This window comes from Barbus barbus (assembly GCF_936440315.1).
Source record: "Barbus barbus genome assembly, chromosome: 1".
Lineage (NCBI taxonomy): Eukaryota > Metazoa > Chordata > Actinopteri > Cypriniformes > Cyprinidae > Barbus > Barbus barbus.
Window position 1 is genome coordinate 10,159,872 of NC_136729.1, and position 72,089 is coordinate 10,231,960.

The window sequence follows — 72,089 nt, forward strand, 5'->3', positions numbered from 1 at the left end:
GAAATTAATATATTTATGCATCAAAGATGCATCGAATTGATCAAAAGTGACAGTAAATATTTCTGTTTTAAATAAATGCTGTGAATTTTCATTAAAAAATCTTGGGGGAAAAAAGCATCACATATGTTTCCTCAAAACTTTTAAGCAGCACAACTGTTTTTAACATTAATAATAAGATGAAATGTTTATTGAGCAGCAAATCAGCATATTAGAATTATTTCTGAAGGATCATGTGACTCTGAGGACTGGAGTAATGATGCTGAAATTCAGCTTTGCGTCACAGGAGTGAGTTACATTTTAAAAAAACATTCAAATAGGAAACAGTTATTTTAAATTGCAATAATAATTCACGATATTGCTGTTGTTACTGTATTTTTGATCAAATGCAGCCTTGGTGATCATAAGAAACATATTGCACACTTGTATTAAACATGCTGAAATGCTCTCTGAGAAATTGCATCTGTCGGTTATTTATGAACTTTTACTTATGAATCATTAAACCTGAAAGATTACAGCTAATTATACATTTGGTCATTTTAACATTCCACATGTGCATTCAGTTGTAAGATATGCAAGCAACTATTTTGAGTCTTTAACTTGCAGCCCCATGTGGCCAGGATTTTCTCACTTCACTTAGCTGTTAAAATACAATGTTCATATAATAGGCCTGTATCATCAAGCTAAATCATGCATTTTTTAAAATGAATAAATCTACTAAAACTGAACTTTTTTCAGTCTAGTATACTGAATGCATAACATGAGTTTCTTCACATTTTGTACTGAAGTATCAGGAGAACAGCATCAGTGAAGATGCATGAAAGTTTAACTAGCGTTGGCATCATTGGCCACCCTTGGCCAGGGCATGAGAAGGAGAAATTCAGTGTGAAGAACTTTGTGAACTTTATGTCTAGAATCCACAAGGAGATTAAGTAGGCATTAGCTGTTATGTATTATTTAAACAGGTGTCTGAATCAAGCGAGTGTGTCCTGTGGTTTAGCAGGCTAACATCCCATAGCCGTTCCATATTAGCATGCATGAAAGCCTGTTAGCTTTGGCAAAGAGGCCTTACCTCATTCGAGTGTACTTTACTGTAGGCATATTTTCATTTGGTTAAAGGGTTTAAATCTATTGGGAATCAAAGTGTTAGTGAATAAGTAAATACGTCCACCACTTTATCGTAAATATTTTTTATGAATATTCACAAAGATACAAAAGAACAAGGACTTAAAATCAAGTCAAATCACAAAGTAGCATTCATCTAAACGTCTGTCATAATTTATTCCAAACCCATATGATGTTCTGTGTTATATTGATTTCTTGTGATGTCTCATTTGTAAGTCGCTTTCAATAAAAGCATCTGCTAAATGACTAAATGTAATTTCTGTTCCTAAAGCTACCAAATGAAAGTCTGTGTATCCCTCCCAATTTTTTCTTATATGCTTTGACTTAAAATTTCAAAAACTGTTAATGTGACATTTCACCCAAATATCAAAGTTTCTTTTTTATCATCCTAGCTAACATCCCTCACACCAAAGAGGTCTCGTAGCAGACAATTTGCATGTCTTGCTGAGGCTTTTTTTCACAATAAAAGCTCAGAAAACGCACTCAGTTGTACTTCAAATCAATACGGGAATAAATATTGGCAAAAATGTCATTTTAGCGTACTGGGGGATTTATTTTCTTTCTTTTAGCTTCACTAATGTGATCCTTTCAACAAAGATTTTTCATGTTGATTTTTCATGTTGCTTAACTGCTTTTACAGTGCTTTTGCTGCTTCTCCACATGCAAACAAATGTGGAAAATATACAATTTTGTGACAGATAGAAGAGAAGAAATAGCACAACACACTTAGCATAGCATAGTGATGCTTAGGCATCGATATTCCTGACACTGACAGTCAGAGATTGCAGCTGATGAATGGACGGCCCAAAGTGCCGCACACGCAAATGTCTTTTCATGTTTTGTCTGGCTTATTCAGATGTAAATTTCCTTCCTTTCTCTGGGGGTGTGGAGGAGAGTGGGAGGTTGTGGGGGCCGGACTGAAAAATCTAGCCCAAATTGAAATGTCAATAGTAATTTTTGGCATACTGGAACCTTTAAGAGTCAAGGGCTCCTTCCCTCGTGAGGAGAGAGAGAGAGAGCGGTCATCCTCTGGGAGTTGATGTCTTCTTGACGGACATGCTGAAATACCAGGGAATACTACCTTCTTTAATGGATTGATGAATGAGCTTTACTGCCCTTCTCCACACAAGCATGTCTAGATAGCGGTGAATGCTGATGGTATACATTCATTCATTTAACATTCAGCTGGATATGTTTCTTATTAGGGGTGTTTGGGGTTTAGGGTGCGAACAAAGCCCTATCCTGAAGTATCACAGTTTAGCGTATAACTCATCCTGCATCAAAATTGTTGAGAAGATGTGCAGTCTTACTTTTAAAATAATTAGATTTACATTGAAGGAATGACCTCATAAAAAACAGAATATCTTTTACAATTTTAAATGGGAGCCAGTTGATAGATAGATAGATAGATAGATAGATAGATAGATAGATAGATAGATAGATAGATAGATAGATAGATAGATAGATAGATAGATAGATAGATAGATAGATAGATAGATAGATAGAGTCAGAAGACAGATAGATAGATAGATAGATAGATAGATAGATAGATAGATAGATAGATAGATAGATAGATAGATAGATAGATAGATAGATAGATAGATAGATAGATAGAGTCAGAAGACAGATAGATAGATAGATAGATAGATAGATAGATAGATAGATAGATAGATAGATAGATAGATAGATAGATAGATAGATAGATAGATAGATAGATAGATAGATAGATAGATAGATAGATAGATAGATGTACGTATATGTAATTTTTTTTGTTGAAATTAACTCATAATTTTGCCTGTAAAATTAAAAATCACCTCTATATTTTGTTAAAGCTTCTGCTAGGAAAATAGTTAATTACAGTGTACAAAACAATTATTAAAATAAAATTTGCATTATTTGCCATTAGTTTTTATTATGCACTAAGCAAGTGCATTATATTTTTTGTGTGTACTATACATACTATACTTTCTTATGAATATTTATAAGAATTCTTGTTGCCTTTATTTAATTTATTTATCTATTTGACAATATCTCAGGCAGAAACAGGGCATGTTTCTGGTTATTATGATTTTTTTCCTCCGTAGATTCAGTATGTATTAGTTTGGTCTTGAGGTGATCTTAACTCCCCATGTGTAAATATGATAATCAGTTTATCTTATGTTGTGTTAATGAGTGCAGGAGTCATCAGGAACATCTGCATTTTTAACCAAACAACAACAAAAAAAGCTTTTGAACTTGAGAAGAACTTGGTAGAAGGAAACTCACTTGAAACCTTATTGCAGCTTTGGGAGGCCTTGACATTCTTTATTTTCAAGTCCATAGCAAATGGCCTTCAAATATTGATTTTAATGTCTGGGCAAATTGCCCAGAGTTATGTGTGTCCCCTTTTATCAAACCAGCACAACCCACACAAAACTCCATTCCACATAAAATGGATAACCGGGCTGATTATGGTGAAATATGAATGAAGAGGGATGATACATCAGCCATCGAGGATACAGATGCACACAAACACTAAGCCGAGACGGATCGTTTTGTGTGCATGCACGTATATCTGTTTGTTCATTGGTTTGTTTGTTTACATGAGCCTCTCATAAATAAAAAACAAATCCCCTCTGATAGCCGAGTGTCTTATTATATATAACTCAAGCTCAAGATTTTCTCTTGCATTCAGTTGGAAAAATATCAACAAAGAGTAATCCTTACTGTCCAATGTATATTTTATCATGCATGCAAATTAATATCAAGCATATTTTGTAAGCTTACAGTGAAATGTGTGGTGGAATACAGGAAGTTCAAAGTGTGGCGGCCCACCGTTTTTTAGCTCATTAGTTCATGATGTCGGCCAGCGCGACATGCTCATGTAAGAGCGCTAAACACACATGAGACAGATGGAGACAAAAACTCAGCATCATGCCTGCAGACATCTTTAACCCCTCTGTACTGCCATTACATACTAATGAGATCAGATGAGCTGTGCTGGTTTTGTGGGGATTGGAAGAGTGTGAGGACGAGGAATATGTCTGCTGCAGGAAACTAATATGGTTTTGCAATAGGCCTTGTACACGAGTTGTGAGTAGCTATGTCACCCATACTTGTGTGTTTTGTCACTTCAATACGGCTGCTCTCCTAAGGCTCTCATAAATCCATAATACATATTTCCTTTATGACAAAAGGGCCTTGACTTCAGAGATATTTCACAATGGTTTGAGCGCTGGGTCGCATACATTACCGTTAATGAGGCTGGAGAACAATGTAAATACATCAATCTCATCAATGTAATTATGTTCTCTCAGCCCTGGAATAAAAAAGAGAGAGATTACATGGAGCCCCTGCTGATTAAATTAATTATGCTAATAAACTGTTGGTCTCCCATAGGTATTAATGAGCTGTATATATGTAAAGTGACTACTATTCTTACTCCAGCTCCGAAATAAACCTCATAAACAGGTTTCTGAAGATGCCTATAATTCAACAGTTCATTGTTTAAATTAGTTTCAACAATTTAAATATCAATACATTTTGCATTTATATAAGAACAAACCGAGATAGATAGATAGATAGATAGATAGATAGATAGATAGATAGATAGATAGATAGATAGATAGATAGATAGATAGATAGATAGATAGATAGATAGATAGATAGATAGATAGATAGATAGATAGATAGATAGATAGATAGATAGATAGATAGATAGATAGATGGATGGATGGATGGATGGATGGATGGATGGATGGATGGATAGAGTCTCTGTCTTTAGGTACGTGTCTGTGATTGTGTAATATCTCTGTCTCTGGTTCAGGTCCAGTTGAGTGTGGTTTGGAGACAGTAATTCAGAGGAGTGTGAAGTGATGGATATCTTCAGGCTTTGATTGATCTGTGGCAACATGTTACATGATCAATAGTTCTGTACTGGCAACAAAATGCTGAGGGGTTTTTCCTGGCTGAGGAGCATCCATTAGTAATTTACAGGATATGCTGCCATCTGGTGATCACTATATACACTCATAAAAATAAAGCTTCCAAAAGTTAAATATATCAGTGAACCTTTGTGCAATGGAAAAGTTCTATGGAACTTCATATTTAATATTTTAACCTTTATTTTTAAAATTTTAGGTCCCAGGAAGGAGTTCAACTACATTTTATTATATCCAGTTGTTCAAAAATAGCATTGTATGTACTTCAAACTCCTACTGTGGTTATATGATCTCCAAATCAGTGATTTAATGAATGATCAGTTCGTGATAAATGTTTCTGAAGACCTTTTAAAAAAGGTGTTGTGGTTTATAACGGGTTTGATGCGCAAAATAATCTGCCACACTGCTAGACTATGATATAAGCTACAATATCATCTAGATTCAGTCAGCATAGGATAATACTTCAAATCTTGTATTTACATTTTTTTTGTGCCTTTTCCAACGACAATGCAAATGCACATGTGATGCATAGGCCTATGTAAAATGTAGTCAAATATATGCGTCTCTATATGTAAGTTTATACTTTGGGGACATATAGCCTAGGCTACACATTTAAAAAAAATGATTCATAAAAAGGACAACTGTAGCCTACTTTGTTTCATTAATAATAATAAAAGAATACAAGTTTTCTAGGAGTAGCCTAGTGTTAGGGTTTGTCCAGGAATGATATCATGTAGTAGGCTATTACCAAGGATGTTTTTGTTAGCCCTGCAGAAACCTGGAATATTGTGATTAGATTAATTTGAATAAAAACCAACGTTTTGGTTTTCACAGTGTTTCACAAACTGAACAGTATATGACCGACGCACATTGTAAAACTTGATGTAACAATAATCTGCATTTCTGACTTCGGACACTCTTCTTTTTTTTTATTAATTAATTAATTAATTTTATTCGGTGGCTCTTATCTCTGTCGGTGGACAGGAAAGCGCTCTTGTTCGAAAGTAAATACAAAAAAGGCAATCAAAAGCAACGTCACTGAGACAAAGCGGCCAATCAGAGCGCAGGAGTTGTCCCTCGTATCCAGGAAGTGGAGGACTTCAGTCTTTATCAGCGTAAATTCTTCATGATCAATTACTTATAACCTCGCACGGAAGTGATGGACTGGTCAGAAGGAGACGAAGTAAGAGAGAAAATGTTTTATATTCTCTTTTGTTTCGTCGTTAAATGGATTCATAAGACGGGTTAAGCTAATTTAGCATCAATTGCTAACTGATCACCTGTGTCTACGTGCTGATCGACTCAATTCGTACTGTACATTTTATACATCTAATTGTTTCATTAGACCTTGAAAACAAGCCCAGCCATGATTATTGCCTTTAATTGGCAATAACTGACCATAAATATGGGACAAATATTGAACATGGCTATGGGCCAGCTACAGTTTTCAGAAATATTAGCATATTCAAAGTTCAAACCATCACTACAAGGAAGCAAATCAGATGTTTACTAGAACTGAACTAAATCTCTGTTTTGTTTTTTAAATATGCACTCGATATTGTTTGTTAATTTTAAAAATAATACATTTAAAAATTGATTATTTTTAAATAATTAAATATAATTTGGCGTTTTATTTTACATGGAGAGGGTCTCCCTCGTGGGCACTGCCATGTTGAAGTCACATGACATGCACTTGTTACTACTTACTTACTTTTGTCATTTAGCAGACTAGTGTTATTAGTGTTGTTACTACAACCATTACCACTAATATTAATAATAGTAATACGTTTCTACACACATCTGTCAGTGCATGTGTGTAGAAAATAAATCCAATTTGTTAATTTTCAAAATCAGGCGCATTTGATGTTAACCTCAAAATTAGTCAGAAATAACTTGTGTTGTAATATTTTACAGTGCCACTCCCATGGTCACATGGGTGACAGTTGCCATGGACACGGCGGAGGCCACTCCCACGGTCATGGAGGACCTGGATTTGGTGGCTTTCACGGCCAGATGGTCCCGGGACCTTTTGATCCCACGCAGCAGCCGAGGAAGGTCTCGCACCCGGAGGACAGCAGTTCCTGGGATATCGTCAAAGCAACACAGTGAGACTTATTCCCTTGACGTGCAATAAACACAATGGGATTCCACTTAATAATCAGAGCGGAATATTTAGCTGCTGGTTAAGTTATTAAGATGCCCTGGAGATTTTGTCACCGCTGTATACTGAAAGTATTTGTGTGATTATAGGAATTAGTTCAAGTGTAAATCTCACAAAATTGATGCTCAGGTCACATCTTACTACTAAAAAATAATAATAACATTTTTTTTTAGGAAAATTTTTTGAGAAAGATTTGGCCAATTTTGTGATTTGTGACAATGTTTGCTTGACAATTAAACAAATTCAACAAATAAAAAACTATAAAATATTGTATAATTGTTTAGTTGTTACTTTTTTAAAAGTTTGCATAAAAATAGTATTACAAATTTTGCCATTGTGTGTCTTTATAATTGAAAACATATTTTGTTATATATTTGACATACTGTTCAAAAGTTTGGGGTCAGTATGCGTTTTTAATGTTTTTGAAAGAAGTCTCTTATGCTCATCAAGTCTGCATTTATTTGATCAAAAATACAGTAATAACAGTAATATATTATTGCAATAATTACTTTAACAATTTTCTGTTTTAATATAATTTAAAATGCAATTTTAAAATTTCAGCAGATCGTTCAGAAATCATATAATAATATGCTGATTTGCTGCTCAAGAAACATTTCTTATTATCATCAATGTTAATGACAGTTGTGCTGCTTAATAATTTCTTGGAAAATGTGATGTACTTTGTCATAATTTATTTTAAAAACAGAAAGTTACTCATATAATCATACTGATCCCTAAACTTTTGAATGGTAGTGTCTGTTAATACTTATTTTTTCTCCCAGATTTTGCATTCACTGTTTTAGAGGATTTTTTTGTAATGCAATAAAGATTATTGGAGTTGAAATGTGCTTAATTTACTATGCGAAACCTCATAATGGTCCTGAAAGTGTTGTTGAGAGTTAAACACTCTAGGGATATTTCAAGCGTCCAGTAAATATTTCACATATGTTCTTGATCTTACTCTGAGATCTAGCTGTTCAGTAGTGAGTAAAAAGATTGTTAACAGATCATTCACCTTCCCTTTGTACAGAAGCAGACAATACAAATACATAATACTATTGTGCTGTAGTAATATCTGGCTTTCTATTAACTCAAGCGGCGTCCATATCTGTTGTCTCACCTGCATGCTTCACACTGCTCAAATAGTTCATTTCTATTAGACGATGCAGATGTTTTTATCACTTGTTCATGCAGAAAACCTGCATTATATGTGGGTATACATGTTCAATCAAGTCAATTCTGATTAAAAAAAAAAAAAACACCCGCATCTTTCTTTCTCTTGTTTGTTTTAAATTGTAGGTTTGGTGCTCTTGAGAGGTGTAAAGAACTTCTTGAAGCTGGTTACGACGTCAGGCTGCCTGACAAAGAGAATGTTACACTGCTCCATTGGGCCACCATCAATAATCGAGCAGATATTGTTAAGTAAGATGTGTGTTTCTGTTGTTTTCATGTTTTTTTTCTTTTCATGCAGTTCTCATTTTGAAATATTTAAGATTTTTAAATGTTTTTGAAATAACCTCTTATGTTCACTAAGACTGCTTTTATTTCATCATAAATATTTTAATATGTAATTTTATTCCTGTGATGCAAAGCTGAATTATCAGCATCATTACCCCAGTATTCAGTGTCACATGATCATTCAGAAATCATGCTAATTTGATGGTTTTGTGCACAATGATTATTATTAGTGCTCGGTTAATAATCATATTATTATCAATATTGAAAACCGTTTTTGCTGTGGAAACCGTGATACATTTTTGTTCAGGATTATTGGATGAATAAAAAGTTTATTGAACAGTATTTATTTGAAATCTCTGCTTCGCCATGACAGGAATAAGTTACATTTTAAAATATATGCAAATAGAAAAGTTATTTTTAAACTGTATTTTTGATCAAATAAATACAGTCTTGGTGAGCATAAGAGACTTCTTTCAAAAACATTTGAAAAAGTTAATTATTCCCAACTATTGGCTGCCAGTGTACACTACAATTAAACAGTTGCAATACCTAAATCACTTCACTTATTAAACCTATTCTTATTTGTATTTGCGTATGTTCTACTGTGTTTCATAGATACTACATATCTAAAGGAGCCGTCATAGACCAGCTAGGCGGTGACCTGAATTCAACACCACTCCACTGGGCCATACGGTACGTTTTAGATATATACAGCAATAAATTTGCAATGACCTTACGTAGTAGAACATGTCCTAGTAAATGTAGTGAACTGCACCTGTGTGATCTTGAAGAACTGACATCTGCCTTCATACATCTACTCAAATCACCAAAACACAGTCGGTTAAAACCAGTGCAAAAATGGCTTTGTAAAATGTTGGTTCTAGCAGTATTTGCTTACAAGTGGCACTTGACCATGTTTTATATCTGCTGATGTTGTTCTTTGTCACCCCTGAACAGACAGGGTCATTTGTCTATGGTCATTCAGCTGATGCGATATGGAGCCGATTCATCATTAGCAGATGCTGAAGGGTATCGGGGTCTCCATCTGGCTGTGCTCTTCCAGCATATGCCCATCGCTGCGTACCTTATGGCCAAAGGACAGGTGTGACACAAGAACAAAGTGACATTTTAAATAACGATGGTGGGTTTGAATACTGAGTAATGCAGTTAAATGCTATTCTTGTTCCTGTGTTGTAGGAAGTGGATTTGCCGGATATAAATGGACAAACACCACTAATGTTGGCAGCACAAAAAATCATTGGGTAAGATGACCAATCGACTCAATAAGGCTTTGGAGTTTAGTGTTTTTATATCTGACAATTATTAAGCAACTATGAAACTGTTTTTTAAATTTATCACATCACATATATATATATATTACACTACACTCAGCAGCCGCTTTATTAGGTACACCTGTTCAATTGCTTGGTAACACAAACTGCTAATCAGCCAATCACATGGCAGCAACTCAATGCATTTAGGCATCTAGATGTGGTGAAGACGACTTGCTGAAGTTCAAACCGAGCATCAGAATGGGGAAGAAAGGAAATTTAAGTGACTTTGAACGTGGAATGGTTGTTGGTGCCAGACGGGCTGGTCTGAGTATTTCAAAAACTGCTGATCTACTGGGATTTTCACACACTAATTTATTGCCAATCACTAATTTATTTTTGTATTTATATTTATTTTGGAGTCTTTACTCAAAACGTCTAGCTCAGATATCAAAAGTATTGCAGATTTAAGTCATTTTGTGGTTAGACACTTTCCTGTCCTCTTCTCACACCTTGTTTTTTTTTTTTTTTAAACACAGACCTGAGCCCACAAACTTCCTGATAAAGTGCAACGCTTCAGTGAATGCGGTTGATAAAGTGAACAGAAACTCACCTCTGCACTGCGCTGTGCTTGCCGGCAATGTTGATGCAGTCCACATCCTGCTGGAGGCTGGAGCCAGCGTCGACCTAGAGAATGCCAATGTAAGTAGGCACATAAGCCCTTAAAGTGCCCCTCTTATGGGTAATGAAATGTTCATATTTTGGTTTTGGGAGTCCCCAACAACAATTTTACATGCATGCAAGGTCAAAAAAGGCTCTCATTGTCTTATAATATGCATTTATTTTTACCTTACTTGCTCAACCATTCGCTCAACGACTAATTTTTCCAAACCCCTCCTTTGCGTGATGCTAATCTTGCTTTTTGTACAGCGTTACTGGGGAAACCGCTATTTTAACTGCTCCAAAAGAGGCACCTAGTGGCAAAGAATGAATTTGCATTTTCATTCAGACCAACACGAAAAGACCAACAAGTGGCTGGGCAATATGTTAATGCTTCATGTTGACATCAACATGAAACGGCTTGGGATTCGTTGTAAAAACGACTCATGATTCAGAGTCGACTCTTTCTTTTGAGAGACAATAACTTTATACACGGTGTACTTTCAGATTTAAAACTTTGCAGGATGTTTTCATTCACTTAGAGCTGTGTTACACACTGCATGAAAGGACATTTTCAAAAATCCATAATAGGGGCACTTTAAAGAGACAGTTCATCCAAAAAGTTTAATTATGTTATTATTTACTCCCCGTCATGTTGTTCCAAACCTGTAAGACTACTTCTGTGATATTTTGAAGAATATTGCTAAGCAAATGGTTTTGGTTCCCAAATAACTTCCATAGTTTGGACAAAAAATATAATGGAAGTCAATGGGACCTAAAACTGTTGGGCCTTTTTTGGTGGTTTGCAGAAAAAAGAGAGTCATGCAGGTTTGGAACAATGTGATGTTGAGTAAATGATGTCAGAATTTTAATTGTTGGGTGAACTATCCCTTTAACCTTGCTTATGTCAGAAGAAAATTGTATTACTTTTTAGATGATTTATGAAAAATTATGAGGTTATGAAAACTCAACTAATTAAATGTCCAGTCACTAATTTCAAAGCTGTAATGATGCAGTTTAAAACGGCAGAACAAAAGAGTAGTGTTTCTCCATAGCTGTAAAACTGGTTCCAAAGCAGTGCCCTTCACTCACCTGGCCGTTCGGTTTGAAAGTTTAACTGCTGTTTTTATGTTATTTTCAGGGTCACACTCCCATTGACCTGGCACACCAGGTGCACAGCCCTCTGCTCATTCACATGCTCAGTGTGGTGAAGACAGAGCGAATGAAAGCCAACTCCACGTGTCTCAAACTGCTCAACAGATACAAGGTACTCTCACGCTCAGACACATTAAGATCCAAAAAAAGATTTACTTTGTAATGTAGATTTAATGCACTAAAATCTGGAGTATTATTCAGATAATTCAGGTATTAATGAATGAATAAAGTAAATAACAGTTTCTTAAGAAAATGGGAAACATTAATAGTAAAAATTGAGTTTCATTGCATATGAATGCCAGTTTTAATGGTTGGATTTGTAACAATTGTTCCAGGCCAACTCACAAACACACACACGCCGCTCTCACTAACCTTATTAAAGATGTGAGGCGAGTTCTTGAAATCCCAGGGCTGTATTTAACCTTGAATTAAGCTTTCAGAAACAAAAGCAGCCAATTTCTCACATAATGTGTTTGGCCCTGGAGAATTCTCCACTTTTAGGCTTTTATTAAACAAGAAAATAACATTCCACTTATTCTCTGACCCACATTCCTCTGCTGTAACCCTGATTTTTCATCGCAGTTGAAAAGACTTCATTATTCACTGTGAGTGTGAGACTGTGTGTGTTTCAGGTCTGTCTGCTGTCTGTGTTCTGTGTTGTTGTGGTCGGAGCCATCGGTTCCATATTAGACATGAAGACGGAGTCCTGGTTACTGAAGGGTGTGCTGCTTGCCTGCGTCATAGCTGTGATCAACCTCACTTCAAGGTTTAAGCATCAACAAACACACTGACTTGTCATACATATGGATTTAAAAGGCCCTGTTTCTACAATATCACTATCACAACAAATTTATTCCTTTGTATATTATACATAAAATATAACATTTGCAACAAACTATGTACACTCTCTTGCACTAAGAAATCAAGAAACACATTTTTTAAATATGTAATCTGATAAAAGAATGCTATATTTTATTATGCATTATATGTATATAAAATAGTATAATAGTAAAACAAAAATATCAATTATAATCAGTACAACAAAATAAATATTTTATATATATAAATGGATGGATGCATAAATATTTTTTTATATAATTTTAAATATATTTAATAATTCTGAATACTGCACATTCTCAGAAAAAATTCTTTATAGATAGATAATGTAGATTTTGTTGTACCGTTGTATTTATCTATCTATCTATAGATAGACGGACATATAGATCATGTAGATTTTGTTGTTACTGATTTTAATTATTTTTAATGATACTGATTTTAGTATATTTTTTACAATATAAATATATTTAAATATTAAAAAAAAAATGTATATATAATTTCAGATTTTTTAAGTAAATAATTCTGAATACTCCACGTTCTCAGAAAAAAATGCTTTATAAATTGTTTGGTATTGAAATGATTTTTATTTGTCAGTATGTCTTGGTATGAAGGGCAATGCCATTGCACATAATGCAAATCTGTGAACAGAATAACTATGTGTGCAATAATATTAACTTCCTCACGAGGGCACTGTAAGCTCAGTAAAACATCCCTGTTTAGCCCAGTGGTTTTCAGTTCTGGTCCTGGAGACCCACCACTCCATTGTATGTCTCTCAGGTAAGAGCGGTGAGTCCCCAGGACTGAAAACTAGTGGTTTAGCCTGAAATGGCAACATAAATATCTGCGGTACACAGGCAGAGTAAGAGGTTAGAACAAAAATATAGAATTTAGAAGAAGATTTGTTGTTCTTAGTATTGAAAGTGTCCTAACAATGCTATCCCATTCATGTGGTTTGTTTCTGTAGGCAGTTGGCGACTGTGGCGGTCCGGTCTTTGATTCCCTCCACAGGTCTCATGGCTTCTGTCTTCTGGATGGTGGTCACCTGGGGCTTGTGGTTTCTGCCTGATATCCTTGTATAATACCCAGACATTTGAAACTGATCATAACTTTCATGCAGATGTGTTTATACCAGTCAGGATGGGTTTTATATATCCAGCTCATGTTCAGCCCAGAGTTGTTATAGTTGTATGTGTTGGGTGTTTGTAAATGCCTTAACATGCGTCGTTCACATGACCCGAGCGCTACGGTTCAGATGCTCTTCACTATCAACATCACAGCCTTACTGTATTACTACCTCCGCTCCTGCAGGACAGACCCTGGCATCGTCAAGGCAACCGAAGAGGAGAAGAAGAAGGTAAGACTCTGGATGTGATTGGCTGGCATGGTGCCGCTGTCTGATTGATTAATACATGTACCAGTTACTTGTGGTGAGATTCTGACTGGATGGTCTGGATGCTGCTTTTGTGAGATTCTTGCTGGTTTGACTTGAATCAACTTTAGAAAACTGCTAACTTGTAACTCAAACTAGATGTATCGGTGATTATCTAATATTATTTTTTATGAAATATATGGGGTGAATGTAATGGGAAAAAAAAGCCGGTGTAACTTTTTTTTTTTTTTTTTTATGTAGAATTTTTATTACTTTTTTTCTTTCAATTTTGGGGCAGAAAATGACACAGTATGTCCCTAAAAATAGGCTTTGTTTTCTAATATATATGTATATGTATATTCTTATTTTAATGAACTTATTTATAGAATCAACTTAAAAAATTCTAAAGGAAATTATAATATTAATAATTAAGAGAACAAATAAAATTTGTATAAATTAAAATCAGTACAGCAATAAATATATTTATAAATATCCATTAATAACATGTATAGCATAAATTAAAATCAATACAGCAAATCTAGATAATATATACAGTGCCTTGCGAAACTATTCATACCCCTTTATTTTTTTTCACATTTTGTCATGTTGCAACCTTATGTTAAACTGCTTTAAATGACTTTTATCCCCACATCAATTTACACTCCATACACCATAATGACAAAGCAAAAAACAGATTTGTGACAACTTTGCAAATTTATTAAAAATAAAACACTGAAATAAGTATTCATACCCTTAACTCAGTATTTCTCCAGAAATATTTTATTGGGTTCAAACCCAAGCTGTGGCTGGGCCACTCAAGGACATTCACAGAGTTGTCTATAAGCCACTCCTTCTGTGTGCGTAGGGTCATTGTCCTGTTAGAAAGTGAACCTTCTGCCCAGTCTGAGGTTCTGAATGCTCTGGACTGGGTTTTTTTCAGTAAGGCTATCTCAATATTTTTTGTGCTTTGAGCTTTTCTTCTACTCTGACGAGTCCCTCAGTCCCTGTCACTGAAAAACAGCCGCATATTTTATGTATAATCATTTTCTTTAAATTTATTTTAAATCATTTTCTGTATCATTTTAAAATTCCTTGTTTTTATTATTTTTATTTCCATGTTTTTATTGATTTTAATGTCTATTTCACTTTCTTTTATGTAAAGCACTTTGAATTACCACTGTGTATGAAATGTGCTATATAAATAAACTTGCCTTGCCTTGCCTTGCATAGCATGAGGCTGCTACCAGCACACTTTACTTTTGGGATGGTACTCTGCAGGTGATGAGCAATGCTGGTTTCCTTCAAACATGATGCTTGGAATTGAGGTTCATCAGACCAGAGAATCTTGTTTCTCACAGTCTGAGGGTCCTTTAGGTGCTTTTTTTTTTGCAAATTCCAAGTGTGTTTTCATGTGTCTTCACTGAGGAGAGGACTGAGTTTAGACACACCACCATAAAGCCCAGTTCGGTGGAGTGTTGCAGTGATGTTTGTCCTTCTGTAAAGTTCTCCTATCTCCACATATGACTATGGAGCTCAACTAGAGTGACCATCAGGTTCTTGGTCACCAGTATAACCAAGCCCCTTCTCCATCAATTGCTCAGTTTGGCCAGGAGGCTAGCTCTAAGAAGAATCCTGGTTGTTTCAAACTTCTTCCATTATGGATAGTGGAGGCTACATGCTTCTGTGAACTTTCAATGCAGCAGAGTTCTTCCTCAGGTGTATGACTTGACTGAAACCTGTTTCTGAGCTCTACAGGCAGTTCTTTTGAACCCAGGGCTTGGTTTTTGCTCTGATATGCATTATCAGCTGTCAAATATTTTCTGAGAAGTTTGACTGTCCAAATCATACTAATTCAAATGAATTTGCCACAGTTTAACTCAACTCGAAGAGTAGTAACATCTACAAGTGATATGAGTGCTCCTGAGCTAAATTTCAAGTGTCCCAGAAAAGGGTATGAATACTTATGCAATGGAATCATTTCAGTTTTTTATTTCTAATCAATTTGCAAAGATGTTACAAACCTGTTTTGTGTAGGTTGATGTGGAAAAAAAAGTACTTTAAAGCAGTTTAACATAAGGCTGCAACATAACAAAACGTGAAAAAAATAAAGGGGTATGAATACTTTCGCAAGGCACTGTATGAATAACATTTATTTATTTATACATATTATTTTGTATAGTTTGTGCAGTACTGATTTTAATTATTTAGATTTTTTAAAGAACTAAAAATTTTAATTTAAATAAGCAAATGTAAATATTTTTTGTTTTTTAAATGTTTAAGTAAAAAACAATGTTAATATTCTTGCTCTTGATATGTGCTTGTTGCGATCAGCTTTTTCTGATTTATATTGACCATTTGAATTGGAGGAGTCGGTTGCATTGTTTGGCATAATGATTCCTTTAGGTTCTTATACTCTTTCTAGTCACTTGGCCGACTTAAACCGGTTCATCTGTCTCTCTGTAGAATATTGTGGTTCTGGCAGAGGCAGGCTGTCTGGATCCCAGGATATTTTGTACTTCATGTATGGTAAGTTATCTCTTTTCAGTGACTAGATAGAGAAGGCAAATGATGAAAAGAAAATTGGATTGGGAAATGATGCAAGATGAATTCAGACTTGTTACCTTCTCAAAGCATGATGACCAAATGAGTCCAAGCATGTGCACTAAGGCCATGGTTTGGAAATCTGCATGGTTTTACCGTAGTACTGACAGGAGCATGTATTGTAAACATTCTTCAGAGTTTCCTATAGAGCTTAAAATCTTGTTTTTGCAGATGAGGAAGCCAATGAGAGCAAATCACTGCTTTTCCTGTAACGCCTGTGTCGCTAAACAGGACCACCACTCCATTTGGATCAATGGCTGCATAGGTAACATGCACGAACTAGGATGTTTTATAGCATAGACTTCCTTCTCTCTCATTTTTTGCTCTCATTATGAATCGCCAATGCTGACCTCCTTTTACAGGGGCCAGAAATCACCCGTACTTTGTGCTTTTCCTGGTTGCTCTGAACATCCTCTGCATATGGATGTTATACGGCAGTATCACGTGTAAGTCACCACTTGAACTCGAATGTACACTACCATTCAAAAGTTTGTGGTCAGTACAATTTATGTTTTTGGATGAAGTCTCTTTTGCTCACCAAGACCGCATTTTATTTGATTTATTTTATTAAATAATATTGTGAGATATTGTTACAATTGAAAATAACTGCTTTCTGTTTTAATATATTTTCAAATTTAATTAAAATCTGTGACGCAAAGCTGAATTTTCAGCATCATACTCCAGTCTTTAGTGTCACATGATCCTTCAGAAATCATTCAAATATGCTGATTTGTAGCTCAAGAAAAATCAATCTCATTATTATCAATGTTGAAAACGGTTATGTTGCATATTTTTGTGGAAACCATGATTTTTCAGATTATCTGATGAACAGAAAGTTCCCAAATGAATAGCCGATGTCTGTAAGATACTACATCTTGCATTTTCAGTCTCTCCAGAAGAATATGTTCATTTAAAAACATATTTTTTCTGTGTGTAGACTGGTCCGAACACTGTCCATCGCACTACACAGAGGAGGGCATCTGGGGGGTGGTGACCACTCTGACGGGCTGCTCTCCCTGGGTGCTCTACATCTTCTGCTTTGCTTTCTTAAATGCTTCCTGGGCCTCCATCCTGCTTTTGGTGCAGCTCTACCAGGTGAATGACATAATGATGTGCTATAAACTGTGAAACATCCCAGCTAGATATCAGCCCTTCTGGCCAAATACTGTATATTAGGACATAAGAACCAGAGTGAACAGCTGTCATTATTTTTGTGCTATGGCTGACGACATGATGCATTTCTTCACTCCTTTGCCTAGAATTTTGCACAACATGAAATCAGTCATGTTTGAATAATTATGATATGTATGGTACATAGAAACCTAGTACGCTTTTTGAATCATGCCCTGATATTTTATTTACCTAACATCAACTCAATCAGACCAATACTTGTAATAAAGAAAAAAGTCATCAATATCTTGCAGCCTCTTTCTACAAAAATATAACCGCAGCTTTGAACAAAGTGCGAACACTGATAAGCAGTCTTATGAAATTATATTAAAATTATTAAAAGTGTTGGTATTGTTAACTTACACTAAAACTTTAAAGGCCATTTTTGCTAATTGAAATAAAGCTGAAATAAAATATAAATATTAAATGAAATCTTAAACTTAAACACATGAGTAATGTTGCCTTGTCAAGTTAAGACTTAAGATGGAACATTTTCCTTAAAACTACAACTGAAATAAAATAAAGTTAACATTGCTCAACTTAATGAAAACTGAAATGATAAAATAAAAGCTAATTCAAAACATTAATAAATTCTATAATAGAATGTAAATGACACTAATATAACACTAAATGGAGTAGTGTAAGTTTTAAATTAAAATCAAGTTTAAAAAGTGTGTAAATCTATTAAAATGTGTTAATAATGACCTCGTATGTCTGTAGTGTTTTCAGAGGAGATTGCATTTCTCACATGATTAAGGCGTTAGGAACATGTTCTCACACTAGCATAGTGGTTAATAGTGGAAAGTCTTAAAGTGGAGGACTGTATGTCTTTTGATTTCACACAAATGCATGCACAGACTCTTCATGGTTTGCTTTGTTTCCTCACAGATCGCGTTTCTCGGGTTGACGACAGCAGAGAGAGCGAACCTGATGCACAGAGGGAGAAAACTCCCTCAAGCCTTCTCTCTCAGGCAAAACCCATTCAAGTAAGGACGTTTTCATTAGTGTAGGCTTGATAACACTCAAGTTCTCATTTTAATGGTGTCTCTTCTCTCACAGTCTTGGAGTGGTGAGGAACCTGGTGAACTTCTTCCAGTGGCGGTGCTGTGGTCTCTGTAAGCCAATGGTGCTGGACTGGACTCAGCAGTATCCCATGGGTCTCAGCAGAGACCATCCCATGTTCAGCGGCCCCGATGCTGTTTGACCCCCAGCGATCAGTCGCCCACTCAGGGAGAGCGACGTCCTCAGTTCTGGAGCCATTGGTTTGATATTAATGCCTTTTTAGTGATGGAAATGAAGAACAAACTGAATGCTAATTTGGATAATCATTTGTTCTATTTGCAAGAACATCCACCTTTTGTATTTGAGGGAAATATAGTATATGTGATGTGCGTTCAAGGTTAGATTTTGCCTTCTAGCTTAAGTTGTACATAAGTATGAATACATGTTTATAAGCACACTGATATATTTTGAACAGAAATATTTTGTAAGGTACGGTAAGATCACCTTTTGGTTTTTACTCCTTTTACAGGAAGTGACCACTATATGTATGCTCTTTGTGAAAAGATTTGTAAATCAGAGCAATTTTATTTCAACCAAAAAAGCTGATTTAGAGGGATTTCGAGATCTGTACATCCCTTGATGAGTCAAAACGCATTTGAAATGACTTTCACGCTAGGATCAGATGCATTACCACCACAGCATTTATAGCATTATACGTGCAAGACGAATCATATATTTTATTAGTATCATGTTATCTTTAATCAGTAATGTTTTCAAAGGCAATTGATCTTTTATTTATGCCTTTAATAACCACTGTGTAGTACAGGGCTGTGCCTGAGAGCATCAGCTCGCTCTTCTGTTCTTCTGTATGTCATAATAAGGGAAAAGTGCTGTTCTTGAATCCTGCTCTGTGCTTTGGAATAAATCAGACCACTTTTGTAATTTGCTGGTCAGAGTGTTTCTCCAGGTAAAAGGTATATTTGTTGCTGATCTAACAACCACAACAAAAAAATCCTTGGTAAAAAAAAAAGCCAATTATTGTTGAGTAACTTGCATTACAGCCACTATTAGCTAGTAGTGAAGGAGTTTTGGAGATGTATAAATATATAAAAAGTATAAATATATAATTTTTGAATTAAGTCTCTTAAGCTTACAAGTGCTGGAACTTGATCAAACAATACAGTAAAAACTGTTAAATATTACTTCAATTTCTAATAACTGTTTTCTATTTGATTAATTTTGTAATATAATGTATTCTTGTGATGCAAAGCTGAATTTTTAGCATCATTACTCCAGTCTTGAGTGTCACATGATACTTCAGAAATCATTAAATATGCTCATTTTAGTTTATTTTCCTAGTTACTGATTGTCTTGAATCAATGTTGAATGACACATCTTTTATCCTTTATTTACTCTTTAGTTTTGTTTTTATGCTATGACATATGATATACAGTTACAGTAGATAGGATTGTTAATTGTATTACATTTGTTTTATGCAGCATAGCATCAACATAAGATTAAGTTTCAAGCTGAAGTGTGTACATTTTTTATCTTAAAATACTTTCCCCTGCCCCAACTTAACATGAAGGGATAAGTAAAGCAGATGAGGTAAAACATTTTGCACCATCACAACATAATACTGCTTAACCACACCAGAACACTGGTTCAACCAACGGTGATCTGATCTATGGCAAAAAGTAAAGTGTTTGGGAGGAAAGTGCAATTCTGTTTGGAACTGACACACTTCAGCTTACGTAAAGCTGCCTTTTCACTGCACACAACAAACAGCATTTGATTGACCATAAGTCATTCATTTCCTAAGGAAAGTGGAATTTTCTGATCCAAATTGAGCTTTGAATCCATTAAAACGTAAAAATGCGTAGTTAATTCATTAATTACATTGTTGTACTCTTTTATTCATTCCACCATAGATGGTGCATGTTTAGAGGGGCCACTTGGGTGCAGTCCTATTCAGATGTGTGCTGTGAAAAAGCAGCTTCACTGGGTTGGACTAAACTTGTCAATCATTCTCCTCAACCACACCCAGGTTCCCCAGGCCACGCCCCTTTGGACCGAAGTTTTTGGCATAGCAAACTGGAAAAAAATAAAAAAAGAGAAATCTGTTGACAAATCTTAGTTCTGAATAATAAAATACGTCAGGGCTAACATTTATTACACTCTCAGGATAAAAGGTATAAAACTGTCTCTTTTTGGGGGGGGGGTTACCGTCTGGGAAATAAGGTACAAAGATGTACCTTTTTGTACTCTTTTTCTGAGAATGTAGTATTCAGCAATATTTTTTAAAACACTTGTTATTTTTTTTATTTTAATTATTAATGCAAATTTCTATGGAAGCCCATTTCTGCCATGGAACAAAACATAAAAATGTACTTGCAACCTTTTATCTCACAAATTCTGACTTTTTCTCAGAATTCCGAGAGATAATTTCACAATTTTGAGAAATAAACATAACAACACTCCCTCCTAACAATCATGAGTTTACATATCACATTTCGCAATCCCAACTTTTTTTTTTACGTCTTTGCAATTGTTTTTTGTTTTCACCATGGAATTAAAACAAAGTTATTTATGACTAGATCTCACAATTCTGATTACGACTTGAATTTTTTCTCTAGCAAATCTGAGATGCATTTTTAATTTTTTTCTCAAAATTGCAAGAAAGTTTTAATTGTGCGATTCAAACCGCAATCACCTTTTTTGCTTTTTTTTTGTTCTGTGGTGGAAACAAGCTTCCGTAAATTTTTGTTAGCATCAAAAACACTCAGCATAATACAACTGATTAAATAATCATCATTCGGGCTTTAATCACTGCAATATCTGTGCTCTTGATTGCATCAGTTGACTTGTAATGGCTGTCGAACAATAACTGGGTCTGTCTGAAACAGAGTATCTATTGATTGGTTAAGTGATATTAATGAGATTGAGCTGGCAGAGATCATGCGGCTTCGTTTGATTGATTGTACCTTTACAATAGAGCTCTCCATCTTTATCCGTCACCGTGGTGGATTCCAGGCTCTTCCCACACAATAAACAGCGGAAGCAGGTTTTGTGCCAGGGCTGTTGGATCAGAACCAGTCACAGTCTGATAAATTACTACAGTGAAATGTGCTTTACACAGCGCTGACCTGTGACAGCAGCACATTGCAGAAGTGCTGAGAAGGGAAAACGTTCTCAAAATATGCTTATATTTCTGTTTTAATGGTTTAATATTAATATATTTCATATCATAATACAGTATAATGTGTCAAAACTCTGAGTCAGCTTCTTGCTTTAATTTTAGCTGTAGTTTTACCTTTCCAGCGCCCATGACTTTCTCTGCTGCGTAAACGGCTTTAGAGCAGCGAGGACAGCGATCTGTACTCCCAAACTTCTGTGCAAACTTGTTTGGGTTTGAGTTAGCAGATGCAGGATGGGGAGCTTTGGGCCTTAACATAAAAATATATGCATAAGAATCACAAAACAACAATAACTCTTCTAACTTCTTCTAAATGCTATTAATTAAAGTGATATTCTATGTTTAAAGGAATTGTTCACACAAAAATTTAAATTTACTCTCCCTCAGGCCATCCAAGATGTAGATGAGTTTCTTCATGAGAACAGATTTGAAGAAATTTTGAATTACATGGATCCATGGACGCCAATGGATCTTCTGCAGTGAATGGGTGCCGTCAGAACAGAGTCCAAACAGCTGATAAAAACATCACAATAATCCATGTTTTGAATTAGTTTGTAAGAAAGAAATCCATCATTAAGGCTTTTTAAACCATTGCTTCTGGCTAAAATACAAGTCCTCTATCCATAATATTGCTTTTTCCAATGAAAAAGTAATCTCATCCGAATCAGGAGAGAAATATGCACAGATCAAGTACTGTTTACAAGCAAAAGGAGTCTAAAACATTTCTAATCACGTTATTCTGTATTACTGACAGAAATAAAGTTAAAACACCTTTCTGATGTTTTATTTTTATAACAAACAGCTTTTCACTTCATAAGATGCTAAGTAATGGACTGGAGTCATATGGATTACTTGTAGATTATTGTGATGTTTTAATCAGCTGTTTGGACTCTGACGGCACCCATTCACTGCAGAGGATCCATTGGTGAGCAAATGATGTGATGCTAAATTTTTCCAAATCTGTTCTGATGAAGAACTCCTCTAGATCTTGGATAGTCTGAGGATGAGTAGATTTTCTGCAAATTTACATTTTTAGGTGAACTGTTCCTTTAAGAAAGATATTTCCAGGACATACTCTTGAGGCTGAAGTTCTTCATTATTGACGGGATCAGAACTCAAAGCTCCGGCGCCCTGGCCGTATCCATAACCTTTTGGACCATATTTCTTGCCGTAGCAGGATTTGCAGTAAATCTCAGACTCATGTGCAGCAACTGTAGTGCTGTCCAAACCTTTACGACAAGTCACTAAAGGACAGAAAGACTACTGTTTTTTGACTGTAAAGACACAAAGTATAAAAAGTTTAAAATTATAAATGCACACAATTCAAACATTTCAGTCTCTGTGGCTCAAGGCTGCATTTATTTTATAGAAATGCATTGAAAAGAGTAATATTATGAAATATTATTCCAATTTAAGTAACAATATAAAATGCATTTTAATTATATTTATTATAAATTTAATTTTCAGCATAATATGCTGATTTGCTGCTCAAGAAACATTTCTTTTTATTATCAATGTTGAAAACATTTGGACTGTTTGGATGCATTTTGTTTTTTAGCATTATGTGATGAATAGAAAGTTCAAAAGGACAACATTTATTTGAAATAGAAACATTTTTGCAATTTAAAATCTCTTATTGAATCTGGGAGAGACAGAGGGAGTAGAGTTGGAGCGTGATCTCACGGCTCCTCCAGAGGGCTGTCATCTCCTGTCTGCGATCGTCAGCTGCTGCACTTTCAGCCAGGACGGCTCAAGAGGCTCATGGGAGCTTGTCTTTGTGTCTAATTTTGGGCTGGATGAACAAGAGGCTCTGGGAGACCAAAGCAGATGGAAACAGGCCCTTGAATGGTGGTGAAGTGCAGGGGTGTTTGTGATACCAGTCTCAGACTGACTATCACCACCCTTTCTGGCATGACTCAAGCGTTTACGCCACTGAAACCTGCTGCTCACTGGGACACATTTCAAAGAGCACTTTTGCTTTTGATGGCATATTAGTTCCCCAAACCCCCCATCATCATCATCAGCTCTATATTTAAATATATTAACTATATATTAAATATTCTGACATAACCAGATACATGGAGAAGAAGCACAATAAATGGGCTAGGGTTATCATAAACTAAAACTTACACCATAAAAATGACAAAAACATGACAAAATTTCTAAAACTAACTCGAAACGAAAATACAAAAATAAAATCTAATTCAAAAAATTATAGTAGTAGTGATATTAAAATAACACTCCTGGGAGCTTATTGCTTCATCCTAAAATGCTGATGCTATTGAACTAAACATTTGAAAGTTCAATATAAAACTTAAAGATAAATATGTTTGGCAAACATACTAATGGACCCAAGAGCCAAAGGATGCACATATTTGTATGTTAATTTAGTTTGGTTTTACATTTTGTTCTTCTTTATCCCACTGGTTTTTTTTTGGTTTTGTTTTCTTTATGTTTGTGTGTATTTTTTATTTTTTCTAGCTAAAACTACTCTATTCACAATGCTTTTATTTTTATTATTTGGTACCTGGTTACCTGAAAGACGTGTCTGGTGATGTCATCTATTTTAAAATGTTTCAAACCCACAAGGAAAATCCTCCGAACTTGAACTTTCAGTGTAAGATTAATATTCAGTTTATTAATGCTTTGTGGACTTACTGCAGATGAAGCAGGTTTTGTGGAAGCTCCGGCTGTTGCACTGGATCTCCTCAGCATGGTAAACTGTCTTCTCACAGGCCGCACACTTGGCTCCTCCACCCCAATTTGGCATCTTCGGCTCGGGCACAGGCTCTGATATTCACAAAAAGAGACAATCAATGCAAAACTGCCAACAACTAGAAAGAATGAGTGTTAAAAAGAGTTAACTAACACAGTTGAAATCTTTACCATTTGTTAAACACTGACAAAAGCTTCATGTGACTGGTTAGATTTAAAAATAGATGTATCCTATCTCAAAGTAATATGTCTCTTTCCATCTCGTCTCTTTGAGCAGCAGAATATCACCTCACTAGTGTGGAATGCAATGATAACGGTCCAGAAATAGAACTTTTATTAGAGCCACTGTCAGCTTACAAGTAATGACTACTCTGTAGTGTGACTAAAAGACTACAATTCTGTAAAGATCTGTTTGAATATTTACATGACCAAGTCTCTTATGTTCACCAAGGATGCATTTATTTGATTGAAAATGCAGTAAAAACAGTAATATTGTGTTTTATATGAACTGTTTTAGGCTATATATTTTAAAATGTAATTTATCCCTGTGATGGTAAAGTTGAATTTTCAGCATCATTACTCCAGACTTCAGTGTCACAGTATCCTTCAGAAATCATCCTAATATGCTGATTTGCTGTTCAAGAGACATTTGAAAGCAGTTGTGCTGCTTAATATTTTTGTGGAAACCAAGATAGTTTTACATAATCCTTTGATGAATAGAAAGCTTCCTTTCTGAATGACAGTCATTTCTTTCAAATGATAAAAGCCCATACTTTTAATGTAGTGTAACTTTATTAATCTCATATTGGTATTCTCTTTACACGTTCTACTTTGTAAGAAGGAAAGGTTTAGTAATGCTACGGCTATTGAAGCAATATTAATTAGTAACTCTTTCACATAACAGACAATAAAATTAACTTTCATTAAAGTCATTAACAGAGCATAATCATTTGATGTACATTCAAATGTAAATATATTTGTTACATGATGTGAATGTATTATTACCTGTTTTTTGTTTTGTTTACTTTTGTTGGTTTTATTGATGAAAGTCATAAGTTACCCAGTCATCATTACTCAAATAAAACCTTATGAATTCTTCTAAAATCACTTTTTACAGTATTTCTTATTTCCAGTGAATATTTGTATGTAAAATATTTCCAATAGCATTACAGCACAAATGATGAAGCCATGGATAAACCTAAAAATGCAAATGTTTAAATTCTACTTACGTTATACAAGAAATCTTTTTCTGGAAATTCTGCTTTCACCTCTGTCCAGCTCAGGGTCCTGATGATGTCCATTTCTGACCCTCTTTGGTGGATCTTTATATACTGGGCATCACTCCCTCACCACCATACTCACTCACTCATAATTTCAAGAGGACCAGGAGGCTGTGCTGACATTCAAATGAGTCCATCTTCCTAAATTAACTGCTGACAATACACAGATGCAATGCAGTTTCAGTGGCCTCCAGTCCTGAGCTCAAATATTGTACAAGCTCTGCAGCATTTGTTCAGCGTTTTAAAGTGCTCAAATCAATTTAACAACTGTGCAAAGTGTGACAAGTTCACAGGCTGAATAGTCTAAATATTGGGAAAATTCATATAGGCTGCATATACAGGTGCATCTCAATAAATTAGAATGTCGTAGAAAAGTTATTATAGTATTTATAGTATTAGTATTATATTATAATATAGTATTTCAGTAATTCGACTCAAATTGTGAAACTCGTGTATGAAATAAATTCAATGCACACAGACTGAAGCAGTTTAAGTCTTTGGTTCTTTTATTTGTGATGATTTAGGCTCACATTTAACAAAAACCCTTAGTTAATTATTGAACCTCTGGAAAGTATGTTCATTTACTGTATATGTACTCAATACTTAGTTGAGCCTCCTTTTGCATGAATTACTGCATCAATGCGGCGTGGCATGGAGTCAATCAGCCTGTGGCACTGCTCAGGTGGTATGGTAGCCCAGGTTGCTTTGATAGCAGCCTTCAGGTCATCTGCATTGTTGGGTCTGGTGTCTCTCATCTTCCTCTTGACAGTACCCCATAGATTCTGTATGGGGTTCAGGTCAGGCGAGTTTGCTGGCCAATCAAGCACAGTAACACCATGGTCACTGAACCAGCTTTTAGTACCTTTGGCAGTGTGGGCAGGTGCCAAGTCCTGCTGGAAAATGAAATCAGCATCTCCATAAAGCTTGTCAGCAGAAGGATGCATGAAGTGCTCTAAAATTTCCTGGTAGACGGCTGCGTTGACTGTGGACTTCAGAAAACACAGTGGACCAACACCAGCAGATGACATGGCAGCTCAAATCATCACTGACTGTGGAAACTTCACACTGGACCTCACGCAACATGGATTCTGTGCCTCTCCACTCTTCCTCCAGACTCTGGGACCTTGATTTCCAAATGAAATGCGAAATTTACTTTAATCTGAAAAGAGGACTTTGGACCACTGAGCAACAATCCAGTTCTTTTTCTCCACAGCCCAGGCAAGACGCTTCTGATGTTGTCTCTGGTGCAGAAGTGGCTTGGTAGCCCTTTTCCTGAAGACGTCTGAGCGTGGTGACTCTTGATGCACTGACTCCAGCTTCAGTCCTCTCCTTGTGAAGCTCTCCCAAGTGCTTGAATCAGCTTTTCTTGACAGTATTCTCAAGCTTGCGGTCATCCCTGTTGCTTGTGCACCTTTTCCTACCCAATTTCTTCCTTCCAGTCAACTTTGCATTTAATATGCTTTGATACAGCACTCTGTAAACAGCCACACCTTTCAGTAATGACCCTCTGTGATTTACCCTCTTTGTGGAGAGTGTCAATTTTCGACTTCTGGACCATTGCCAAGTCAGCAGTCTTCCCCATTATTGTGGTTTCAAAGAACAAGAGATACCCGGAATTTATACTGTAGAGATGGTCATTTATTGAAACTCAAATGTAAATATTCTAATGCTTTGAGATACTGATTTTTGACAAAAAAACTTTTGAAATGTTTTACTTTACATGCAATGAATCTAAAATATATGAAAGGTTCACTTTTTGAAATAACTTACAAGAAAAAATGAACTTGTTCACGACATTCTAATTTATCGAGATGTACATGTACATTAAATGTTCTGGATGACTGAATATTAAAACTATTCTTTTTTTTTTGGTAATCACTTCTCTGCCTAATTGTGGTTATTCTATGCTTTGGATGATTATCCAAAAAAAAAAACAGACTGTACATTACAAGCATATTTTCTATCTACTTTGTATCTGATGCAGCACATAGTCTAAAAAATTATAACGTTTAGACTTAATCCTTATTAGTAACATTATTTCTCTATAATTTAATTTAACCTAATTTAACTTAGGCAGCAGCTATTTGCACTTAGTGCAAACAGCCGCTGCCTAAATTAAATTAGGTTAAATTAAATTATAGAGAAATAATAAGTGCAAATAGCAATGGATTCTATTTACACTGTGTTAAAATAGCAAGATTTTCTGCTATTTATACTACCTATTGCAAATAGTGGCATTTATCTGCACCTCAGTATTGTAGTAATTATAAAACAGTACGCAATAACGTATTGAGTGTAAATTATAATTTTAATTCAAATTATTAAATGGATGCCAGCTTATTGGGACAATATTTATCCCTACACCTACCCGATACTTTATTTACAGCTTTTTGATTATTTTCTTAATTTTTATTGAAAATAAATGCCTTTCCGATGCCATATGAGATTTGAAAAGGTAGAAAAAAGTTAGGCAAAAAGTGGGTTCGAACTCGGGTAGATCGCATCAAAAAGCTCAAGCCTCACCATCTAAGCTAAGCTGCTCTTTTGCAATCTTGACTATCCCAATCACATGTCAATGGGCGGAGTTAGTGTAAATAGCCTTTGCCATTTCCAACAAGGCGGGCTATTTACACTTAGTGTAAATAGACACTCCATTTAATTTATTATTTAACCTAATTCAATTGTCTTTTTTCTTTCTTTTTTTAAATCAGTGGAATATGAATGGAATTATTAGCCAAAATTACGGATATGCTCTTTGGCATATAAAGACAATGAATGGAATATACAGCAAATATACAAAAACCCATTAGTTTTATATTCATGCACAATATTCCAAAGTCTTCAATAGCTATCTATAATAGATATGTGAGGAAGTTACAGGGCCTACAGGCTTTAAACTCGTCTTTCACTGAAAATATTGCGCTGATTGCCCTTTAAGTAACGAGACATATGTAGATTTGTTTACTTTATTTTGTACTTCAATAAAAAATAAAAGGCTGGATTTTGAAGAATATATGGATTAATATATGGTGACTATACACTATTAATACGTTTTTTAATTTAATACATTTATTACAAAACTGAAATAGATGTGAAACTCTGTAAAGATGTGGGTGTACTCGCTTAAATGCTGTCCAAACTGCATAAACATCAGTGCTATATCAACCGGCCTCGTGGCCTAATGGATAAGGCGTTTTTTTTCAACATTTCACCAACAATTAAATAAACACAAGAGTGGAGCACATACATTTATCTTTATTACATTGAAATCAGATTGTAAAGGCAGTTCAAATAAATGATGTGCAGATAGTAATATTACTAGATTTCATTAACATAAAATACATCTACAATATTTAATAACACCCTTATTCTAACATTCTCCCATATTAATACATCGTAACACAATGCCAAGTTATGGCAATTTAATATACTGTGGTACTTTAACACTTTGAGGCGATGTCACTCAAGACAATTGAAAACAATCGTTAAAATCGGGCAATTCCTACAATCCCTGAAATTAGATTTCTCTTTAACATTTGACCATTTTTGCTCATTCTTCCTTTTTTAACCCTAAATTTACAGCATATTTAAAGAAAACCCTGAATTGTGCTTTTATTTTGCAAATATACCCTCAGCTGTCTTGGTAAATAGCATAGCACCATGTTCGCTGTCCTGCTTTCCTCAAGAGCCTCAGCAGTAAAAAGCATTAAGCACCACAGATTCACATGATGTTAATGCAGACCCTACAGTAAAGTAACAATATAAAAAAGGAAAACATAAAAAACACTCAAAGACAAATAATAAGCACACACAATGGCTCAAACAGAACAGTGGTTTTTACCAGTGTAAGGACTGCAGGTTTGATGATCATCAGTGTGAAGGTCTTAGCTGTCCTCTGGACTCACATCAAGCTTTCTCTGAGGGATGTAGATGTTTTTGGGAGCTGTGGTGTTGGTTACAGTAGGGAAGGAGACGGGTGTGTGAAAGAAACTCTGCTGGAGGTGTTGACAGGCACCTTTAGGTGTGGTTACTAAAGGCTGCAGGAGAAAGAGAGTAAATATGCAAATGACTGTTTTAAACAACAAAGGACTATTCGCACAAACCCAAGGAGGCTCCAAGAAAAACGCAAGGAGTCTGTAAGATTAAAAAAAAATATATAAATCATTTTTAAGTGTCTTATGCTCACCAAGGCTGCATTTATTATTTATTTATTTATTATTATCCCTTATGCTTTACTTTTTTTTACCATATTGTTTCATAGCTGTAGCGGCTGTACCTGTGGTATGCTGATGAGGGTGACGGGCTGCCCGTGTATGGAGGCCGGCTGCAGAGCTTGGGCAGGTGAGATGGGCTTCACAAAGATCATGCTATGTGGAGGGAGCGTGCTGGCCTGCTCAGGAGTGGAGTTTGGTGTGCTGGAGCCGGGGATAAGGCCCAGGTTCTGCAGGGTGAAGTTGAGAATGGAAGGACTGAGGCTGTGGATGCGATGCCCTTGAGAAGGGAAGGGAGAGACGGACGGTATCCGCTGGAGAGGGAGCCGGGTGGGGGTGACTTCTTGAGGAAGTGGATGCCTGGAACCTGGAAAGAACAGATACATCAGTGATTGTTCAATTCGTTACGTGCATGTTTAACTGTATTTCATGAATAGTGCTTATGAATTGCCATATTTCACGAATTTGCTTTTTTGTAGTTTACAGACACATTTTTAAAAACTTGTACTATGAAACCCATTATCAAATGTTTACACTTTTAGGCTCCCAAATGCGTTTAACATGTAATAAATAGCCAAAACGCATAAAAAAAGTTGAAAATGCCCCCCCCAAAACAATTTACTCACAAATCAAATCTCACAATTAAGTTCTACTCTACCTAAAATCAATATATGGCAAAAGAAATTTGGTCAACTAGAAAGCATAGCTAGAAAAATGTACTTTTTTCCCCAATCCTATAGTAAATCCTTGGGTATTGGCATACCTGCAGTTGGGGTGTGATAGACATTGTATGTTGGTGTGGAGGCTTTGGAGCTTTCTCCAGTGCAGCATTGTGGATCTCTGAAGTTCATGATGGACTGCTGGGAGATCGGAATCAAATAACCTGCTGGGATCAAAGTCTGATGCAAAAAAAAATAAAAATAATTTAGAGTCAAGACTGAAACTCGTGTGAAAATAAAAACACCTAAAAACAATTTGGATCATTCCAAAATTAGGAATATTGAGGATCAGACAGACAAGGTGCAAACATGTAGTATTCCTGCACGCATGGAGTGTAGTAAATAGTTTTCCTACCTCTGTATGTATGGGTCCAGATGGCAACACCATGTCCTGAACGCTGAGCTTCTGGGCCTGTGATTGTGGTGGTCTGACAGGCGTCCGTCCAGCCTCATTGTCTGAGGTCTGGACCTTCTCCTCCTTCTCCAGGAAGGTATCCACGCTGTGCTCCAGAGGCGCTGTGCTTGTGATTAGTGAGTTCTCAGTGGGTTTGGAGAACTCCAGGTGCAGGGCTCTCGGGTAAGGCCGGTTGGAGGCAAAAGTCCCTCTATGGGCCTTTAGACGAGCTTGCAGTATCTCACACAGCTTTGGTGAAACGCTCTTACAAGGAAACACACCAGAAGGTTAAAACTGTTACTCCATGTACTGTAAGCACATAAATTGCAGGTACTGAGCAGTTAATTTAAGACAATTAAGGCAGACTTAAATTAAGTTCAAACATTTAATTTATGCATAAAAAAAGTTAATGTCTGTAATTAGTAATTACTGTTCATTTTCTTTTTATTATATTTACCTACACATTTTTACTAAACATAAAAAAGCATGTTTTCATTCATTTATTTATTTCTTGAAAAGAGATGAATGTTTTTCAAATTAGTTTTTTTTTGTGTGAATTTCCTATAAAAATATTTCCCCCTGATATTTAAAGCTGCAGTCCGTAACTTTCTACCCGTTTTAAAAAAAGTTACGGACTGTAGCTTTAACCATTGACTATAGACATTCAACTTTACATTATAATTAAGAGCTATCAATTTTAACATTTATTAGACTTTAAAAATAACTTCTAATTTTAAGTGAACTTGAAACAATCTTCACATAAACCCATTATAATAAATGTCATATTTATCTACCTGTGCCCCTCAGCAGAAATATACAGAAATTGAATAAAGTTTTCAAACACTAAATTCTAAACTAAATACAGATGAATCCTTAAAACTATAAAAGTTATTGATTTCCTTTTTTTCTTTTGTTCTTGATGAACAGACATCACAGTAGCTGGTTATTAGGCTATTTTGGCAGCTATTTCTTTAAGAGATGTCACTGCTGAACGTGGCGCAGATCAGACACACATCGTATTTTCTCTCAAATCTCTTTACCTTTTCTGACCCACTTCAGGTCGGACCCATTTCAGTCTCTTCTAATGAGCTGACGAGTTGATTCGAGTGTGTTAGATGAGGGAGACAGTGCTAGGATGCTCCAGGACAGTTTTGAAAACCATTTCAGAGACATGTTCTTAATGTAACTCATATATAACATATTACATGCATGCAGTTTTATGGCAGTTTTAATTGCCTTTTTGGTAACTTCATGACTTAACTGATCACGACGTTGCATGCTCGTAGTTTCTTTCGTGATTTGATATGAAATGATACAGGCTATGCAAGCGCCGGCACCTTTGTGCGTGTATTGAAGAGCACGTGCTGCAAGCACAGTACAGTTTCCGCGCCTGACGCTGAAGTGAAGTTGAAGCGCGCATCTGAAAAAACCTCTGTGACGTAAAGACGTTCTGTGACTGAGTAAATGCACTTCTTGTCAAGAAAAAAGAGACACAATTAGCAGTTATGAGTGGGATGGCCAACCCCCGCTCCTGCGTGTTAAACTGAAAAAATTAATCGCCTGCGTTAACACGCTAATTTTGACACCAATAGTAAATATACCATGCCCTATATTCTGTACATAACCTCACCTTTGACTCTATCCGCTGGAGTTTAGATGGACTTCCTGCTAAGCTCTTTTCTCCACATGGTCGTTTAAGGGTTGAGGGACTCGTCGGCTCTTTACCGTGTAATGATGGTTGGTTGGTTTGGTTACTGCTAGCTGTGGCAACCGGTGATGTCTTTGTGTTTGCACTTCCTGGGCTCTCAAATGTCATTGAACGGACTGCTAGGCTAGTGGGCTTCGGTCTGAGAGAAGTGGGGTGCATGTAAACAGCATATGATCCGCCTGCCTGGTGCTGGGGTATCAGAACCGGGATGATGGGTGAACACTTAGAAAGGTAAGGAATCGCCCCTGCGGGAAGAACTGGGATCTGCATTCCCAAAGGCCCATGAGACTGATGATTGATAGCAGACGTGGATTCAGGTAGTTCAGATACTTGTGAAGTGCTTCCATTCAGAGTGTCTGTCACCTCATTCTTAGGCTGAATACGATGGCCCCTGGAAGACAAATCATGGCTGTTATATCTGAAATGGCATTGTCTTTTTTGTTCTAAGAAACACAGAAAGTTTACTTACGTTGATTGTTCATCTAGTTGCTTTTTGCAGATAGCAGCCAGATGAGCCATTTTGTTTGTGTAGAACTCGCCGTTTGCAGAATCACCTGTAAAACAAAATGGGACATTAGTTTTCAGGTGTAGTAAAAGTCTAGGGATGTATAATAGAAGAAATAGATAAACTACCGTTTTTATTTTTAAAGAAATCTCAATATGCTAATTATTTTATCAAACATACAGTAAAAACTGAAATATTATCACAATTTAAAATAACTGCTATGTATTTTAATATATTTTTTTAAAGTATAATTTATTCCTGTGATGGCAAATAACTTTCAGCAATTGCTCCAGTCTTCAACATCACATATTCTATTTCAGGCTTTTAATTGCAACACAAAGCGCCCCAAAAATAATTTAGTTTGTGTGGTCAGATTTCAAAAAGGCAATCTCAAGATGGAAGGCAGAAGAGAGGTTGGTACTATTAATAATAATGACTGACCTTAAAGTAGAAAATCCCAAAAGATCATTAGTTGGTTGCTTTCTTATGATGAAAAAACAGTTATGGCTCACCTGTCATTTTAATCGGACTAGAAGGAGCAGAGTTGATTTTTCTACGGTCATCTTGTATGCTCTTGACCAGCTTGACTAAGGAATGATGTCGAGTAAAACCTCGCTTTGTTCCGGGTGAGGAAAAGAGATTTTTGGCACAGTTGTCAACAGAGGAACGAGACTCCAGAGGCTGTGATGCTGCTGATGAAGCTGACGTCCCCAGATCTATAAAACAAACATAAGCAATAACAACACAATATAAGAAGTGAACATATACAGACAGCTTAAAATAAATACTATAAATAGGATTATGAGCAATTTCATGCGAAATATGCAACACTTACCCTTTGGAGATGGTAAGTCTTCTGGCCCAGTCCACTTAAAAGCAGGCTTTCTTCCTCTATCCTCAGTCACATGCACTTTCTTTATCAGCTCTAGGCTGCTCAAAACATTTGCAATGTCATAAAGTCTGCGGATCTTAGCTGCCAACAAAAAAAAGAGATAATTTAGATAATCAATCCATCTTTACTGAGCAGACCGTTAAAATGCAGATGCATATTAGACTCAAGCATTGAAAAAATAGTTTCTTCAAAGCAGGATTTATTGGGTGAGTACACTTGATAATGCACTTTTGCAAGATTTGTATCTGTCCGCTGAAAAGGATAACAAATGTGCCATCCACTATAATGATTCAAAGTGGTTTTAATATGTACGATGAGAACAGCACTCACTTTTGAACTTGTTTTTGTCCTGATCCACAACTTGATCTTCACCGATGAGGATCTTGGCAGCTATTTCGAGACTGACCACAGGAGGGCTGGACACCAGGAACAACATGACGAACTTCTGACTCATCACTCTCAGAGATTTGTCTTTACGACTGTTTGCCGAAGCTGTAGTTTAAAAAGCAAGGTCAATGGGTCTCAGTTAAATATGCGTACAAATCGTGATTCACTGATAACTTTCATACTAACATATATTCTACATTTACAAAAAAAGTAGGATTAATTGAAATCACACAAACTTAAAAATCACATACTCTCTGTGGCTTTATAATCCTGTTAAGTTTTAAATATATTTCAGTAAAGAATAATTATAGAATGAGTTGCAAGGTTTGTCTGCATAAAAATGCATTTAAAACAAGTTTTTATCAACTGAAATGTGCTGCAATTACAATGCAAAGTGAAATATAATGCAATTATTGTCAGGCTTGCAAAACATGCGCAAAGCGCTCGCATTTAGATTTCTTCCAGATAAAAAAAAGTATGTGAGAACCAAGTATATTTGTTCAGTGTGTTTCCCCCACATCGGCAGTTTCAGATTTGCTGTTAAATTTATAGGAATTGTTATAGAGAGGGAACATGTTTGTAATGTTTAGGTTTATTTACCAATTTTTACATTATTTCTGAACATTCTAATAACGTGACTTATATGCACCTTTTTTAATTTCAAGAATAAAACATTAACATTACAATGAAATTAAGAACAAATTCACGCGTGTATGCATGTGTAATGAATTTTTTTCATGAGAAATTCTTCTACATTTATTACATTTACATTTATGCATTTAGCAGACGCTTTTATCCAAAGCGACTTACATTGCATTCAAGTTACACTTTTTACATTTTATCAACTCTCTTCTATTTGTACAAATACAAAATAATCCACACAATTATTTGTAAATGCAACCTAATGTCTTTATATCATGCATAGATAAATACATCTTAAATAATAGGGTACTGCCTTAAGCAGATGGTCAGACATGACGTTACCTGCTTTAGGATCTGCTCCTGAAAGCTCTGCTTGACTAGAGTCTCCATCTATATCAAAACATTTCTTATGGACAAATATGGACATTTCTTCATTCTCCTTCTCCTCTCCGTCCAAGTAAAACTCTCTCTCTTCTCGCTCTAGGCTTCTTTGACGGATCTGTTGCATCAGTTGGTTATAGCGGTTCTCTTTGCCGGCCCGTTTCAGCATGGCAAGTGTCTGTGCAAGTTTCACTCGGCCATGCCACGTGTAGCGGTTCTTAGCCAGTCGGCTGACCATGTTTAGGCTCTCGAGAACGTTCATGATATCGTAGATGCGACGTCGCTCCACACCTGACAGGTTAGTGAGAATGGAAGCATTTAGGATTGATGAAACGCATGATTTGGTGACTGAAATAAGTAGTTTTGTTTGATCATTGAACAACTTACTTAGTTCTGTCGCCACATCATCGAGGCTGATATCGTTGTTTACAGCAGGATTGGGGTAGTTTGGGTACCTTGCAAGAAATTTGTAACACAGCAAACCCAGGCTTTTGTCTTTACGGCTTATCTGGAGCTTTTCTACTTCTTCCCCTTGTTCAGGCTCCTGTGTGGCACGACAATGGAAAACACACACATATATCAAAACATTTTTTAGCAATAAAGACACTAAATCAGTAAATGCACGCAGACTTTTATCGATACCTGTGAGTTTTCCGATTCGCCGCTGTCTACGGCTCGCTCTTTCTCGCGGTTGCGAATCTCAGGACTGGCCGCACTGATGAGCATCTTCAGGTTGGAGGTAGGTGTCCAGGGATCGCTTGACGGTGCATCAAGGCCCTTAGTAGGTGTTGTCAGGGGCCCCATGTTCTTATGGCTCTCCAGTAACGCAGCTTCTGAAGCCTTACTTGAGTTTTTTAGTGGTGTTTGTGGCTCCACAAAAACATGCCCCTATGTCACAGAAAAACATTAGATCTTATTGATCACAATCATGCTGTTTTTCAAGAAATGCTTCAAGAGCAGAGTTTCCTAAACCTTTTACTACAAAGGGCCAAAAACAAAACTCGACAAAGGCAAAGTAATTGTTCCATTATATCCAACTATATCATATTAAGACATTTTTATTCTTTACATTTAAATAAAAAGAATAAAATGTCAAGACAGAAAGATAAATTAGAAATGAAGATATGCTTCAATGGTTTATTTTTCCCTTCCTCATGTGATATGATATGACAAGACAAATCAAAGGTCAACAAAGACCCACTGTCCTGGAGGCCCTAGTTTGGGCATAGTATGACACGTTTACTGTAGATTAGATTCTTCAAATCACTCTTTTGCTGACAATAAAATCCAAGCCAAGGTAAAATATTTATAACTGACCTTGTCATTTTCTGATCTTTCCTTGAATGGACTTCTTAAAGGTTTCCTGATTAGCTTTTGACCTTCTGATAATGTACTGGACATTTTCCACCTAAAGAAAAAACACACGAGGCAACGTTAAAATAATCAACGTTCAATTATTATTATTTAACGTTAGTGCTACATATAATAAAGCAGCCCTACCGTTTCTTTACAGCATTATACATTCTTGGAGACAACATTGTGAAGATCAGTCAACAATTTCTCACTCAGCTAAAACTGATTTTTAAAACTTAACAGATGCCACTCAATGTGCATAAATTAAAAAGTATTATGATTTCAAATTACAGTGTTGTTTTTTGCGCTTAGCAATAACTGACAAGCGTTCCATCGAATGGCTGCGGAGAACTCGTACGAAAACACGTCCCCAACTGACAGCAGCCAATAAGCGCGGCGCTAGGAGGCGGGACTTCACCTCGCCCCGCGCGCCTACACACTTTTTGAAATCTTGGCGCGGAATCTCGCCGATTGCAAAAGATTTAATCCGGAAGTTACTAACTTTAAAACAATTCATTTAGCTGCCGATGGTCGTGCACCTTGAATAACTCAAACAGTCTTCGTAAACTATTAAGCAGTTTTTAAAATTACCAGCAGAGTCGCTTACGTGCTGTATAATATCTTTATTTAGTATAAAGTACATAATTATCGCTCAGGAACTAATTATATAAATATACGTACGAATTTATATCAAGATTGTAGTCATGTTGGCTCACAACACTACAAAACTATTAGTGGTTTCACAGTTAGTTAGCGCGGGTTCAAAACTAACTCACCAAGAGCCTTACCTAAGTCCTAAATGTATGATGTTGAATGAAATTAACGTATGTTTTATGTAATACGGACAAATATGATCTGTCGATCAATTTTTATTAACTAAAGCGGATATGTTAAGCCAAAACAAGCCTGAAACCAGCTAACGTTAGCTCAGCCTTAGCTTAAAGCCAACCACATAACATTACACTTCTCCCCAGTCTAACGTACATAGAGCAAAACTGCAAAAACATGATAAAATATAAAAGCTACTCACCCAAACAGAGAAACGTACCACTTTCACATAATAGTCGACATCAGTCGTGCCCATAAATCCGTAGGAATACTGTAACTGTTACAGGTAACATATACAGTTCCAGGGCTCCAATAATACCGGATACAACACTTCTGTAAACTAACTTTTAATAATTAAAAGTCGTATTTAAGTAACCGAAAATGAGTAAAAAAGAGAATTCAAATAGCTTTTGATGCATAGCTGAGGAAAAGTTGTTTGTGGCCGTTTCTTAGTGAGTAAAAAAGTTTTTATTTGATCAGTCTGACCATTTATCCCGCCTAGATACTGGACACAGCGCGCTGGACTCCGCTCCGCCTCCTCTCGCCTCTCCGCCAATCACAGCTGGAGGAACCCAGACTGGAGGCGGAGCCAGTCTTCCACTGCAGGTCAAGGGGGTAAAGTGGTCCTAGTAGAAACTTCACAGTAAAAACAGCAGTTTGTCCACTCCCTACTTATTTCAGAAGACTCAAATGAGAGAAAATGTGTTTTGACAGGTATTCAGTTTTATTGAAAGTTTATTATATATATATTTTTTTTCATTTTAGCTCTTAAAAACATCCAATGTGGGTGGTCAAAAGTTTGAAATATAGTTTTTTTTTAAATGTTTTGGAAAGAATCCTCTTATGCTCACCAAGTCTGTATTTATTTGTTTAAAAATACAATAAAATTGTGAAATATAATCTGTTTTCTATATGATTATACTTTAAAATGTAATTTATTTTAAGCTAAATTTTCACCACTCTTCAGTGGCACGCGGATCAGTATAATATGCTGATTTGGTACTCAATAATTTATTTATTTCTGTTTAAAGCACATAAATAAATAACTGTGGTAACACTTTCCCCGAAGATCCTTTGATAAATAAAAATGTCAAAAGAACATTCATTTTAAATAGAAATATTCTGTAACATTATAATTTTTTAACCAATTTAATGCATGCTAGCTGAATATTTTTTACATTTTTATTTTTTTATTGTTTATCTTACCCCAAACTATTGAATGCTAGTGTATCATGGTTTCCATAAAAATGTATAGCAGCACAACTGTTTTCAACATTGATAATAATAATAAATGTTAGAATAAATGCATATTAGAATGATTTCTGATGATCATGTGAGAAATAGATCGAAAATTTACATTACATTACCCCCCATCTTTTCTCGCACTGAACTGTATGATATGTAACTATTAAATATTAAACGAACCTAGCCCAATCATGTTTTTCTTGCAGCACATTGTCAGATGATCTCTAGCGACACTTCCGGTGTCTGCCGCTAGGTGCCACTGTGCGCATTCGCTGTGGATGTTTCCATGGAGACGGTCGCCGGTGTGTGATGGATTGAAGCCGCTGCGCTCACTGCTGCTGTTGTTTGGGTGAGTTGTCTCTTATTTGTCATTAAATAAGCGCTTCGGAGTTAAATATGCTTTATCACACCTTATCTATTAGCGTTGCGGTCTGAATTGTTGTTCAATATAATATTTTTTTATATTGAATATCGGAAGAACTAAAGGATTTCGACTACAATGCTAGTGTTATGAAGGACGGGCTGCATGGCAGAGATATAATTACTTAAACTGATAGTTTCTATCCATATTCATGCATATAAAATGCCAAAAGTCGGAATAATGTTTTAAAGTATTTGAAAACAAATCGTTATTTGTGTGTCGCTGACGTATGAGCTAATATTTATCGAAATCAAACTTGCGCAATATGGCAACTGCATAATTTGTATTTTAATGAGGAAAGTTTATTGAGGTCAACACTTTTTTGCTTATTTTGTGATATACTATAATATATAACTATAATAAATAAATGTATGCAAATTAAAGTTGTAAAAATAAGGCATTTCCATGTATATCTGACAATATGACATATTGCTTATGCTGTATTTAGTGTTAAGTTACTTTTATAGCGTGTTATTTTGCCCTCCCTTTGTCATTTTTTATTAAAATGAAATGAAGTTTGCTTCGTTTTGTTTCCTTCAGACCCACATGCACCGGTTTATGTAAAGAAGACCAATCCTGGAGCAAAAGTACCATCTCTGGATTTGTGCTTTTTGAGGATTTTACAAGACCCGGCTGTGATGTAAAGCTGCAAGAACATGCTGCTTTGTCATTTGCAAGTTTTCAGATCATCGGGAAAATTACTTTGTGAATACAGAAATGTGTAATTATGAAGTTGGGGTCGCTGGTCACAGGGGCCCTTCCCCCCTTCTCGATGCCTGTCACATTGCAGTCGTGCTGGGCTTCATCTGAAGGGATGCATCATGGTGTGATCACACGTCTGTCCTACCCCAGACTCAATGAATCACACGAATGAATGGACATTACTGTGGCAAAGGGAATTAGCTCGGTTGCATAGGGACTTTGGATTTGGGAATACAGGAACCGGTCGGAGAGCGTTGGATTTGTGCAGTGGATACTTCAAGGAGTGTTTTTGGAAGATGTCTGATAAGGGAGCCGAGGCGTCTACATCTCAGTCCACAAAGCAGAAGCAGGTGATTCATGGTCTGGAAGATCAGAAGAAGGTTAGTGCTTTGATTTGAGATGGTAGATTGCATCATACCTTGCGTAAAACTAGAGCATTTCCTAAATTTGATGCTTAATCTTTTCTTAAACACCCCTAATTTGCTTTCAAACATTTCAGCTTCCAAACATAATTGTGTCAGGATTTGTTGCCTCAACTGCTGTTTGCAGCGTTTTAATATTTTTAGAGTTTTATTTTCATGCTAAAGTAGAAAATTGGAACATTTTCACCTTGGCCATGCTGCACGTTATCCACTGATTTATGGTCAGCTGAGGCCGGTCGTCCCTTGGCATATGGCCCAATAGCATAGCACCAGGTGCAATGGCTGCTTAATTGACTTGTGCTGAGATTTGTGTGTCTACTTTATGACTGCTTGCAAATGCATGTGCTGACCACAAAGCTTGTGGGTAATTTTAGACTATTACAGTGAAGCATGAGAAAAATGATGCCAGAGTCTTGGTGTTAATGTAAGAGTGTGATTTGCTTAGTTTAGTTTTATTTGAAAGCAAATCCTAAGCCTCTCAGTGCAGATTATCACTCATGCGAGTTTTATAATAAAATAAACAACTGGTAATTCAGAATAACTTCAGGGCAGGCATCACAAACCTAGGCGTTCTTTGCATCCGATCCAGTTTCAGGCGTATTCTGCTTTCAAGAGCCGAACTAATTGGCTTAGAGATTCCTCAAGGCCCATGTTTCACTTCCGTCTTTGGGAATCTGATTTTACATGTAAACGGATACCCATTTGCTTGCCTGTCCAAGTATGACATGTTTTGCTTGGTGTAAATCCTAGCATGAAGCGAGTAGATGAGGCTTGGGCTTCCTGGTTGCCCAGCTGGATCCTTCAGGGGCATTTTGGTTTCTCGCCCAGACTTAAAGGAGAGTCTTGGAGGACTATTAAAATATACAGACTCATTTTGCTGAAAGTCTTGGTGGATGGGCTTTTTTCCATCATCCTCTTTGGTTTGAGTTGATTAGATATGCAAAATTGATCACCTGGGATTTTAGTAGAACATAAATTAATTAAAGTAGCAAAACGCACAGCTGCTGTTTTCCAATTTTCCAGCATGATGAACTCTTGTTAGGACACTTCGCTAAGACGAACACACACCGTGACATAAAGAAGATTGTTGACATAAAAGCCAAAATTCAAGTCACTAATTCCATATTCAAGTTATCAAAAGGATGATATGAATCAGTTATTTGTTCATTTTAAACGTGGCGCTGTAATTTGTTTTGCACAATAGTCTCTGCCAACTGAAACCAGTGGTTTTGAATAGGTCTATCCGTCTGCTAGTATATGGTCTATTGTTTGTGGAATAACAGGGGTCTCCCTGGATCTGACGCTAGGTGTTTCCCAATTACCTCATGTTATATAGATTTTCCTGAGAGAGCTGCTCCTGCTTTGGTTAATTGGATTTTCTCCCACTATTCGGCCTGATTTTTTGATTACGTGTGTTCATCAAATGACATTTCCTGGGAGAGAAGCAGGTAACGCACTTCATTGTGGAATTGCTCGTTGATGTGAAGCTTACATCATTTTTTTTTTCAATCTGAAGCTATGAATTTTAGATTAGGGCCTGGTAATGACAAAGAGCTAGTGAACTCCTGTTCTCTGTTCATTGACAGCAGGAAGGGTGAATCAATGAAGAGGCTGAATAAAACATGAATGAAATAGGTATATTTGAAAAATTATGACTATTTATTTTTAAAGGGGTCATATGATGCGATTTCAAGTTTTCCTTTCTCTTTGGAGTGTTGCAAGCTGTTTGTGCATAGATAAGATATTCTTTATCAAAGTTAAGACTCTGCCACGCCCCCCTAAAACGGCTCATTCAAACACGTCCCCACATGTCTACGTCACGGTGTGGGAAGATTTGCAAAACACCGCCCAAACGTTTATGCAAAGAAAGAAGGCGGAACTATTATTCTCGCTGTAGTATTGTTGCTGCCGCCGGAGCCATGTCCTGGAGACGCTGTGTTTCGTTGTGAAAGCAAAAGTGCTTTGTTTGGGCTTCCAAAAGAGGACACAACTAGAAATCAGTGGTTAAGTTGTTCCAGAACAGTACAACGCAAATATTAGAGTGTGTATATATTTTACAGAGGACTATTTCCTGAACCTGGGAGTAGCCTACAATGCTGGCTTGCACAAAGGCTGTTTCTATAAAGTGGGGCAATTCTAACTTTGCAAGGACGGTCTGGCGCTTCTGACTCACAGCCTGTAAGTACGTTTTCTTATTTAAAGAATTTGCCACTGACGAATCAAACGCGAGTTTTGAGCAGTGTAGCGTAGTGCTTGTTGTTTGTTGTTTCTCTGATCACAAATGCAGACATGTTAATGTTTATGCGGCGCGACGTAACGCGATGTGTAAAAAGACAGTATAAGTCATTATAATCAGTAGGGGTGTGCGATATGACGATTTTTGATCGTGGACGATAAAAATGTCTCCACGATCTGCTTTTGAAGAAACATCGTAGTATCGTGCTACAGCGCACATTGTCAAATACAGTTCTGTCGCCTCCGTCTCTATATACTGTACAACACGACATACAGCAGTAGAGTTACTCTGACAGGACACTGCACTTATTCGCGATCGCAAAAGTACATTATTTGCACACAAGCCTTGCTGGTTAAATGTTTAATTCACACAAAAAATCCTGTCTAACAGCGCCTGATTACTAAATGATCTTTTGTGCTAAATCTAATACTGTCAAAACACACAAGGTTTATATACAGACTCAGGTGGTTATCTCTAAACTAAAAGTAAATAGTTAAGAGAGAAACGGATGCGTGCCTGTATGTTAGACAGGACACTAAACATGCTGTCGCCTGTCATTAAAGGGATAGTTCACCCTAAAATTTAATTTCTGTCATTATTTACTCACTCACATGTTGTCCCAAACCTCTATTAATTTCTTGTGCTGAACCCAAAATAAGATATTTTGAAGAATGAGCAAGAATGGGCAACCAAACAGTTGCTGGTCTACATTGACTTTGATAGCAGGAAAGAAAAATCCTATGGAAGTCACTGAGGACCAGCAACTGTTTGGTTTTCCACCTTCTTCAAAATAGCATTTATGTTCAGCAGAAGAAAGAAACTCATTCAGGTTTAAAACAACTTTTGAGTAAATGATGGCATAAAAATAAAACATTATGACAGAATTGACAGACAGATGACAGAATATTTATTTTTGGGGGAACTAGTCATGTAACGTTAACAAAACAACAAAACGCAAAGAGAAAAATCACTCACTATTCTTGACTGAAAAACTTTAATACAGTTGCTTTAGGAATCAATCTATTTAGTGTTTTATTTTTATACTTGTTCATTTAATTTCATCGAATGCTCCTGCTAAATACACCTATTGTACCTGAAAATAAAGCACTGTTTGTTTTATTTGTATATTATATGTATTTGTAATGTGTATCTTTCTTATTTTTTAATAAGAAAGATAAAATAATGACAAAGACTCTTTGCCCACTTTGGCCTAAATATCTGCCATGTCTTTTTTTTTGTTACCTTGAAAGGCTTTGTCTTTCTAGTTTGGCTGTAATGCTCAGACAACTTGTAAAACCAAAATAGTAAAACCAACATGACAAAGAACCGTGATAAAATCGTGAATTGTGATATTTAAAAAAAAAATTGTGATCTTATATTTTTTCCATATCGCCCACCCCTAATAATTAGTAATTTTGTTCCCACTGGATGCAACAAATGCCTCGTTTATAATGGGTTTTGTTGTTTTTGTGTCGTCGCGCTGGGACACGGCATCACATTACGGTAAGGGGCGTAATATTTCCATCTCACGCTTGAGGTATTCGGCCAATCACAACGCACTAGATAGCTGGCCAATCAGAGCATGCCTCGCTTCTCAGAACGATGAGCTTTGTAAAAATAGACGCATTTCAGGAAGGCAGGGCGTCTATTTTAGAGGAGCAAAAATAATGTACAGTATAAGGATGGCTTGAAACCATAATTTTGGCTTCAGTACGGTAATGTAATACCTCGGTATCGATACTAAATCGATACCATAGATGACAAATAATCAGCCTCAAAAGATAAGTGAATTGAAAACAATTTTATTAAAATAAAAATAATAAAAACAGATTCATATCTTAATACCTTTGAATCAAACTAAAACCTACAGGGAACATAGGTTACATTTTGATGTTGGAGAAACATTTTTGAAAAAAAATAATTAAATAACTGAAGTAATGCAATGAAAATATATTCAAATCTTCTTATCTTTTCAGTGCAAACACATGTAATAAAAAACCTACCGGGAACATAGGTTACATTTTGACTGAGTTTGCAGAAAAAAAATACAGCTGAAGTAACAAGCAATTAATTAGCAACGAATGTTGCTTTATTGTAAAGTGTTATTCTAACAGTCAAACTAATATTCAAAATCACGTTATTATTTCTCTCTCTCAGATTGTTTTCAGATTTCAGACTCAGATAGCCAAAGAAAAAGCATTAAATATAAATCTCACTCTCTCGCTCTCTCTCGCTTGATTCATATTAGCGGTCTTAATTCAATTTCAATTAATATTCGATTGTTTGAAATGCAAGTGCATATATTACGTGACCAAAACTTCACTGGTTCTAGCGTGTCACACACGCACGTTTGAGCTTATTGTGTCGCATCTGTATGTGCGGTGATCAGTTGTAAATAAAAGTTCAAATTAAATCTGAATTTATGAATGATGCATCTCTTAATTATCTGAAAAAGATCAGGATGAGCAAGCAACAAATGCTTAAAAAGGTTTGATGTGTTGCCTCCTGTGACAACGCTTGCATACAGGTGCATTAATGTCAGTTCGTTCACCTTTGTCATCTGTTTTGTAAGCAGATTATGCCATATTTCACTTCTACTGTTCTCTTTATTAATTTCGGGTGCGTTGATAGTGTTTCATCTGTTCGATCCATTCGTTCTGTTGTCACATTTCCCGGTTGCGCAGCAATTTGGGAAGCACTGCCACCTACAAGTGTACTTCGCAACAGCAGTGTATGAAATACCAAATTGAGCAAAATTATGGTATCGTACCGTTTATAATATATACCGGTATACCGCGCATCCCTAGTACAGTATGTGGAAAATAATGTGTTTTTTAACATTAAACCTTAAACACTTTGCATTAAAACAAATACATAAAATAATGTTCTTTTAAGCAACGTCATATGACCCCTTTAAGACCCCCATGCCTTTACCCTTGCTTTTTACATTAGCCTAGCTAAATAACAGATCATGCTTTAATGTATTTATACTTGCCTACTTTTTATTTTTCCTCTTACTTTGATTTTTTAATTTAGAAAGTAAAAGAAACAATCTCAGTGAAATTACAGGTTTTTTAAAATCTCAGGTTCGTCTTTTGCTTGTTTTATCAACTGCTGAAACTTACCGACTCTCTGACTGCTGAAGAACCTGAGCTCTTTTCTTAAGCGATGGTTAGTTACTAACACAAACAGCCAGTTCTCAGAAGAATGCTTTTATTCTTTTCACCATTTCTGCCCTGTTGATTCATAACCTATCCCTTTCAAAAGCCAACACAAAAAACTGTGGTCGTTTATTAATGTTTGCATAAAAAGAGCTGATTTTAAATGTTGAATTGGTCTGCTTTTGAAATTTTAACTCCTCTTGGTTGACGTGGCTACTGTGTCAGTAGTGTACATTAGACTGTGTTTATTGAGGCCACACATAGTGGAAACAGACAGAGCCTACAAGTGCTATTAAATTTCCTTCAGTATTTTGCCTGAAGACACAGATTAATATCGCACATCTTATTAAAAGGAACAAAATGCTGTTTGTACATGTTGCGAGATGTTAACAGGTGAAAAAAATATGAATGCATTTTTAATTGTATTTCAGTTGCAATCTCTTTGCAATGGGAGGTCTAGATCAGGGCAAAAGCTTTGACACAGATCAGCAGTTGCGTGTGATTCCCTGTCGAGAGAAACTGTTTCTTCTGAAACATGTCTGGAGAGATTTCCTGTGCTATTGGCAATAGGAGAGTGACGCTAATTGTAAATCAAACTGTTTGGCTGTGACATCTTGGACATCAGATTGCTCTCATTAGGATGAGAAGCCTTTGTGTGTTTGTGCTTGAGCTGAGAGACTGTTTGTTTTGATCTTCTTCACTTTATGTCATATGGTGTGAAGTGTTGAAGTGTTAAAGTGCATGTGTGTTTTGACTTATTAAGGCCGCTGCCTTTGATATCGATACTCTTTGGGATCATTTTGACAGTAAATAGAGAATAATGGCATGCTTTAAAATTTTTTGATGCCATATGACCCCAAATATGATGATCTCTCATCCACTGATGACCACGTATTACTATTTTTATTTATACAGGCCCATTTATGCTGTGAACTATTTTGTTAATATTATTAATATTGTTAGTTTGATTAAATATTATTATCAAAAACATAAATTAAATATATAATATTACATTACATGTCCTATTACAAAAACATGTTGTTTCCTAAATTCAATATTTTATTTAAAAGTAGTTTTTAAAAAAATAAATAAATAGTTAATTCACAAAAATGAAAGCAAAATATAAAAAATCAGGAAAAACAGCTTTACAGAGAATACTGGCTTAGTTAGAATAAAATAGTTTGTAAATAGCATACAAGTGTCATGATTTATCGTATGGTTTTCAAATGGAAAAAAAAAGAAAGAAAGAAAGATACCTGACCTGTTAAAATGGATTAAATGTATTCAGTTTGATAATATTATTTTAAAAATATTAAAATAACCTATTAATTTTAGAATTAATATTAATTCAAAAATTTCGTATTTAATTAACATGTTAACTTTGGCAAAAGTAAAAAAAAAAAAAAAAAGCATTTAGTAAAGTTTTTTTTTCTCCTCATTTTCAGCATCTTCTCATGGGTCTTTGAAATCCTCTGTCAATGGCTATATTTGCAAAAATGTTGAGAGATGATGAGAGATGAATACACTTATGGAAAGAGCCTTCTAAGGTTTTTCATCAAGTCATGATTCAGTATAAATATTCAATCAACTTTTTGTTTTCTCCTGGAATAAATGTCGGTTTTGCATGGTGTTGTATTGTATTGCATGTGCATGCCAAACAAGCGATATCTCTATCCTTAAAATGTTCTGTAATTATTTAAGTGTATTGGCAGTAATCTTCTGGCTGTTACAGATTTAACTGGAGTGCTAAAACGGCATCAAAGACACTAATTGCCATTTTGAACAGTATATGTCTGTGCATCCTTTATTTAGTAATGTTGGCCTCCTTCCCAGAGATGCAAAGAGAGAGAGAGAGAGAGACCGCTGACAGCCTTGATTGATCATTTGCCACTGGCCCATTCTAGAAATATCTGAGTCTAATTGGACATAATATCAGTGAGGCAGGAAAGCTCATTGAAAAATGACTGTCACAGCCTCTTTATTTACAGCCAGCCATTATCAACGTAATCAGGTTTTCCTCCCCTTCCCCCCGCCAGAGTTTCTCCACTGGAGATGAGAAGAACTGTGTGCTTGGCTCTCTCTTTTTACACCTCTTTGACAATTCATCTCAATAACTCCTGCGAGGAACTGCTCATCTGTAGAGGAAGGTCTTACTCTCTGAGAGGAGACATAAGGTTTCTGACTGATGATGACAGTACCGGCCTCTGTATTATGATCAGAGTATTGGATAGTAGTGCAATGGTTTGTATTGTATTGTAGTGAAATTTTTTATAGTATAGTTAGGAGATGGTTTAGTATACTACAGTTTGTTGTATAATATAGTATAGCGTAGTTCAGTCATATTGTAGAGTTGTAAAGTACAGCATAGTGAACTATATTAAACCCACAGCAGAATTTAGTGGGAATTTCTTTAGATTTTTGGTGCCTAAATAGAATTTAATTCCAGCAGGTTGCTGTTTGCAGAATTTTTGTAAGTATTGTATTGCAAAATACAGTAGATACAGTAGTACAGTATAATATATAATTTACTTTAGGATCCTTAAGAAAAAATCTTTATAGGATTTTAAGTTGTTTGCCATTTGATTGGCTGATTTTAAAATGTAGACTAGAATATATAATTACAAATTGATCAGAAACACCAATGTGCGGCTGATTAATGAGTCTGTAACATTACATGCACTTACTGTGTAAATATAATTTTTAAAAGGATTTCATTTGTCTCAGTTCACTGATGTAACTGCATATGTAAGGATTTGGTCCAACTTCTTAACTGGAGAATAGTTAGTTTATTTACAGAAGCTTCATCCACTAAGAGCAGTCAAGTTTATTTCAATATAATGAGAGAAAAACAGCAATCTCGTGAATTTATGAATTGGTAAACTGAATTCATAATTTCACAGGTTAACCTAGTTGGTGATATTATGAATTGGTAAAACTGAATTGGTGAATTGGTCAAACTGTGGTTGTTGAAACTAGGAATAATTTGTAACTTTTAGAAATAAGTAGGTTGTTGTTTTGCATGGATTTGGGGGAAATATAGTCCACATTTTTGGCTTTGAAGTGGTTCACCCCATGAAAACATATGAGAGCCAATGCTATTGTGTAGTATATCAATAACGCTATATATTTTCTTGGATTTTGCACATAAAGCGAATGACTCCAGAAGCTTTCCATATTAATCTTATTCTGAGTGGTGGTTAGTTTACAGCAGTGACAGAAATTAACTTTTCTAAGCGATATTTTCCCTCCTAAATTGATTTCCAGGGGCATTTTTACATTTTACGGGGACAATTTTAGGCAGCGGCTATTTGCACTAAGAGTATAGCATATTTTCTTAGCGTTAGATACTATTTACACTAAGTGCAAATAGCGACAAATTCTATTTACACCAAGTGAAAATTGCAGTATTTTTTAACAATATGCTATTTACATATAGGGGTTACATCCCTACTCTTTACGAGAAGTGCTATGGGATTTTTAATGACCACAGAGAGTCAGGACCTAGGTTTAACGTTTCATCTGAAAGATGGTGCTTTTTTGACAGTATAGTGTCCCCGTCACAGACCACAGGGCGAGCACCCCCTGCTGGCCTCACTTACACCTCTTCCAACAGCAACCTAGTTTTCCCAGGAGGTCTCCCATCCAGGTACTGACCAGGCTCAACCCTGCTTAGCTTCAGTGGGCAACCAGTCTTGGGCTGCAGGGTGATAAATAGCTTTTGCCAATAAGGCGGGCTATGTGCACTTAGTGTAAATAGACACTCCGATTTTTTTAAACCTCTAATGCGTAAAGTAAAATGCTTACATTTAACCAATCAATTAATTGTAGACTAATGAGACACTGTAAGTTTATTACCGATCAAATTAAATCCGTATCAGCAAAATTCATCTTTGCACTGTTAAAATGCACAACAGTTCTATTGTGGATTATTTTGGAAATTGACATTGAGCAAAAACTATTGACATTATTGTCTAAAATCTAACTCACAATATTAACAACTTGTTTACTGAACTGTTTTATAAAATCAGTATCATATTTGCTACCGCAATCAATTTGGGAAAAACCACACTCTTGCTTGTGTGATATTGCTTAACTTTATCATTTGATAAATAAGACAAAAACCTCATGCAGGGGCATTTTTGTCTTGAATTTTGAAGTGCAGTAGACCTTTCATTCTGGTCTGTTGGATTCTCCATGAACAATGTCAATGCAGGGAAAGTGTTTTTTTTGGTCAGGGCAGGTGGTACTGATGAGCCGTTGAATGTGATGGAGGGTGGAGGGTGGAAAAACCAGCTTCTGACTCTCTGAGGCCCTGAAGCACCATCTGTCAGTCCCCTCTTCTTGCTCACGGAGGGACGGGTGGGAGGGGACAGGTGGTCAGGCCCAGTTGGAAGGTTGAAGCTGAGCATGAGCAGTCTTGTATCTGTAGATCTCGTGTATGTCTTTTAATTAAACTACACTAGCGCTTAGATCTTGGATGCAACCTACAAGAGTCTCACAGTGCTGCTATAAGCCACTGATTTGAGCCATCGTTTGGACATAATGGATACTGGAGTCACATAATGGACTTGACAAGCCATGCATGTTCTTACAGGATTAATCAGATTGTCATATGCCATCTGTATGTCCATAATCAGCACATTACAATACCTTTAAGATGGCATGAACTATAGACTCTGGATAAACCATGTCCACTTTCTGTAGAGAATCCATGTAGAATTTATGAGATATAGTTTGTATGGATTGTGGTCGGCATTACTTGCTGTACCTGTCTGGGGTGTCATACACAGAAATAATGCAGTCTTGTAGTATTTTATACAGATCATGGTTATTAGTGGTCGTTGCTAAAACCAGCAACTGCATTTAGAAAACCTAACAATCGCATTGCAATGTCCTGGCAACACCTTAGCTTCATTTCTGAGAGTTGGCAAACACCATTCATATTTAAAGTACATGTTATGAAGAAAATATATTTTATTAAACCAGAATCGTAATAAAGCTCTGTGTGCAAACAAGAATACAACTATTCCAGTGATTTCCAACCTCCAAGATTTTGTGTAACGTTTGTTTGAAAGAACTCACCAAGGCTGCATTTATTTGATCAGAAATACAGTAAAACAATAATATTCTGAAGTATTATTACAATTTATTATTACAATTGTTGTCTATTTTTTCTATTTTAATATTTTTTATATCTAATATAAGTAAAGTAAAAAGTAAAGTCGTGACGTATTGTCAAGTATGGTGACCCATACTCGAAATTGGTGCTCTGCGTTTAACCCATCCAAGTGCACACACACAGCAGTGAGTAGTGAACAAATCCACACACACACACACACACCGTGAACACACACCCGGAGCAGTGGGCAGCCATGCTGCAGCGCCCGGGGAGCAATTGGGGGTTCGGTGCCTTGCTCAAGGGCACCTCAGTCGTGGTATTGAGGGTGGAGAGAGCGCTGGACATTCCCTCCCCCCACCTACAATTCCTGCCGGCCGGGGGCTCGAACTCGCAACCTTTCGATTACGAGTCCGACTCTCTAACCATTAGGCCACGACTTCCCCCAGTCGTATAGAATATAGAAATATATATATATATATATTAGTGTTGTCAAAAATATCGATATTTCGATAAATATCGATACTGAAATATCTGAACGGTACCAATATTAATTTCCCAAAGTATCGATACACCGATACTAGCCGAGCTGTCACTTTCACTTCTCTCCAAAGGCGCGTGGACAAGCACCATGTGACCGCACTCGTCTCCTTCGCTCTGGTTAAATAGCAAAAGTGAAGTGAATAGAAATATGACTGCTCTGGTTGTTAAAGAACACAGCAGGAGCGCTATCTGTAGAGATCTATGATCTCCGCGATGCAGAGAACGCGCACGGAATCCAGTCATAAACACGGAATTTACAGTTTAACGCGGAATGTCACGGAATTTGTCAAAGTTTGGATGAATTTATCAAAAGTAGGTCATTACACTTAAATCAAATCGCGATATGGACTAGTATCTGTAAATATTAAGCTGCAAAAGTGGATTTAAATATGAATCCTGCATGTTCTGCGCGTCTCTGTGTGAATGTGTTGCACGTGCGGTTGTGTTTACTAATGTGGCGCTCGCGGTGATTTCAGCGTCTGCCGTCTCAATGAGGACATAAATACATCAACAATATCTCCAGAACTGATCTGAAAGCCACTTTACGAGCATTTTACCATTTAATTTGAGTAAAACTAGCCTCATATCATACACACACAGAACTTTAGAAGTATTCACGGCAACCCGTCAAAATAAAAGTTCAGTTTAACAGCCTATTAAAGACCGTGTGCCAGAAATAGGCTATATTACTATTATTATTTAGTAGAATGTACATAATACTACTACTTACTACTACTGTTAATTTTTTTAAAATAAACAATCACAAAATATTTTAATTTTAATAGTAAATCCCGTTCATTTACCAAAAATGTAAATGTTTAATTTTCATTAATTCAAATATAAATGAAATAAAATTGTTTTATGCCTTCATCTGATATCCAGTAAAATTTAAATACACAACACAGAATTTCTGAGGGTCTCACATTTCATAAGGCTACTGTAAGAAAAATTGTTTGTATGCATTCAAATAATAGACATGCTAAAACGCAGAATTTGGTAACAATAAAACATAAGGTGAGAAAAAAATAAAACATTTCATACGGCCCTAAACGTGTCATTTTTGTTACACTTTTAATAAATTAAATGTTAAATTGTATAATTTTCATGATTTTAATGAATTAGACATGCTTTTAGATTAATAGCATTTAATGTGACCATTAAAAAAAAAAAAGAGTCCAGAAAAATTAAAACGGGAAAAAAACGGAATCCAAAAAAATTAAAATGGAAAAAATTGAATGTAGAAAAAAATTAAACGAAATTTGGGGAAAAATAAAACGGATTTCATAGGGCCCTATATCTGGAAATATTTTGGTTACGAAGCAAATGAGAATATCAACAAATAGAACTTTGGATTTTAATTAGTACATGTATTAGTAAACGTTTCAATTAACATTTAACTAAGATTAATAAAAGATTAATAAATAAATCAACAAATGCAGTACCTCAAGACATTTTTTTGTTCATGTAAAATATACTGCATGTTCTCGACTTGTTACATTTATCTTTAAATTTAAAAAAATTACCCCCTTAATATTGTGGCAGTTTTTTTCTCTGTGGTATCGAAAATGGTATCGAATATCGATATTTTTCAAGGTATCGTATCGAAGTTAGAAATTCCAGTATCGTGACAACACTAATATATATATATATATATATATATATGCTGTTATTTTTAATATATTTTAAAATTATTAATTATTAATTATTTTAATTATTCCTGTGATGGCAAATCTGAATTTTCAGTATCCATTACTCCAGTCTTCAATGTTCCTTTAGAAAACAATCTAATATGCTGATTTGAAAATTAAGTTTCTTATCAGTATTAAAATTATGATAATATTTAGATATTTATTAATTTTTTGTGGAAACCATAATCATTTTCAGCATTATTCAATGAACAGTAAGATAAAACTAACAGCATTTATTTGAAATAAAAATATTTTTTTAACATTATAAATGTCTTTACTGTCATTTATGATCAATTGAATGCTGAATAAATGTATAAATTACAAAAAAGAAATTGTACTAACCATAAACTTTTGAATGGCAGTGAATGTAGGAGATACTTGGACAAATTTTGATTTGCTTTTGTCCAGTAAATCTGTATTGCAACTCATTTTGCGACAGTCTATTCACTTGTGGGTCATGTTGCATTCTTGTCAAGCTTTGAAAAAAAAAATTGCAGTGCAAAAAACTTTACTTTTGCCAAACATTCCTTGAGAATTTCATTTAGGAATAAATTCGCTGTTAGGGTTTTCACAAATAAAGTTTCCCCAGAGCTGTCAAAACTTGTCAGAGACACAAAAGCTCAGGTGTCTCTTTAAAAAGGAAGCTGCTTTGGTGTGTTTTTCCCCACAGTATTGATTTTTATTTTGGTTTAGAAAGTGAATCATTGGAATCATTTTCATAATAATGATAAATGATTTTGTAATTTTAGTATGAAGAGCCTTACTGATAGTCGTGTGGTTACGCAGTACAAAAATGTTTATTTGTCCAGTGTGAATGACTAAATAAGAAACTAAGAAGTCCATATGAGACCACATCTTAAATCCAAATTGTATTTTCACACTCCAAATAGATTATTAGACCCATAATCTGCTTATGAGATTCCCAATTTTAATTTATTGTAAGACCTTTGTGACTAGCATCCAGATGACACAATGTATGAGATTTTGTGCACGGAGACAAATAGCCATACATTCTGTCATTCATTCACGGCACATCCGCCCAAACACGCCTGAGGCGACTACCAGTTCTCCCCACATCAGCACGCGAATTAACTGCCTTCCCAAAGTGCCTGGAAGCTGTTTTTAAGGCTGTTATCTTCAGTCTCTCGCGCAGGGGGCTGCTCCGCTGCAGATATATGGTTCCTGCTTCAGTATTCTCCTTTAAGCCCTCATCCACTTCCCAAACTCTTCCCTAATGTCCTCCCTCGGCTCTGGCACAGCATATGATCTCATCAAAATTCCATTTTACACTCTAGGAGCTTTCCTGCCGATAACGAAGGATAAAGGCTTCTTTTCCCTCTCTAGCCATCTGTAACCTGCAGTGTAAAGCCGGAGAATCACGTTTCTGCCACCGCTTGGAAGAGTGGTTTGAGCACTGAATCCTAATCGGCAAAGCTACAGACAAGCACAGGGACAAAGGAGAACACGGAAAGGCACTTCACAGATAACCTGCAGTTGTTGGTCTAGGTCAGGGTGGCATGTACGTGTGTGATGTGACACATGTTGTGTAAAAAATGTCGAGCCACAGTTTCCTTCAGGGCTTCGGTAAATGGGTTTGCCGAGGTGACATTGAGCAATGGCACAGGCTTCGCTGGCCATCCTCAAGCCTAATGGAAAAGTGGTTACTTGTTTTCTCACTCCGCTGTATGAAATCCTTATAGATTTTCTACATTGTTATAAAAATTGATCCTTGTGCTGGAATAACATAAATCTCCTGTGTTGTTTGGTGTTTTTAACAACATTTTCACTTTTGTCCGGTTCAAAACTAAATGCTTAAATTTGAAAGGGTTGTTCACTCAAAAAAATTACAATTATGTCGTCATTTACTCACCCTCATTACTCTTTCTTCTTCTGCAGAGCACCACAGAAGATATTTTGAAGAATCTTTTAACTATTTTTTTCCATACAATGGGCAATAACAGTCTTTGTTTTGGACCCGTCGATTTAACAAAAAAACACAAGGCATATTCCTCACTAACATCTATTTTATTCCACATTCTAAGGTTGAGCCGATTTTAGGATATTTAATTTTGCATGCTCATTTTATTTACTTAGATGATCTTTGCCATCATCTAATTACCCATTGGCCTCTGTTCTACCTGAGAGACGTGCAGCATTATAATGCACCTCTGCTGAGGTGGGAGTGTGTGTGTATTTGTGTGAATGTGAATGAGTGGGAACCTTGAGAGGTCGCACCTGAGGGCCAGATACTCATGTTGCAGACGGGCTTGAAAAGCACTTATTGATTCCTGTGTCTAGAATGAGGCATTTATGGGTAAATCCATTAAAGTCCTTCTGTTAAAAGCCGTTCCACCTGTGTTAGTGACCAAGAATAGAAATATAGAGTAGACATGGGACTTAAAAATACATTAGATGTTGCAAATGTATATGGATATGTTAAAAGAATGGTTGACCTAAAAATTCAGATTTTGTCATTATTTACTTTTGATTCATGTCCCTCCAAACCTTTGTTTTTCTGTCTTTGGCAGAGCACAAAAGAAGATACTGAAGAATGGCCTAGAGTATTTGCTTTTATAATGAAAAGAAAAGGATGTGTGGTATATCTTCAGTGTTTCCTTCCACTTCAGATTCAGTAACTGTGAAACTGAGCGCCTATGCAGATGATGTTACTGTTTTTATTAGATCTGCTCGGGACGTTGTAAACTTAAGTGAATCCCTGGAGATCTATCAGAAAGCCTCCTCATCGCGAATTAACTGGCAGAAGAGTGCCTCCTTTTTATTGGGTGATTGGGAGAATGGAGGTCCTCCGACACTTCCTCAGAACTGTTCCTGGAATCTGGATGGGTTTAAAGTGTTGGGAGTCTTTCTCGGGACTGATCAGTTTATTCTGAAAAACTGGGATGGTTTTTTTGAGAAAATTTCTGGTCGGTTAAATAGATGGAGGTGGATTCTGCCTCAATTGTCTTATAGAGGCAGGGTGCTTATTATTAACAATCTGGCAGCCTCTATGATGTGGCATCGCTTGAGTGTTCTTGACCCATCAAAAGCTTTATTGCAGCGCTTACAGAAAATGTTTGTTGACTTCTTTTGGGATGGCTATCACTGGCTTCCTCCTGCATATCTTTACTTGCCAGTTAAAGAAGGGGGACAAGGGCTGATTGATTTGGTGGCAAAAGTCAATTCTCTGAGGCTGTTCAAACTTTACCCTGTGGTCTTTAGGCCGTGGATTTCATTTGGATTAGCTCTGCTCAGAACTTTTGGTTGTTTTGGTCTCGATAGGCAGTTGTTTTTAATGTCTACTCTTAGCGGGAATTTTTCACCAGATGTAATGTTTTATAACTCTGTGCTAAACTCTTGGTCCATTTTTAAATTGGGTAGAGATGAGAGCAATCACTTTGGCCTGGAAGAACCACTGTTCTATAACTCTCTACTAGATTATAATACTAACTCTTCTAATGCACTTGTGAAATCCTTTATGGAAAAAGGAATGACTAAACTCTCAGATCTAGTTGACAATTCTTCTAAAGCATGGAGGTCAGTGGTAGACATCTGTAGCCAGGCCGGTTTTAAGTCAGTTAGAACTATAGAACGGTTCGTAGGTGGGCTGAAAGCAGCTCTTCCCTCCACACTTCTCCTGTTTATTAATTGTTTTCTGTTAGGGGGTCCATCCAGAGTTTCTTTTCCCAAGTTATTTGTGTCTCCCGATGTTTGTTTTCATAAGGATCAGGAAGGAAAGTTGCTGTTCTTTAACAGGCTGCAAGAGCTCAATTTTCAGGTGGCCGGAAAGGGAGACCTCTACCATATATGTGTTAAGACAGTCTATTTTGAACAAATTAAAGATAGAATTGACACAAAATGGAGGGATTTTTTAACAGTCCCTGCTGAGCTTTCTCCTTCTTGGAGGATTTTGTACAAGGGCCCTCTTCCTAAACGTTCTGGGGATCTACAGTGGAGGCTGTTACATTGTACTCTGCCTACTAATTCTCATGTTTCCAAATTTAATTGGAATGTTTCTCCATCCTGTTATTTCTGTTCTTCATCTGAATCTGTTTTCCATGCTTTTACTGAATGTTTTAGATTAGCCCCAATGTTTACACTGCTCGAAAGATAAATTGGAGGTTTGGGCTTTGTTTTTAGCAAGACACTGTTTGTTTTTGGATGTTAATATTCGAGAGTACAGTCAACAGTGTGTCTTAGCCAGTTTTATCATGGGACAAGCCGAACTAGCCATTTGGAAGTCTCGTAGATTGGCTGCTGAAGGGCAAAATATAAATGTTCTTCGATATTTCACTGCCTTGATGGAGTTCAGGATAAGAGTGGAATATAGATTCTCTCAAATGACTGACAATTTGCATGATTTTGAGTTCAAATGGTGTGTAAATGATGTTTTGCTGTCTCTTTGTGAGGATGGGGAAATAATATTTAACTGGTGATGTAAAGTGAGGGGTTGTTTATTTTTATATTTTTTTTATTTTTTATTTATTTATTTATTTATTTTTTTCTCTGTCTATTTTTCTTGATAATATTGCAATGCAAGGAGTTGGATGTGTAATACAAGGTTGATTTTCAAATGTAATAAAGTGTGTTAAAAGTAAAAAAAAAAGTCTCTCTCTCTCTCTCTCTCTCACACACTCACACTCTCTCACACTCACACTCTCTCTCTCACACACTCTCACTCTCTCACACTCTCTCTCTCTCTCTCGCTCTCTCGCTCTCTCTCTCTCTCTCTCTCTCTCTCTCTCTCTCTCTCTCTCTCTCTCTCTCTCTCTTTCTCTCTCTCTCTCTCTAAGGTTGACAAGGATTAACAGGTGGAGTTCAATTAGTAGATGACTTTGTTGATGACTGCACTCTCCTGATTGGTCCATCAGATGAAATGTTTGGGAGATAAAAGGCAGAGCAGAGATGTCTGGAGTGTGGAGGCTTGGAGCAAGAGTTGTGTCTACTGACTTGTGTTTATGGTTAATGTGTTGTTGACAAAAGTGTTAAAAGCGTTTTAATCCTCTTGTGGGAGGTTTCATTTAGCCCAAACATGTGAGATTTGTACTTTTTTTTTTTATTATTATTATTATTATTAAGACCAAGATTTGTTTTCTTTTTTTTTTTCTCTTTGTGGGAAGCTGTAGGGAGGTGGTTGCCATTTATTTTGTCTATACTTTTTCTCCTGTTTAAGGATAGCAAGGGAGGTAGGGTAGTATTTTTTTTTTTTTTTTTTTTTTTTTTTTAGGTAAATTTTGCTTTTGAGAGTTACTATGTTCTGTTTATGTCGGTCTTGACCCCTCCTGAAGTTATGTTTGCTTGTGTTCAATAAGTCTTTTGTTTTGTACCGATTACGGTGTTGCGTGTGAGTCAGTAGACGCGAAAAACTCCCTCAATTCCTCCACCATTTTCTTTATTACTCCTTCCCGTCCCTAGACTGGGGAAATGTAATGCTTGGTTCACTCAGTCTGTTCTTGTTAAAGACAAACAAAATTGGCACTTTAATTTCTTGTGTTTGCGGTCTTATTGTTCATTAATGGGAAGAAATATAAAAAATGTAATCTACATTGCTACAAAAATGAATACTTTGCCTTTGAAATAATGTATTTTATTCTGATGTGACCATGTGAATGAGGAAAAATAGTAGGGAACGGTTTGACGCAGAAAGATTAGTGAAGTAGGGTTAGAGTTTTATATATAAACATTTAAAAATATTTTTTTTGAAAGAATTCTCTTATGCTCACCAAGGCTGCATTTATTTGTTCAAAAGAAAAGTTTAGAAAAAAAAACAAACAATTATCTTGAGATGTTAATATAATTTTAAATAACTGTTAATTTAATACATTTTAATGTAACTTGTTCCTGTGATGCAAAGGTGAATTTTCAGCATCATAACTCTTCAGTGTCACATGATTCTTCAGAAATCATTCTAATAAATTGATTTGCTGCACAGGTAACATGTCGTCTTATTTTCATTGATGAAAACAATTGTACTGGTTAATATTTTAATTTTTTTTCCCCAAAACTGTTTGATGAATCGAAAGTTCAAACAAACAGCATTTTTTTTTTTTTGTATCACTGTAAATGTTTTATTTTACTGTCAAATAAATAAAATAACTAAATAAAAACAAAAGTCCAAACTTTTGAATGATATGCGGATACAATGTCCTTTGTCGAGCTGGTTTTGCATGCCTGTAATTTTTTTTGCCCGCTAAATATTCAGTTTCACTTTGAAATATGTCACATTCTAGAAGCTAAATGTGTTGTGAATACCGGTTTATGCTGTCTATAATCAAAACGGACATTTTGCCAAAAACTGGTCAGGATTATTGCATGTAGGCCATGCACATAATCTGCAAAATGATCAGCAAACCTTTGCTTGAACTCAGAGCGTGAGTTTGAGTTTTACTTCATAAAGCACCTGTAACCTCTCTAACCTGATCCAAATTCCAGTTGCCTCTTGGCAGGTGTTCCCTGTTCACTTACTTTCATCCAGTCCATTCCTCCTGTAGAGCATCTGTGCGTGTGTACGTGATCTCCTCTGGCATGCTTCACCCAGAATCCCTCTCCCTGGGGCCTTCTCCCCCACCCAAATCCCATAATTGATGGAATTTCCCCAGATGAGAGCGAGTAACTGGAAATATCACATATGGAGCAGTCAAAAGACAACACACGGGGGATTAATTAGCTACAGTAACCCTGTACTGCCTTCACATGAGCTCCATTCTATTCTCATTACCTCCAACCCCCAACGGCTTGTAACCCTGCTCCTCGTAAAACACACACGTAATCAATATTCACATTCTGCTGCTATTGATCACAGCCTTGAGCGCCTCTGTCTGGCCATTGGCGCTGTTGCCTGAAGACCCTTGATTTCCGCCCAACATGTCCACAGTTGGTTCCTTCGCCATATGGTTTATTGAATTTGATTGTGTATTAGCAGGATACTCATACTTTTGAACAATTCGAGATTTATAGTTGTTGTGATCGGGGATAAATGAGTGTTTCTCTGGATACTCAAAGCCAATTTATCTGCTTTTCCATTTAAATGTTTATTTTGAGTGCTGGTGTGATGAATTGCTAATGATTCAAATTAATTGCAGATTTGATATGATCTAATTTGTCATAACATGCACAAACAAACCCGTTCGTTTTCCACTGGGAATCAAGTGTATTCCTTTCTAATTGATATTACTGTTTTGAGATCTTAACTAAGTAACATTTCCCATAGACGTATGCCATATCTAGAGACCAGAATATTATAGAGATGGGCTTTTATTATAGATATGGTTTGTGCGGCATGCAGAATTTAACTGAGAATGCCTTTTAGAATTCTTGAATTTGAATTGAGGTAGCAAATAGGATGCCAGATTTCAGATATGAATGTAATGGTAATTACAGTTTTTCTCAGTCGCTTTGGTGCATTTCTCAGATCAGAAATGAAATTTTCAAAACTACTTGTTCAACCTCCACATCACTTGTGCACATCATAAGAGCAGTTTCTCATTGTTTTGAACAAATTGCGATTGCTTTGGTACATTCATGCAACTGATTATGTACATTTGACTGCGGTTTCCTACATTATCAGTTAATAATGTCATGTTGCTCAATGCTCAATATGTATTATATAGTTCACTGTGCAATTGTCTTACCCCTCAAAACATCTAGTCATTAGTTCATCGTATAAGTCGTTAAATGCAAAATGGTTGATTTAGTTGTCAAACATATTTTCTACACATTTCTATTAGAATTTTTGTAAATTTGCCATAAATTGTGCAAGTGAATCTTGACTTTCACTAATGAAGAGAATATACACACTGGCCACTTTATTAGGTACACCTTGCTAGTACCGGGTTGGACCCCCTTTTGCCTTCAGAACTGCCTTAATTCTTTGTGGCATAGATTCAACAAGGTGTTGGAAACATTCCTCAGAGATTTTGGTCCATATTGACATGATAGCATCACGCAGTTGCTGCAGATTTGTCGGCTGCACATCCATGATGTGAATCTCCCATTCCTCCACATCCCAAAGGTGCTCTATTGGATTGAGATCTGGTGACTGTGGAGGTCATTTGAGTAAAGTGAACTCATTGTCATGTTCAAGAAACCAGTCTGAGATGATTTGAGCTTTGTGACATGGTGCATTATCCTGCTGGAAGTAACCATCAGAAGATGGGTACTCTGTAGTCATAAAGGGATGGGCATGGTCAGCAACAATACTCAGGTAGGCTGTGGTGTTTAAACGATGCTCAATTGGTACTAAGGGGCCCAAAGTGTGCCAATAAAATATCCCCCACACCATTACACCACCACCACCAGCCTGAACCGTTGAGACAAGGCAGGAATGATCCATGCTTTCATGTTCTTTTCGCCAAATTCTGGCCTTACCGTCTGAATGTCGCAGCAGAAATCGAGACTCATCAGACCAGGCAACGTTTTTCCAATCTTCTATTGTACAATTTTGGTGAGCCTCCGTTTCCTGTTCTTAGCTGACAGGAGCGGCATCCGGTGTGGTCTTCTGCTGCTGTAGCCCATCTGCTTCAGGGTTCTACGTGTTGTGCGTTCAGAGATGGTATTCTGCATACCTTGGTTGTAACGAGTGGTTATTTGAGTTACTGTTGCCTTTCTATCATCTCTAACCAGTCTGCCCATTCTCCTCTGACCTCTGACATCAACAAGGCATTTTCGTCCACACAACTGCCGCTCACTGGATATTTTCTCTTTTTCGGACCATTCTCTGTAAACCCTAGAGATGGTTGTGCGTGAAAATCCCAGTAGATCAGCAGTTTTTGAAATACTCAGACCAGCCCGTCTGGCACCAACAACCATTCCACGTTCAAAGTCACTTAAATCCCCTTTCTTCCCCATTCTGATGCTCGGTTTGAACTTCAGCAAGTCGTCTTCACCACATCTAGATGCCTAAATGCATTGAGTTGCTGCCATGTGATTGGCTGATTAGCGATTTGTGTTACCAAGCAATTGAACAGCTGTACCTAATAAAGTGGCTGGTGAGTGTAGATCAACCAATTATAAGCAGTTCTCTGAAATAGCTCAAAGGTGCATCTCATGAACCTTCAATTGGAAAGCATATATGGACAGAGGACAACACAAAAGTTACAAATTCTGACGATGGATGAACATCCAGAAAACGATCAGGGTCAACAGACAAGAGGAAGAAGAGGAGTAAGGCTACATGGAAGTGTACAGAAGCAAAACAGAGGAAGAGGAAGAAGAGGCCAAGGACATAGGCGCATATCAGATGAAATAAGGGCCACTATTGTGGACCATGTTGTCAATCATGGCCTTACAATGGCTAAAGGGTGCAGCTAAATATTGGGAGATCGACCATATCTTCAATAATTCAAACATTTCTATGCATACATAAGAAGTCCCTTCTGCATTTCAGTACAGTAACTGTCATCCATATAGTTTACATTAGGTAATACTAACAGAGTGCACTGTTACATTGACAACATGACTAAGCATTTTGATTATCTTGTTTGTGAGCAATGACAAAAGGACTTTTTATTCTGATGGCACTGATATGTTCATTGACATAAATACTTTTGAGAGCTGAACTAACGATTTTGACTAAGGTACAGGCTTTTGCGGGTAATCCATTGTGTGGTGGATTCGCAAATTCCATCATACTTCGCAAATATTAAATTCAAGAAATGCACCTTCTGTAACTGAAATTCAAATTCAACTAATTGTTTTAACTAGAAAAGCAAAGTTTTAGACAACTGTAAATGTTTGCTTGGAAAAATTTTAAATCTCTGATGTTTGAAGGTTTATAGACCTTAGAGATCAATGTTATTTTAGAATTGTTTATTTATTGTACAATTATTGTTTATTTAATTTTAGTTCAAGGTTTAGTAATTGCATGTGCTTTTGTCATTTTTTTTTATTTTTTATATTTCTATATAGCTTTATTTATTTATTTTTATTAAGTTTCCATGTACTATTTATATTTTATTTCAGCTTTATTTCAATGAACAAAAAAAAAAAAGAAAATTTTAAGTTTTAGATTTAGTTAACAATAACAATGCTGTTGAATGGATAGATAGAAGGATAATGATGATAGCTTTATTTATTTATTTTTATTAAGTTTCCATGTACTATTTATATTTTATTTCAGCTTTATTTCAATGAACAAAAAAAAAAAAAAAAAATTTAAGTTTTAGATTTAGTTAACAATAACAATGCTGTTGAATGGATAGATAGAAGGATAATGATGGATGGATGGATGGATAGATAGATAGATAGATAGATTCCTTTTTTTTTCTTTAGAAAATGTACAGATCATGTTGGATGTGGATTCAGGTGACCTTAGTGTTGTTGCGTGGTCAGTGGAGATTAGTTTATTGACTACATGCGTGATGATGAGTATGTGATATATATGTGTTGGTGTGTATGTGTGGGATGTTGCTTAGGGTGAATGAGAGCACATATATGTTTGCCCTCAACACCCACTTTCAAATCAAATCATGAAAGTGCTAGTATGCTATACTAATGCTGACACCCATGTTGAACTCTTAAGCAAAAATCTCTGTGAAATGAAGCCGTAATACCCACCCACCATCTCCAGAGTGGTTTACATGATCATAGCATGGCCCAAACCTGTATATTTGGTGAGTACTGCATTGCAATACCTGTAGATCTGTAATAGAAAACCCTTTGAGGTGAAGGGTCAAATGGGTTCTCTGAGATTTTAACAATGGGCTTTGGCCACACCGATCTGCAGAACAGGTCTGTCATGTCCTCGTCTTAATCCAGGCCATTTTCTTGCTGAGAAGAGCTTGTCTTCACACTGAGGGGAGGTGCCGTCTTGTCGGGAGCTCAAGGACGTTCTGGTGTTGTAATCTTAACCATTAATAGCCCTCCACAGCAGAAAAGCAGCAGAAAAAGGAATGGGGAGTCTGGTTATTCGATCGTACAAACACACAACAACATTAGCAAATACAAGCGAAAAACAATGCATAATTAAAAACTCCTATGACAGATGTTATCTCTGCTCTGATGCACTTAGATTTAATCTACCGCAGACCTTAATGATGCATTGGTTAACATTTGCTCATATTATTTTTCCACAGTGAATGCTTTATTATAAAATGAAGAGTTCTTCATTAATATAGGATGAGCCACTTGAAGCCTTCACTTCAAGTGGCACAATATTATTTTTATTATTATGTTGTTAATAATAATAATAATAATAGTGCAAATGTTTATAAATATTTCAATATTATTACTACTACTAATAATTACAACTTTTTCTTTATTATTATTATTATTATTATAGAAATATAGTATTCAAAACATACAAGTATGGATTGAATAACTATTATTATTATTTAATATAATAATTTTGTGTGTCTGTATGTGTATATATGTATATATATATATATATATATATATATATATATATATATATATATATATATATATATATATATATTGTTTTATATATTGTAACACTTTTGTAAATAAAATGTATTTACAAAAGTATTATTATTATTTAATAATAACAATACTATTAAAAGTAATAAATTATTAGTAAATTATCTACAAAAGTAATTTTATGAAATAAAAATGAATACTAACAACAATTATAATAATAATAGTTTAACATGGGACAATTTATTATTTATTTTATTTCTATTCTATTTCTACCTCTATTATTATTTATTTTATTTCTATTCTATTTCTACCTCTATTTTAAATATCTTTATTTTATATAAAATGTATTTATATTTTTGTTATTCATTCAAAATTTATTTTGGGGGTATATTTATTAATTTTATGCATTGACTATGAAATTGCTGTTGTCCTCATTTGATATCAGAGTCTTCTCCCAACCTATCATTTTATGACCCTTCAATGGTGGCGTGCCTCTGGGCTCTTACCAAATTAGCAGGTTGTGGGACGGGAGTTTGGAGTACCATAATGTCATAATCTTTCTGTAATGTAAAGTAATGTCTGATGACATTTTTGACTGACAGTAACTTCCAAGATCGAGAAGGTGTCTGCAGTCGCCTGCAAACGTTGGTCAATATTATAACCGTGGGGTAATAGTGGAGATCAATAAGCATCAGGACCGTTCTGTTCTACTGATCAAATATTAATCAAGAGTGGTGTCCTTAAGGGTCTGTCTCCCTGTTGTAGATCAGCATCTCTGTTGCGTTTGATGGGGACAAACTAGGACTTTTCATTAAAAATATATTCAGCTTTTTCTGTTCTCAGAGAAAAGAAATAACAGATTATATCAGGGGGATTCTTCCTAATCACATTACAAGCGCTGGACGCTCTGGATAAATGCTTTAAATTGTTCATGGTAATTGAATGTAAAATTATGCTAATTTATTGGCTGTGAGGAGTTCTCACCCGTCCTGTAAGAGATGTGAATGATTGTGTTATAATTAGAGGTGACAGACATTCATACGGAGGTGTTTATATTTTACAACGCTTCATTCTGATCAGATTGCATTGTGGGAGATTGCTGTTCACAGTTTTGTATTCTGGATTTAACACGTTAAGCTTTAATAATATAGCATTTGAAAATGTATTTGTCTTGTACCTCGTAATTTGTAAGTAAACCATGTATTGTGTGCAGTGAATGCGTGTTTTGTAGTTATGGATGTTTATGTGCATGGTTTGGTATGCTCATATCTTCTAGTGCCAGTGAGCTTGATGTTAAAATGCTGTTCAACCGCTTTTCTCTCTCATTGAGCTTCCATTCATGTGCATGGATATAACAGCTTCAGAAATGCTTAGATCGGCAATGTGCACGTGTGTTTGTGTGTGTGTGTGTGTGTGTGTGTGTGTGTGTGTAAGGTTTTCATCTTCTAGGAGAACCCAATTCCGCTCCAGTTTAGATAGTGATAAGGAAATGATAGTGTCTACAACCCTACAGGATAGAGTGTAGTGATTTGAAGATAAGAGGCAGACTAACTTCTCTCTCTTTTCAGTTATAGTGAGCTGCCTATTTAGACAGCATTTTAAGGCATCCTAGATGCACTTCTGATGAGAACAAAATTATGCAGCTTTCTATATACCTTGCTTTGACAAAATTCTAATTGCATTTCCCAGCAATGCATTGCGACAAGCTTAGTGTAGAAACAAGGCAACAAACAAGTTGGTGAAATGTAGATAAATATTTAATTTAGTGCCAATAGTTATTGATTGAATAGCCCAATCTAATTAAAAATCAAACATTTCCCCCAATATTTCTGTGTCTCACTAAGGCTGCATTTATTTGGTCAAAAATACAGTAAAAACAAGAATAATGTGAATATTACTGTGATTTGATATAACTTTTCTATTTTAATATATTTTAAAATGTAATTTATTTCTGTGATGACAACTTTTCAGCATCATTACTCCAGTCTTCAGTGTCACATGGTCCTTCTAATCATTCTGATGTTAATTTGCTGCTCAAGAAACAGTCACGTTTCGCTTGGAGCAAGGAACGAGGAATTTTTCAAATAACAATGTCTTTAATGATACAGTTCATTAGGAATCCAACACAGGAAGACAACTACAGAGCAGGGTGAAAACAAACAATAGCGGATGTGAGTCACAGGGCTTAAGAACACTAGGAAATCAAACGAGGAAGAACCGAAACAGGTGAGGAGTAATTAAACACAGACGGAGACTAATGAACTAATAACGAAGACAGGAACAGGAAAGACCAAATAAGGGCATGGAGCACATGGGGAACACAAGACATAACACAAGTCTGACAAGTTGCTTAATATTTTTGTGGAAAGTGTTATGCATCAATCACATTTATGCATGCTTGCTGAATAAATGTATTAATTACTATCAAAAAAGAAGAAAATCTTACTGACCCCAAACCTTTAAACAGTAGCCTCTTCCTTCTATGAAAAATATTGCTAATTAGTTCCAGAATAGTCTCATTTTCATTTATAATGCTGTCTATAGGCAACAAGACAGCAAGGCAGGGCACTAGCTTTTGAAACATATGACAAAAATCGCCCATTTGCTTTGATACTGTGTATAGCACTGTTGTTGTTTAAATGTCAGGGATTATATCTTGTAGCTGAAACATGGAATTCGATTAATATTGCTGTATGTTTATTTATGTCCCATTTTATAAAAGCAAGACACTTGAGACCATGTTGTATTGTGAATGCATAGACAGAATGCTGTCAGACCTCACAGTCTCTGATACTGAGTGTGTGTGTGTGTGTGTGTGTGTGTGTGTGTGTGGTTATTAGAGCTTGGAGGTCACCTTCAGGCTCTGCACAGCATCTCGCCAATCTGAGGCTGTGATCTTTGAAAGCGATATGTCCCTATTCCTCTCCTCCACACTCACATGCGCTCTGATACAGACACACTATCTCTTAAAAGCAATCTCCTATAGTGTGGGAATGCTCCTCTGTGTGTGATTTATTACAGAGACGCCCAGCACACTTACATGGTGAGGTTCAGTGAGTCAGTGTGTCTGCAGACAGAGATCCTGCTCCATATTCCTCCATGAGACTTTTAGGCTTGTCTGAGTGCAGTAACAGCACACAAACCACTGAGGTTACCTCAGGACACCACTGGATACCACGGTATACACTATTACACTGCTTTCTTTTTCAGTCAGCACTGAGAGTGAAAATATTGAGCTATGCAACACAATCGCTTTGGTCCTTCTGGATGAATCTCAAGGTCGCATTTTACACAAACTCAAAATACATTTAAATAAATAAAATAAATATATTTTGCATTAAAAAAAATATTTGAAGTTTGAAGAAAGTGTACTATATATAAAGTCATTTATCATCATATTATTATAGTTTATTATTGTCAGTCCTGTGTCTTGTTTCCCCCTCCTCTCGTGCCCATATTTGGTTTTCCGGTTCCTGTCCTCGTTTGTCATCATTAGTTCATTTGTCCCCAGCCCTGTGTTTATTTACTCCTCACCTGTTTCTGTTCTTCCTCGTTTGATTTCCCTGTGTTCTTAAGCCCTGTGTTTCCCTGCCTGTCCGGTCTGATCGTCTTCACCTGTGTTTCCTGTGATCCCTGAGAGTTCTGATCAATAAAACTATAAGTTTATGAAGTTCCTCGCCTCCGCGTTTCCCTGTTCCAGAGAGAGTGTGACAATTATTATATGCTTACAAGAATATAAATATGATATAAAATAATAACATATATATAAATAAAATATAATATTTGAAATATTATTATATGCATTATAAAAATGTGAAATTTTTTGATTTTCTTTAGATTTTTTGCATTATGACATTATTTTCAGCACATCCCCCAGGTCTTATTACTGTAATGTGAAATAAATATATTCGTATAATATATATATGTATTTTACAAGTATTTTTTTTTTTACATCATATTCATTGTGCCACTATTTGATTATAAATTAATTGAGAAATTTAATAAAAAAAGTGTATTAAAAATACTGAAAAATAAATCTTATTTTGCATAAAGATGTTTTTTTAATATCTCTATATCAGTAAAATTCTAAGGGTCTTTATAGTAGATTACATTTCTTTATGCAAAATATTTATTTATTTTGGTTTTGTGCTGAAATGTGACCTGGACTTTTCTTGATAGGTGTCATGAGGTTACCTTTTATATCTAAATTGACTTTTCTACAAAGGTGTCCACTGAGGTTTAATTAGGGTGACCAGATGAGATTGGTTGAAATTCGGGACGGGGGGGTAATGAATAATGAATAATAAAGATAATGAATTTCAAACGAAAGTGACTGAACCAATCATGTTTTTATTAATATAAGTAGCCTACATATACATATAATTTTATATAATATAGAAGTAATGTTAGGCTATTTTTATACTTCAAACTGAAGTTGATGAACCAAAAAAAAAAAAAAAAACAAGATGCTGCAGCCAATGACCAGCCGGCGGGGGCTGGTTGCCAGGCTGCAGGATGACTCAACCTCGCTCCACGGACAGTTTTTTTATGTTTTATCAGACAATAACTATTTAAGATTTTGCTTCAGTATAATTTTCGGGACAATTAGAGCGGGATTCGGGATTCGGGACAGCAGCTTAGATTTCGGGACTGTCCCGAATTTTTCGGGACGTCTGGTCACCCTAGGTTTAATTGCCACCTCTAAACACTGTTACAAATTTCACAGGAGCTTCAAAGCTTTTGTAAGAAATGCCGACTGCAGTGTTTTGTGCAAGACAAGGAATGAATGGGATTTCATCTTACTGTTTTATCATCCGCCCCGTACAGTGCTTCACACAGTGTAGAACATGTAAGAAAACACCAGCATTGTGAATGTGTGTGGGAGTGATTGTGAAATGAAGATGGCACCACATGGGGTCTCGATACCCCTGCAGGCTTCTGGCACAAGCTCAGCATCGTCTCCTGATGCTTCAGTACCTCCAGGTGTGACTTCCCCCTCCAGAGACACTCTGTCTCAAAACCTCCCAGATTGATTCTGTTATTGACACTTTCCCAAGGGACTGGGAATCTCTTCAGAGCGAGGCCTTCAGTGGAGGCATCTCTAAACTGTTTGGAAATCTGGGCAAAGTTTGTGAATCTTCTGTATGGAACAAATACGAAGATGACCTACTACATTTGTCATGTGTGGTATATAACTGTAGCAAACTACACAGTATGCAGTATCCCACAATGCAGTGTGCTTAAATAATTAATAATTCAAAACCATTAAATAATTCATTTTTTCTTGACTTGTTTTTATGAAACTCTAAAGCTATGACATTATTAACATCAAGTTGGATTACAAATAACAGTATTTATGTTATACATTTTTATATATTGTAATTACCTATTAACATTTGTCATAATAAATATGCACTATACAGTTGTAGCAAACTTTTAAAACTTAACCTTCTTTCTAATGTGAACCAAAAGTATATAATCTCAGCCATGATTTTATCTTTTTATTTACTAATTTTTGTTATGAGAGGGTCAAGTTATGGCATTATTAACGTGAAATTGGATTATTAATAACAACATTAATATGATATATTTTTTATTTATTATTAATTTATTAAATCACATACTACATTTATATTAATAAATGTGTAGTGTGAATGCTACAATTGTAGCAAACTGTTGAGTATAGAGTATCCCACAATGAAAAAATTAAAATGCGTTGATTTAAAAGTTACCAATTGTCACGTTATCTTCAAGCAACAACTGAAAACTCATCTCTTTCGGCAGTACTTGACTTCATCCTAAACTCAAAAAAAAAAAAAAAACACTCTTTCCCTCTATCTTTCTCTCCCTGTACTTATTTGAACAATGACTGAGACTTGTTACGAGCACTTCCTCTGTCTGATTGCCTCTTCAAGATGAATCACTTTTTGTATTCCCCAATTGTAAGTCGCTTTAGATAAAAGCGTCTGCCAAATGACTAAATGTAAATGTATAATGTCACATCATCATTTATTCACCTTCATGTCATTTCAAACCTGTAAGACTTTCAACACAAAAAAGTTACTTTTTGTCTTGTCTGTATGGATGGAGAAAAAAAAACTGAGACATTTTTAGTGTTGCACAGAAGAAACATAAGGGTTTGAAATGTAATAAAGGTTTGAAATGACACAAGAGTTTGTGAATGATACAGTTTTCATTTTTGGGTGAACTATCCCTTTAAGAAGACACTCAACTTTCTCTAACCCATATTTCTTCCCCATCTTAATACCAAATATGTGAGCTATTTTCCTCCTTGCATTGTTTTTCCTCTCTGTTTTTTATAAAAAACAGAATATTGGGGGAAGGTGGGCTTATATTTTCATACTTATTTATCATAAAAATGCTCTGCAGCCCATTTAAGGTTAACCCCTCATCCACGAAATCTTTTAATGAAGAACATTCCTGCAGCCAATAGGAAGTCTTGTTTACTGGGGCACCCTCACAGCCGGCCAATCAAGAGTCTCGTCTTGTACATGTAGGGAGCAGGATTGATGACTGGAGTGTATCAGTGTGACAGCTCACCACACTTTGTCGTTTATAACTATATTGGAGATCATATCTTTCTCAGAGCTGCAGGAGAATCTAATATGTTTAGGCCTTAACCGTGTTTCATATGATGAAAGTCTTTGATGTAGCGCAGTGAGTGCAGCCCACAACCAGTACTGCAGGATAACAGGTTTTTCCTCTCTCGACATTTTTCAGCATATATAAGCTTGTTTTAAAATTACAGCTGCTGTTGTATTTTGCTTTGATAAATGCGCAGCAGAGGAATGATATGAGAGCGCTTCAATAGTTTACTCTCCTAGCATGTAGCGTAAATGTACTGTATCAGCAAGAGGCTCTTTTTATTGCTTTTGTCTATTGCTTTAACGGTATATAATGTTTTTATCGCTGAAACAGTCTATCACTTTAACGGTCTATTGTTTTATAATTTTGTCGATTTAACATTTCTTTATATTTTTTACCACTTTAACATTCTTTCGTTTTAACGCTCTTTTCTGATCTAGGTCTATCCGTTTGTTGCTTTACCAGTTCATCGCTTTATTGTTTTAATCATATTGTTTAATACGATAATTTTTATTAATTCATTTTACCTGTCTATAGTTTTTATAGCTTTAACTTTTAATGTTATATCTATTGTTTGTTGCTTTAACATTGTTATTTTATCGCATTTACATTATACTGTATATTGCTTTCACGTTTTAT

The 72,089-nt window shown here is 35.9% G+C and overlaps 3 protein-coding genes across 9 annotated transcripts; 1 reads left to right on the forward strand and 2 right to left on the reverse strand.

Moving 5' to 3' along the window:
• Positions 1-6,079: 6,079 nt before the first annotated feature.
• On the forward strand, positions 6,080-19,667 carry LOC306873482 (putative palmitoyltransferase ZDHHC13). Its single transcript, XM_079422807.1, has 17 exons — positions 6,080-6,225; positions 6,957-7,147; positions 8,503-8,625; positions 9,277-9,354; positions 9,619-9,763; positions 9,859-9,923; positions 10,472-10,634; positions 11,734-11,859; positions 12,380-12,513; positions 13,549-13,649; positions 13,814-13,938; positions 16,417-16,479; positions 16,726-16,819; positions 16,917-17,000; positions 17,492-17,649; positions 18,613-18,710; positions 18,784-19,667. The coding sequence occupies exons 1-17, from the start codon at positions 6,202-6,204 to the stop codon at positions 18,926-18,928; spliced, it is 1,917 nt and encodes a 638-aa protein (XP_079278933.1). The 5' UTR covers positions 6,080-6,201; the 3' UTR covers positions 18,929-19,667.
• Positions 19,283-26,013, reverse strand: LOC306873491 (cysteine and glycine-rich protein 3-like). 3 transcript variants are annotated; one of them, XR_013784500.1, is made up of 7 exons: positions 25,867-25,955; positions 24,581-24,712; positions 22,998-23,166; positions 22,040-22,172; positions 21,711-21,804; positions 20,481-20,820; positions 20,061-20,255 (listed from the first exon to the last, which is right to left on the reverse strand). XR_013784500.1 is itself a non-coding variant. In XM_079422821.1 (6 exons), exons 2-6 carry the CDS (start codon positions 24,690-24,692, stop codon positions 20,747-20,749), a joined length of 582 nt encoding a protein of 193 aa, XP_079278947.1. In that variant the 5' UTR covers positions 24,693-24,712; positions 25,867-26,013; the 3' UTR covers positions 19,283-20,746. The 3 variants fall into 3 exon arrangements, 2 of the variants coding, with proteins under 2 accessions (XP_079278947.1, XP_079278948.1); XM_079422821.1 differs by having other exon boundaries at positions 19,283-20,820; positions 25,867-26,013; XM_079422822.1 differs by having other exon boundaries at positions 20,081-21,623.
• A 3,140-nt stretch (positions 26,014-29,153) lies between these two features.
• On the reverse strand, positions 29,154-38,480 carry LOC306876506 (transcription factor E2F8-like). Of its 5 annotated transcripts, none has more exons than XM_079427741.1 (15): positions 38,140-38,480; positions 37,074-37,164; positions 36,399-36,644; positions 36,144-36,300; positions 35,718-36,047; positions 34,677-34,838; positions 34,290-34,427; positions 33,967-34,170; positions 33,419-33,503; positions 32,872-33,340; positions 31,203-31,505; positions 30,892-31,027; positions 30,194-30,495; positions 29,759-29,954; positions 29,154-29,660 (listed from the first exon to the last, which is right to left on the reverse strand). In XM_079427741.1, the coding sequence occupies exons 2-14, from the start codon at positions 37,155-37,157 to the stop codon at positions 29,802-29,804; spliced, it is 2,769 nt and encodes a 922-aa protein (XP_079283867.1). In that variant the 5' UTR covers positions 37,158-37,164; positions 38,140-38,480; the 3' UTR covers positions 29,154-29,660; positions 29,759-29,801. The 5 variants fall into 5 exon arrangements, with proteins under 5 accessions (XP_079283867.1, XP_079283865.1, XP_079283866.1 ...); XM_079427739.1 differs by lacking the exon at positions 38,140-38,480 and adding an exon at positions 37,257-37,403; XM_079427740.1 differs by having other exon boundaries at positions 29,154-29,954.
• Between the last annotated feature and the right edge of the window lie 33,609 nt (positions 38,481-72,089).

Bases quoted from the DNA above. Each gene is read 5' to 3' on its own strand.
- LOC306873482 (XM_079422807.1), top strand. From the start codon at position 6,202: ATGGACTGGTCAGAAGGAGACGAA. The intron at 10,635-11,733 runs GTAAGTAGGCAC...TGTTATTTTCAG, and splicing joins TCGACCTAGAGAATGCCAAT to GGTCACACTCCCATTGACCT. The intron at 16,820-16,916 runs GTAACATGCACG...CTCCTTTTACAG, and splicing joins TTGGATCAATGGCTGCATAG to GGGCCAGAAATCACCCGTAC.
- LOC306873491 (XM_079422821.1), bottom strand. From the start codon at position 24,692: ATGCCAAATTGGGGTGGAGGAGCCAAGTGTGCGGCCTGTGAGAAGACA. The intron at 22,173-22,997 runs GTATGTCCTGGA...TTTTATGTTAAG, and splicing joins GAAGAACTTCAGCCTCAAGA to GCCCAAAGCTCCCCATCCTG. The intron at 21,805-22,039 runs GTAAAACTACAG...CTGATCCAACAG, and splicing joins AAGTCATGGGCGCTGGAAAG to CCCTGGCACAAAACCTGCTT.
- LOC306876506 (XM_079427739.1), bottom strand. From the start codon at position 37,294: ATGTTGTCTCCAAGAATGTATAATGCTGTAAAGAAACG. The intron at 34,171-34,289 runs GTAAGTGTTGCA...TTTGTTTTATAG, and splicing joins AGACTTACCATCTCCAAAGG to ATCTGGGGACGTCAGCTTCA. The intron at 30,496-30,891 runs GTATGCCAATAC...TGTTCTTTCCAG, and splicing joins CTATCACACCCCAACTGCAG to GTTCCAGGCATCCACTTCCT.